Source organism: Eumetopias jubatus, unplaced genomic scaffold (genome assembly GCF_037043125.1).
Source record: "Eumetopias jubatus isolate StellerSeaLion01/CBP00866 unplaced genomic scaffold, mEumJub1_p1.0 scaffold_10, whole genome shotgun sequence".
NCBI lineage: Eukaryota > Metazoa > Chordata > Mammalia > Carnivora > Otariidae > Eumetopias > Eumetopias jubatus.
This window is the reverse complement of record NW_028274816.1, coordinates 62,134,207-62,199,318: the sequence shown is the minus strand read 5'-3', so window position 1 is coordinate 62,199,318 and position 65,112 is coordinate 62,134,207. Positions and strand designations below refer to the sequence as shown.

Sequence of the window (65,112 nt, the reverse complement as noted above, 5' to 3'; positions counted from 1 at the left end):
CCCCTGGTCCTTGTCTCCGAGCCTCTGAGCTTGTTTCTTTAGAACTTCTTTTGTCTGTAGACCCCATTGTTTTATGACTTCGTCTTTTTCTCACTCTGGATGTCTGTGCTCCAGTCTCTGTGTCTGTGTGTTGGTGTCATCTTGTCACTTTTTTGTGATTCCCCAGTCCTGCCTGTCAGTATGGGAGTGTGGGTACCCCATCCCTTCCTGCTCTCCTTGCAATGGAAGGAACTTGAATGCCCCCCCCCGCTTCATGGGGAAGACCCAGGATGCTGAGCAATGCCCTGACTTCTTGCCGTCACCCACCCCATCTCCCTCAGCCTCCTGCAGCCAGGAAAGATGGAATTAGGGGAAGGATGATCCCGCAGCCTCAGGGAGCAGGCCAAGGCAAGGTGGTGGGGGGGACTGGCACAAGCCAGGTACACTGACCCAGCCCCAGACTCCTGACTTTTCCCATAGAGCATTCTCCAAACAGCAGAATGGCAACACCTTTCTCTCCACCTGGGAACCAGGGTTTAGGGCCTGGACACCTGCCCTCTGGGTCTGAGGGAAGAGGGGGCTGGGAGTCCCGGATGCTGGGTTGAAGAAGAGGGTCTGGGGTGGTATCCCTGGTTCCCAGGAGGTGGAAGGGGCTGCCATTGCGAGATCCCTATTGTTGCTCTCAGTCTGGCCCCGGGCCCAGTACCCATCTCCCCGGGCCAGTCCATCCCCCAGGCTGGTGGCCTGAGTCACCTTGGCTGGCCCTGCCGGTCTGGGGGGGGGGCTACGTCAGTTCTCCCCTCACTGACGCAGCCTTGGGCCCCCCACGCTGACTCAGCCGGAAACAGGCCCCCTGAGGGGCGGAGACCCAGTGGTCAGAGGCCTGGGTCCCTGCGGGAGCGGGGGCTGGGGAGGGCCCCTGGGGGGCCCTGGAAGGGGTGGCCATGACAGAACAAGAGAGAGAACTCTTACCTGAGGCAATGAGGTCATGTCCCACCATGGGGGGGCTGTGACCTCACCTCCCCGGGGACTTGAGCAGTCGTCCCCCACCCCCAGGGGTGGGGGATGGGAGGGGGAGGGCTCTAGCCACCATTCAACCCCAGAGCCCCGTGCCAGCTCAGCACAGTTTTGAGGGCCAGAAGGGGACCTGCAGGGGGGACTTTAGAAGTCCTTGTCACTTTGTCTCCTCCCTCCCATCCTGTCTTTGGTCCTTCGCTGGGAGGGGGATGCTCCCGGGGATGGGGCTCTGGACTTGCTCCCTCACTGGCTCTGCCTCTGGCCCTGGCGCCCATCAGGGTGCCTGTGTCCCCCTGGCTGTCCCGTCCTCCCCGCATCTCCTGCTCCAGTCCCTCTGTGCATTGCCATCTCTGCCCGGTCCCCATGCCCACTCCCTGGCTGAGCCACTCTCTCCACGTGTCTGTCACCCTCACTGTCTTGCCCGCTCGCTCGCCATCTCCAACCCTCCCAGAGGCCGCATCTTTCTCTGCGTCCCCCTGTATGTGTTAATAAAAATCAAGGAAGAGAATTGCAATGGTTCACATTTAGTGACGGCTGACTGTGTGCCCTACACAAGTGAACTCATCCTTACCCAGGCATTGGGGGGGGGGCGGCGGGGGGATGGGTGCTCGGTTAACCCCATTTCACAGATAAGGAAACTGAGGCACAGAGGGGGTGCAGCACCTGCGCAAGATCCCACCTCGTCTCATGCCCTCTCTCGGTCTCCTGTCTCTGCTTCTCTCCCCACCTTCACATTGCCCCTGCCTGTCTCCCGGAGACTCTGCTCCTCTCTGCCCCCCTCGCTCAGCGCCTCCATCTCTGAGTGTCTCTGGCTCCCTGCCTCTGTCTCTTGGGGCCTCTGCCGCTTTGTCACCGGTGTGTTTCTTCTGCCACCTGCCTCCCCTTTCTCTAAGCCTACAACTCTCGGTCCCTTTTCCTCCTGGAGTCTCTGTGGGTCTCTCTGCTCCTGCAGTGTATCTGCTCAGTGTCCCCATCTCTCCGTGTGTCACTGTCTCTCTGTCTCTGCATTTCGGACTCTCCGTCTCTGCCTCAATGTCCCCATTCCTCCAAGCATCTCTGTGTCCTTGCTTGGGTCTCACGCTCTCCATCCCTCTCGCTTTCTCTGTCCCTTGGAGTGGCTCTGCCTTGCCCGTCCATCTCCCCAGGCCTGCGTCTTGTGGCTCTGTCTCCAGCTCTCCCCACCTCTGTCCCCAGCTCTCCCCACCTCTCCGCCCGCCATCCTGGTCCAGCCGACCCTCGCCTGCAGCCTGCAGCCGGGCCCCAGCTCTTGAGCCGCGTGTGTCTGCCCCTGTGGCGGCCCGGGCCGAGGAGGTGGAGGGAGGGGACGCCAATGACCTCACCAGCCCCTCTCCGACCACCCCCCCCCTTTCTCTTTTCAACTTTTCCAACTTTTCCTTCCGTGCCCTCCTCTGAGCGAGGCAGCGTGAGCCCTGCGAGGCAGCCGGCTCCGTCTGAATGGAAAAGGCAGGCAGGGAGGGTGAGTCAGGATGTGTCAGGCTGCCCTCCCCTGCCGCCTGCCCCCCGCCCGCCCGCCCTGGCCCCCTATATAACCCCCCAGGCGTACACACTCCCTCACTGCCACGGCCCTCGCTGCTCACACGCACATGCCTCCCCTCCCCAGGCCGAGGCCCAGCTGACCCCCAGGGCTCCCCCCCCCTCGGCAGCGGACAGGGAAGGGTTAAAGGCCCCCAGCTCCCTGCCCCCTTGCCCTGGGGAACCCCTGCCCTGTGGGGACATGAACAGTAAGTTGGTTCAAGTTCATGGGGTGGGGGGGACAGGAAGGGAGGAGGGAGGGCCCGTGGCGAGGAGGGTGGGGAGCAGACAGGCGCAGCGGAATGGGACAGAAAGAGACAGAGGAGAGTGAGGGAGCCATGGGGAGGCAGAGACGGAGAGGAAAGGAGATTCCGAGAAAGCAGGAGGCCCGGAGAAGAGACGGGCAGAGAGACGGGAGGACGAAGCTGAGACGCGGAGAGACGCCCAGGGCAGCGCGAGAGAGATGGAGATCCCCAGACAGACGGAGAGAGAGACAGATGCCGGGAGGTGACCCCCAACCGCCGGGGACCCCCAGGGAGTCAGCGGGGACCGAGGGACGCAGACGCCCAGGCATCCCGACAGAGAGGTTCCGGGAGGGAAACTGAGGCAGAGAACCCCCCCCCCCCAGGAGGTGAGCGCAAGTCCAGAACACCGACCCCAGCCAGGGGGAAGAGAGAAAGAGAGACAGTGGTGCAGACAGGAACGGGAGAACCAGACAGATGCGGACCGACGGACAGACAGCGGCCGGGGAGGGCCGGGGGGCGGGCTGGGGGTGTGATGCGGGAGCGGGGCGGCCCGGGGGGCGCTGATTGGCTGGCGGGAGCGGGGGTGGGCGGGGCAGCTGGGGGATGGGCTGCCGGGGAGCCAGCGGGCCGGAGCCCCCGAGCCGTGCGCCGCCGCCGGGTCTCCCTCCGCCTCCCGCGGCCCCCGCTGCGCCCGCGCCTCTGCCTCTCTCCGCCCAGGTGTGCTCCGGGAGCCATCCCCGGCACCACGGCCCGGCCTTCCGCGGTCCCCTAGGGGGTGGGGATGTCCCCCTGGGGAGGGGTCTGGGCCTCCGGGTTTCTGTCCTGGTCCCCTTCCTCTGCTCTCAGTCCGGCCCGGGCTCCCGAGGCCCGGGGAGGGGGCAGGTTCTGGCCTGTGCCTCCCCCCTCATGCCCCGCCCCGGGGCCCAGATTCCGGCGTCCGGGGGCGGACGGGAGACGCCCGGCCCGTCTACCCGCCCCGGGCCGCGTCTGCTCCGACGGGCGGGGCAGCCAGAGCCGGAGAGGGAGAGAGAAGCCCGCCCCGGCCCTGCGACCTGCCCTGGGCGCTCCACCCTGGGACTCAAGACCCCCCAGTCCGGTCTGAGCTCTCTGCTTCCTCCCGCCCCCAGGTGTTTGCTGCCTGGTCCTGGTCGCCCTGAGCCTGTGGCCAGATAGAGCTGCTGCCCCGGGGCCACCTCCTGGCCCCCCGCGGGCCTCCCCAGACCCTCGGGCTGAGCTGGACAGCGCCGTCCTCCTGAGCCGCTCCCTCCTGGCGGACACTCGGCAGCTGGCGGCACAGCTGGTAGGAGAGCCTGGAGGGGACGGGCTGGGCCCGGGACCAGGAGTGGGGAGGGCTCCTGGGTTACCACGGTGGCAGAAACGGGGGGCAGGGAGGAGTTTGGGGCCTGTCTGGAGGATGGAGGGACCCTTGGAGCTGGGCAGGGTCCCCCTCAAGGCCTCTTTGCCCCCACAGAGAGACAAATTTCCAGCCGACGGCGACCACAGCCTGGACTCTCTTCCCACCTTGGCCATGAGTGCAGGGGCGCTGGGAGCCCTACAAGTAAGGGAAGGGGAAGGGGACTGGGGCAAAGGTGAGGTCTGGGCATGGAGGGGGTGCGAGGGATTGGGGGCCAGAGCAGGCAGGTGGCAGGTGTTCCCTGACGCCCCGCATGCCCTGTGTCCTAGCTCCCAGGTGTGCTGACACGGCTGCGAGCCGACCTGTTCTCCTACCTGCGCCATGTGCAGTGGCTGCGCCGAGCCGGGGGCCCTTCCCTGCGGACCCTGGAGCCGGAGCTGGGTGCCCTGCAGGCCCGGCTGGACCGCCTGCTTCGCCGGCTGCAGCTCCTGGTAGGACACTCCAGCCCCCAGACCTGACACCTAGACTTGAAACCCGAGACCCCAGGACCCTCTGAGACCCTCCTCTGTGTCCCAAACCCTGTGGCCCCGAGACCCCCCCAGACCCTGCCATCTCCAGACCTCAGAAACCTAGACCCTGAGGTCTCAGACCTTGAGCTCTGAGTCCCTAAGACCTCAGATGCTGGTCTTGAGCCCTTACGACCCCCAAACCCTGACTGCTAAAATCCTAGACCCAGCACCCTGAGATCAGAAAACTTCAGATACCACTTCCTGGGCCTGACCACAAACACCCTGGACCTCAAATTCCAGCTCCCCATTCTGAGAGCCCAGCCCTCATCCATGAGTCCCTGAGCTTGGATCAGAGAGACCCCACATCTAAGACCCCAGCCCCGAGATCTTAGACCCGACCCCAGACTTGAGCCCACAGCCCCCAGCCCTCACCTAGCACCAGGATCCCAGTCCTGATTCTATAGACCTCGCCCCCAAGCCCCTGGACTGGGCCCTGGAATTCCAGCTCTGACACCCCCACCTTTTGGTCCCAGTCTTTATTTTCTGAACCCAACATGCTGAGAACCGCCCACCCAGAAACCCTACCCCACAGGCCAGAGACACTCCGGAAGCATGCAGCCTGGACTCCCCAACCTCCCAATCAGACCCCTTCCTGGGACCCCCACTGACCCCCTGACCTATTGCTAACCCTCTGTCCTCTCCCAACAGATGTCCCGCCTGGCCTTACCCCAAGCACCCCCAGACCCACCAGCTCCCCCGCTGGCCCCCCCGGCCTCTGCCTGGGGAGGCATCAGGGCAGCCCACGCCATTCTTGGGGGGCTGCACCTGACCCTTGACTGGGCCGTGCGGGGCTTGCTACTGCTGAAGACTCGGCTGTGACCCGCCACCCGGAACCACCAACGTCCTTCAATGCCACATCTTATTTATTTATTTATTTTGGGACTGGGGGCATGGCAGCAGGAAAACACCCCCTCCTTCTCTCCCCCTAATTCGAGATGGTCCCTCCAGGAGACCTGGGCAGAGTCGGGGGGGGGGGGTATCTGTGCCTTATTTATACTTATTTATTTAAGGGGGTGGGTGGGAGGCAGGTGGACTTGGGGACCAAAGGGGCAGGGAACTGGAGTCCTAGATTCTTGAATCTCTTAAAGAAGTCTGGCTGCAGGCTTTCCCTGTCCCCTAGCCCTCTGGGCCTGGGCAGGAGCATATATTATTTATTAAACAATTACTTTTTGGGGTGGGGTGGGGAGGGAAAGGGAAAAGAGGCCTGGGTTTTTGTACAAAAATGTGAGAAACCTTTGTAAGATGGAGAAAGGGGAATTAAATTTGTCATACACATCCACTTAGAGGCGATTTCTCTGAGCACTGAGGGTTGGGGGCTGGTCGTCAGGGTCCCTGGAGCAGAGAGAGGTAGGGACCCTTAGTGGGCAGGACAGCAGAGAGGAGATTGTTGGTCCCCCAGGGACCCTGAGTGCTGAGGGGCAGGGTCTGAGCCTGCACTTTGTAGGCACTCAGTAAATTGATAGAAGCTTCCAGAAGGCCATCCTATGCACTACAATACTTGCATGTGACAAAGGTACAAGTTTGACGTTCGTTATGGTGATGTTCACAACAGCAAATCAGAAACCACCTAGATGTCCAACAATGAGGGATGGTTTAATAAATTATACCCATCCATGTGATGGAATACCATCAGCCATGCCGAGGGGATGAGATGGAGGCTGCTTTAAGACAGAGAAAGCAGGCTACTGACCACTGCATGATTCCCATTTTGTGTCTCTCTGGATGGATGGATGGATGGATGGATGGATGGATGGATGGATGGATAGATGTTTTTAAAAGTCCTAGAACATGGGGCACCTGGCTGGCTCAGTCAGTAAAGCATGTGACTCTTGATCTCGGGGTCGTGACTTCCAGCCACACATTGGGCATAGAGCTTACTTTAAAAATAATAATAATAGGGATGCCTGGGTGGCTCAGCCTTCGGCTCAGGTCACAATCCCGAAGTCCCAGGATCGAGCCCCGCATCGGGCTCCCAGCTCAGCAGGGAGTCTGCTGCTCCCTCTGCTCTTCACCCTGTTCTCATGCTCTCTCTCGAATAAATAAAATCTTTAATAATAATAATAAGTCCTAGAAGAAAATGCACCAAAATGTTGACAATGGTCCCCTCAGGGTGGAAGATGGGGTAGAGTTATGAGTGACTTTTTAAAAAATCTGTGCTTATCTGTATTATCCAGAATTTCTACAATGACCATGTATTTTGCATGACACATTTAAAAAAATAATAAACACTTTTTAGAATGGAAGAATACCAGTCAACACCTTCTCCCCAAATAAACCCTCAGAAGGAGTCAAGAATCATGGCTCACTGAGTGCCTGCTCTGGACCGTGCCTTAAGTGTGGGGTTTTAATTACACGATCCCTTGAATGTGCCATTATGCCCCACTTCACAGGTGAGGGGAGGTGAGGTGGGGGTGGTGGTTGTTCAGGGTCACATGGCTAGGGAGAGACAACTGTGATTCTGCCGGAGGTCTGGCTCATTCCAAAGCACACGTCCCTTTCTTTAGAATCCATGTTGAGCAGTTGTTGCCACAGACACAAATAGGTTACATATGAGGAAACTGAGGTCCAGTGGGGGGTATGAGTCTTACTCAAGGTCCAGAGGAAGGACAGGTCAGTGGTGAGTTGGGGCTGTACTCAGGCCTCCCTTCTTAAGAGTCAGAAACTCTTGGTTAATTATTTGTTTACAATATCCAAGACAGCACCCCCCCCTGCCACCTGCCCCCACCAAGGGTCCAGTGTTTTCACTAGTTTGGGTCTGGATTGGGGGCTTCTGATTCACAGACTTCAACCCTGAAGACCCTAGGCCACATCTTGGGGAAGGGAGCCTATCCGTGCCCCCCAGAGAGTTCCCAGAAAGAGTCCTACATGTGTCTGATGAGGTCACAAAGCCCTTCCACAGGAAGGCTCCTCCCCCAGGCTAGGGCTGACCACCCCCCCTTCAGGGCCATGGCCAAGCCCTGGGGAAGCTCCACTCTCTGGAACCGCTGAGCTCCCACACCTGTGAAGCCCAAAGGGCCAGTACGGGTGGGCTGGGGGACACTGGGCAGACCATGTGCCCAGATGCCCGGCTCCCTGACTGTGTGTCCGTGGTGACTCATCTTTTCTCCAGCCGCCATGAACCGGTTTCAGAACATCAGGCGCATGGAGTCACTCCAGGGACCTTCAAAATGGGTCCCCACTCTGGGCGAGCTGCAGAAGACCCTCCAGAAGGGCGAGTACCTGCCCCTCCGCCCGCTGCCCATGTTCGAGAGTAACTTTGTCCAGGTCCCCAGCTTCCTGTACCCTGGGGGCGGAGAGAGGCAGGAGGGGATTGGAACTCCCTGGGCTGGGGGACTTGAACCCAGGCAGGCATGAGGCAGTGGGGGGACGGCAGCTCCGGTGGCAGGGGGCTTGGGCTGGGGGTGCCAGAGGAGCACTGGAGGAGTGGTTCCAGCCCCTCTCCCTGGCCCCCCAGGTGACCAATCAAGGGGCCCCCGTGTACGTGCACCACAGAACCAACCGTCTGACCATGGGCGTGGCTGCCTCCTTGCCAGGCCTGGCGCTGCCAGACATCCTGCTGATCGCTCAGCCTGGAGAGGGCAAGGAGTGCTCCCACCTCATCCTCACCAGGTGCCTCCATCCGCCCCATCTGCCCCAGGGAGCACCCAACCTCATCCTCACCAGGTGCCTCCATCCGCCCCATCTGCCCCCGCCCGGTCCCACCTCCTGCTCTACCATCTCCATCTCCTTCCTGCCCCCACCCCCCAGGATGCTCCCGCTGGACCTGGCCCACCTCTACGTGCATGATCTGTCTGCCTGGCGCCTTAAGCTGCGACTGATCACAGGCCGCTACTACTACCTGGAGCTGGACGCCCCTGATAAAGAGGCTGGCTTCCTGTTTGACCGCTGGATCCGTCTCATCAACCTGCTCCATGAGCCTGCCACAACCTGGGCCCCCAGGACTCTGAATACACCCACCATGGACCTGGCCCATGTGGTACCTCCGGCCTCTACCTGGCGCCTCCAGGTGGGCACTGCCCCCACAGCCCCCTGGGGCAACTATGGTTTTAGATTTCAGAGCCAAGACAAACAACCTGAAATCCAGAATCCCAAGAAATGAGGCTGGGGGCCTGGATGACAGAGGAGGGGCTGGGGGCTAGACTCCCGGGTCTGAGGGAGAAGGGGCTGGGGGCCTGGACTCCCGGGTCTGAGGGAGGAGGGGCTGGGGGCCTAGATTCCAGGGTTTGCAGGGGCAGAGGACAGGTCTTGGCAAGGGGAAGGGTTGGGGTCCTGGGGTCCTGGGCTGGTTAGGTAACGGAGATGTGGAAACCAGGAGGCGGCCACCCCTCCTGACTGGCCTCCTCGTCCACAGGCCCAGCCCCAGTGCAGACGTTCAGGTGAGCAGGCTCAGTGTCCATCAGGCTCTTCCCCGCTTCTCAGCATCTGCTGCAGTAGGAGTGGTCAGACCTTCCCCTTCTCCGCTGGCCAAGCCCCCTGCCCGTCTCCCTGTGTCCTCCCTGTCAGAGACACTGACTCAAAACCTCCCCTCCTCTGCAGTCATGATTGTTAAGCCCAACTTTCCTTACAAATTAATGGCATCTCAGAGACAGAAGAAGACCAAGGTGAGCAGGCCGGGCAGGACTGGCTGCGGATGGGTGGGGGCTGGGGGTGCTGTGCCTCCTCTCTGCCCTCCGTCCCTCCTCCCACTGTCAGACCCTCAAGCGCAGATTCAAGTCTCAGGCCGTGGGCGACTCTGTGCCTCTCATCTGGTCGCGTCTGGAGCATGCTGAAGCTAAAAAGAAATCTGCAGAAAAGTAGGCTTAGGGTCTTGCTCCTGGTGGGAGGGAGGGGAAGGCTGAGGACCCTGGTACAGATGCCATCATAGTCACACCACTTTGCCTCCACAGGTCCCAACCAAAACTCTACGCTGACACATCTCGGACAAAAATCCAGGTTTCTGGTGAGCACACCTCCCCCTCTATTATGGATCCGCAAAGTTCTCGCCCTTCCCCTGAAAGCTCAGACTACTTTCTTCCCACCCAGAGAAGCCCAGCATCACCATCCGTACCATCTTCAGCATCATTTCCAACACCATCAACAACACACAGTCCTCTTCCAAGGCAGCTATTTACTGGGGGCCCAACTCTTGGTCTGAGGGAGGAGGGGCTGGGGGGTCTGGACTCCTGGGTCTGAGGGAGGAGGAGCTGGGGGCCTAGATTCCTAGGTCTGAGGGAGGAGGGGCCTGGGGGTCTGGACTCCTGGGTCTGAGGGAGGAGGGGCCGGGGGTCTGGACTCCTGGGTCTGAGGGAGGAGGGGCTGGGGGCATGGACTCCTGGGTCTGAGGGAGGAGGGGCCGGGGGCCTGGACTCCTGGGTCTGAGGGAGGAGGGGCCGGGGGCCTGGACTCCTGGGTCTGAGGGAGGAGGGGCCGGGGGCCTGGACTCCTGGGTCTGAGGGAGGAGGGGCTGGGGGCATGGACTCCTGGGTCCTGGGTCTGGGAGCCTCCCCTGGTCCTGATCATCCTTCCCCTTCCTTCGGCCCATGTGCAGGGTTGCTCCTCTGACTCTGAGGTGGGCACGGTCCTGGGAGGTTTAGTGGAGACCCCGGTCCGCTGTATCTCGGAGGGCAGCCGTGAGCCTTCCTTGCTGGGCTCGTATGGTCACTTGGACACATACCTGTGGCGGCAGGCCATTGAAGAGCTGATGGACCCGGATTCCAGCACCTTGTCCTCTTCCGTCTTCTGCCCAGCCCCCGGCCCTCCGGCCTTCCCCCTCCCTGCCACTCTCTCTTTCCATAAGCACAAAGGAGAGGCTGGGCACAGGCAGCGGCCGCCACTCTCCCAGAAGACGCTGTCTACCCGTGCTGCCCCTTCGAAAGTTCCATTCATCCTCGACCAGTCCAAGAAGGTCTCAGCAGCACGTGCTCCATCCCAGAAGACCTCGACCGCCCCTGGCCCATCCCGGAGGGCCCCAGCTGCACCTGTGGCTCCTCAGAAGGCCCCAGTAGCACGTGGCCCGTCCCGGAAGGCCGCACCTGCGTCGGCTACTTCCCCGAAGGCCCCAGCGGTACATGGCACATCCCAGAAGGCCCCACCTGCTTCGGCTAGTCCTCAGAAGCCTCCAGCCGTACCTTTCCCATCTCCAAAGTCCCCACCTATACAGGCTCTTCCCCCAAAGGCTGTGTCCCCGACTCTCCAAAGGAGGAAATCTTTCTTCATCCCTACCCCGTCCCAGAAGGCTGTGACCTCACCTCGTCAGTACAAGATGACGCTGGATGGGGCCGATTTTGGCATGGTGCCTGAATTAAGTCCTAAAAGGGATGGGCTTGCGAGAAGGAAGCATGAAGGGACTCCACAGCCCATGTTGTACTTGGGCACCCAGGAGATGGACGTGCTAGAGACGAGGACCCAGAGAACATTCATGGCGCTGCCTTTCACCACCACGAAGAAGCAGTCAGAGGAAGTCGTGATCAGCAAAGCCCGGGAGATCACCGTGGATGGCCTGAAGGGCAGGGGCACGTTGGAGGACAGGGTCCACAAAAAGAAGGAGAAGATATCCCTGGACATGCCTGGCTTCAAATCCAAGGAGAGAGGAGAGCAGCAGAGGTGGCTCAAGACGCAGGAGCTGGCCATTGAGGGAGGCCCAGAGGAACAGAGCAGGCCCTTCTCGGTGGAGGGGCTCACCCTTGCCAAGATGATGATCATGGCCAACTGCAAGGAGCCACCCCAGAGGCCAGCTGCAGTCGGTCTGCCCTCCTGGCTCTCAGCTCCCCAGGCGTCTGCTATGTCAACAGAGGGCACAGTGCCCTTCAGCCCCCGTCACGTGTCCTCCCCGGAGGGGAAACCGGGGGCGGTTAGGGAGCAGTCCCCAGTGGGCATCTGGGTGCCCTCGCTGGAGGGGATACCAGTGGGGGTTAGGGAGCAGTCCCCGGTGGGCACCTGGGTGAAGGGGAAAATGCATCAGTGGGCAGAGAGGAGCAAGCAGCACTGGGTGAAGGAGCTTTCTCAGGACACAACAGGGCCTTCCGAAGTGCCCTGCGTCACAGAGCTGGAGATGGACAGTGCCTCCCAGTCTCCCATCCCTCTGCCCGCATCGGAGTGGGAGGGTGCACCCCGGTCGCCCATCTCTCTGACCCCCATCTCCAAGATGGAGGCTGGGGTGTCCCCACAGCTCACCAGTGTATCTCAAGAGCCTCAAGAGCCCAAGAAGATGTCAGATCTGAGCCCTCTGACCACGACCGGGTTGTCCTCAGAGGCTCTCTCACCCTCACCCTTGGAAGTGGAGTGTGTCAGTGCTTCAGCCAGGTACTTGGGGTGACAGCTAACATGTTCTGTCAACTCCATTCTCTGCAAGGTAGAGAGGATCATTCCCTCTTTTTTCACTTTTATTCATGGACTCGATATATAGTGGGTTTAAGTTCTAAGTACTGGGGACACAACACCGAGCAATTTGGGGAGTATATATGCTCCTGCCACCTGCTACGTAGAGCCCAGAGATGCTGTTTAACATCCTACAATGCACAGGATGGTCCCCCACCCCCACCCCCAACTACGAGCGATCCACACAAACTGTCCGTAGTGCTGAAGTTAGGAATCCTGACAGTAAAAAGTGAATCAATTATAGTGTATGATATAATGTGAGAGCTCCATGGGAAGACAGCAGGGGCGGGGGGGGGCTAGGCGTGAAGGTAGGCAGCCTCCAGGATGGGACTGGTTGGTCCAGGAGGGCCTCAGTGAGCTGATGTCACTCGTGTAAAAGACCTGGAGGGGGGGGGACTCCATGCACACATCTGGGGAAGATAGGTGTGTGCAATATTATGTTGGACCAAGAGTGAGTTCCAGGGGGCCCCAGAGTACAGAATGACGTTGGAAGAGTCAGGGAAGTGGTGGCGACCATGGGGGACCTTGCCGGCTTTGCTGCTGCTGAGTGAGCTGGGGTGGGGGGTGTTGGTGAACAGAATGGCTGGAAGTGATGTATGTTAGAAAGGGGCTCTCTCTGGCCCAAGCATCGGGAAGGTAAGGGGGCAAGGATGGAAGCCGGAAGAGTAGGCAGGAGGCAGGAACCATGATCCAGGCACGAGATGATGTTGGTTTGGACAACAGGGGAGGTGTTGGAAGTGTTGAGAAGAGGCAGGACTCTAGAGATGCTCCGATGGCTGGGCCAATGGATTGGCTCATGGGCTGGGCCTGTCCATGAGGCATCAAGGGCAACTGTAGGGTTTGGGATCTGGGACACTGGAGAGATGTTGTTCGTGGCCCTCAGCAGCATTGGGAGAAGCTGTAAATGCAGTAGGTGGCAGGTAGAGCATCAGGAATTCCGTTTTGGACATCTGAATTCCAAGATGTCTGGCGAAGATGTGCAGTAGGTAGCCGGATATGTGAGTCAGGAGTGACTTGGGAAATCATCGGCACATGGAGAGTTTCTGGAAGCTATGGGGACTGGAGGAGGTCTCCAGCCAGCGAGTGTAGACAACGAGGGTGTTTGGAAAAGGGGAGACCATAGTCGTGGTGGGCAGAATGGTGAGAGACGGGCATCCTGACCGCCACGGGAAGGGAGCAGCTGTGTCTAAGGCCACAGCGAGGTGCAGGACGATGGGACTGAGACAGGGCCTCTGGATTCATCAGCAAGGATTTGATTATTTGTTACACAGGGGTAACAAAGACCTGAATGCGGCAGGCCTAAGGAAGCACAGGAAGCAGGGAGTCACCTGCTGTGATGCTTGAAAACATGATGCTGGGGGAAAGGAGCCAGATGCAAAAGGCCTCCTTGTGGATGATGCCCTTTGTATGAAGCTTGCCGGGCAGGCAAATCCAAGCAGAATGGTGGTCGCCAGGAGCCGGGAATGATGGGAGGAATGGGGAGGCATCGCATACTGGGAACAGGGTCTCTTTGTGGGGTGATGAAACGTTCTGGAACTAGGTGGTTGTGGTCCCACAATGTTGTGAATGTAATTAATGGCACGGAACGACAGTTTAAAATGGTTGCGATGGTAAATTTTATGTGATGTGTATTTTCCCACTATATACCTACTTACCTACCTCCGTACTTTCGCAAAGAGGGGCTTCGGAGAGGAGGAGCAGACCAGCTTTTTGCAAGTAGCTTGCTGGAAGGGGAAGAGGGACCTGGAGAGGTAGCTGGTGTAGGAAGTGGTGGGCACAGAGAGATTGGGAGGAGAGGGATGTTAGTGCACTTGGGTGTGGTGTGAAGGATGCACAGCTAGGCTGGAGAGCAACTAGGCAGGAAGGAGAGGAACTGGGAGGTACACCGGGGGACAGGAAGACGCGGGGGGCGGGGGGAACCCTGTTCCAGCTCACGCTTCATTTAGCACGGGTTTACTGAGCACTCAGGGTGCTCTCCCTGTGGCCCCCAAAGCCCCCTTTGGCTTTTTCTCTCTCTCCAGCATGCTCAGTTCCGAGAGCCCTCAATAGCGGGATTCGGGGGACTCAATCTCAGTTGCCAAAGTGTCCAAAGGAGCCCAGCCTGGCCAGGTAGCCGGAGACCCCACAGACCCGCCTCAGTCCTGGCACCGGAGTCCAGGAGCTCAGACCCCACCCTGGCTCTTTCCTCTTCCCCACAGGCCCCCAGGGTGCTGTGCACCTCTACCGTAAGAAGCAGGGTGCTGAAAAGACCGGGCGGGGGGATGCTCCCTCTCCAGTAGAGACCAGAGCTATCTCTACGTTTATATATTGGGGGGCGGGGAGCGGGACAGGGGAGAGCCCGCGGGGAGCCCAGCTTCGCAGAGATTAAAAGCCTGAGTCTGAGACTCGGCAAAAGTGCCTGGGTGCCTGTGTGTGCGTGGGGGACCCGCAAGAGCTTCGTGGGGCTGGGGGCAGGAGGCGGCGGGTGTGGGGGTCCACGCAGACCCCGCCCCGCGTCTTGGAACATCCCCTGCAGCGCCGCGGCTCCCATTGGCTGGGGTCCAGGGGTCCCAGCCAATCCTGCCAGGGGTCGTGTTTCTCCTGGGCTGGACCCCCGAGACTCAGAAGCGAGGGGCACCCCTGGACGGAGCCACAAGCACAGCTGACCTAGTGACACGTTGACATCACTCTGGTGAGGGCAGGGCGGGTGGGATCAGGGGCTGGGCTTCGGGGTGGGGGCCAGCAGCTGGGTGCGGGTCGCAACGAGGGGCGCCCCCAAGCCCCACGGAGCCCCCCTTCCCCCGCAGGAGCTGCCGCCTCCGTGGATGTTGGATGTTGGTTCCCAGAAGCCGCCCAAGGGGAAATGGTCAACACCGCCCTTCGACCCGCGCTTCCCCAACCAGAACCAGACCCAAAACTGCTACCAGAACTTCCTGGGTGAGACCTTGCGGGCCAGGTTAGGGGCAGGGGGTGAGACAGGGGAGGCAGGAAGGGGAGCACCCCACCTGAAAATGGTAAGAAGGTCTGGGACCCGCCTTGGCGGCGGAGACCGTTGGGGTGGAAGGGGGAGGGGGAAAACCACGGTCCGCAGGGGCGGGGCCTGGTGTGGAGGGGGCGGGACCGAGTCCTGGAGGGAGAGGCGGGGCCTGGCCGGGAGTGGGCGGGGCCTGGCCTGGAGGGCCTTGACCAAGTCCTGGAGGGGCGGGGCCTGGTCTGGAGGGGGTGAGCCGACAATGGTGGGGTGGGGCCTGCCGGGAGTGGGCGGGGCCTGGCCCAGGGGGCCGGGACCTAGTCCTGGAGGGGCGGGGCGAGGGAGGGAGAGGCAGGGCCTGGCCGGGAGTGGGCGGGGCTTGGTCTGGAGCGGGTGAGCCGACCATGGTAGGCCGGGGTCTGGCCGTGGAGGGGCGGGGCCTGGAGGGGAGGGGCGGGATTGAGTCGTGGAGGGCGAGCGGACAGAGGGGGTGGGACCATCATTGGGGGAGGGAGCAAGGGGCGGTGCTAGGCCGGGAGGGGCGGGGCGGGGCGGGGCCGCAGGGCCACCCCTCCGGCCCGGCCCGCCCACCCTGCAGACTACCACCGCTGCGTCAAGAGAATGAATCGCCGCGGGAAGAGCACGCAGCCCTGCGAGTATTACTTCCGCGTGTTCCACTCGCTGTGCCCCATGAGCTGGGTGAGCAGGCCGAGGGGGCGCCGGCGGCCGGCCGGCCGGGGCTAGGGTCAAGGGTCCCGTGTAGCTGAGCCGGCGCCCTCTGCCTCCCCTCCCGCCACTCCCCCCCCCCCCCCGCCAGGTGCAGCGCTGGACCCAACAGATCCAGGACGGGACCTTCGCGGGCAACATCTGACGGCCTGAGTGCCGCCCCTCCGAAGGATCAGCGCACTGACCCCACATCCTGCCGTCTCGCGGAGACCCGGCCCCCGCTATCCACTCCCCAGTCTGTAAACCACCAATAAAGCTCCGTTGCTGCTGATATTTCTGCCTCATATCTGGCGTGGGGGCTGGAGAAGTCCTTCCTGTGTCAGTGCCCTGCAGCTAACACTACTGGTTCTGATGGGGAGGGGGCAGGGTTGGAGGGAGGATCGTCAGGTCTCTAGGGCAGGATCGAGCCCAGCCCCTCCCGCCCCCGCTCCAGTGCCTCCAGCGGGCAGCAGCCGCCCGCCCAGGCTCCGTGGAGGACAACACTTGCCCACGAGGGTGCTCCTGACTGTGCATCCCCACACCTGGTCCGCCCTTCATCTCCTCCCTCAGGATCTTCGCCTCTTACCTCCGCAGACTCCTTTGGGACTTGCATTCCCAAGTTCTAGGGGGTTGTTTGGTTGTGTACCCCCCAGCGCTGACCCCAACCCTCCCTCCCCAGCTCCGGACCCGTCCCCGGCTCTTCACCACTCTCCGTCACCCCCCTGCCCCTGTCTGACTCCATTTCCTTCCAAGTACACCCCGGCCTCATCCTGCGCGCCCCTCCCAACAGTCTTCTGCACGCCTGGCCCCGGCCTCCCAGCACCGTCCCCAGCCAGAGCAGTCTCCTCCTTCGGTCTCCACAGATACTTGTCACATCAGTTTCTCCAGGATGCTCCCCCAGGACGCTCTGAGCTCCTGTCTGGATGATTCTTTGCTCCTGCCCCATCCAGGCGCTGGGCCTGCCTTCAGCCAGCCTCAGAGGTGGCAACGCTGAGATTCATTCTGATTCCAAATGCCCCTTGAAACGTCACCTGTCTAACCCTCCCACCTGCACCCTGGCCAAGTTTGAGGAGTGACACCTAACGAGCACGGAGCCCTGGGATTCTAGCCTGGCCTAAGTCCTGAGCAGGGGGAGGACTGGATCCCACTGTTTCTCCCTGAAGCTGATGCTTCCTGGGGCAGGCTGGACCCACGCTCTGCCTGAAGTAGTCTCAAGAGGCCTGTTCAATCCCGGGGTTCAAAGGTGGCTATTACTAATCATAACAACTGAACAAGCCTCTTGAGCTGTGTGCACCTCAGTTTCCCCAGTTTTTAACCCAGATGGGGCAGAGTCCCGTTGCCAGGAGAGGTGGGATGATGGGAAGGGCTGAGCGGACTCAGGGGAGGACTGGCCCTACCCTGCTCCTCGCTCCTCCCGCCCTCCTTGATGACCATCCCCTCGCATACCCTTCACCCTGCCCTCATCACCCCACCCAGGGCACACCCCAGACGTCCCATCTGCTGGGATGGCTGCACCCACATACCTTGCCCCAGGACTCCCTCTCTCCAACCACAGCCTGAGAGGCAGGAGGGCAAGTGAGGGTGCAGGGTGCTGAGAGCTGCAGGAAGGGCTGTCCTGCTCTGGTGCGGCTGGATCAAGGAAGGGACACGGGCAAGGCAGCTCTGAGTCACCGAATGGGGCTGACGGGTGTCTGACACTCAGGTCACCCAGGTAGCCTCTGACCACAGGGTCTGACACCTGTGCAGCCCTGGCCAGCCTCTTGACCTCACCCAGGGTACCAGTGCCTGGAGTGCACTTTACCCCGTTGCCCAGAAGCCACTCCCAGCCTTCCTCCTTCTCTCCGTCTTTGGCCCAGGATCCTCCCCACCATCATCCCTCTACCACATCTGGAAAAAAAAAATTTTGTTTTAAGATTTTATTTTGGAGAGAGAGAGTGTGTGCTTGTTGTGCAAGCTGCGGGGAGGGACAGAGGGAGAGGGAGCAGACTCCCTGCTGAGCACGGAGCCCCGCACGGGGCTCGATCTTACCACCCTGAGATCATGACCTGAGCGGAAATCAAGAGTCAGACGCTTAACTGACTGAGCCACTCAGGCGCCCCATTCTGGAACATTCTTTACACTCTGCCACACTGTCCTACGGATGCCTGAGCCGGAGGCGGGGTCTGCGCCAGCATCACTGCAAACTCCCAGGCCCTGAACTCTGAACACCGGTTCCACTGCTCCCCCACCAGCTCCTTGGAAGCAGCCTCCCAGGCCGCGCACCCGGTTCCCCGCCCCTCCCCCCAGCCTGCACCCCTGCTAGCCTCACCACCCCCTTCCCCACCTCCCCCTCTTCCTCCAGGGCCATCCCCTCGACCTCAGGCCATCTCTCCTCCTCCTCCTGTCTCCGTAGACCCTCAGCCAGCTCCTTCCTCCCTCTCTGCAGAGAGGCTCAGTCAGGTGCTTCCCTCTCAGAATCACCAAACTGCTCAGCTGCCCTTCGAGGCACCTCCTCTCCCTCTCCTCCCCGCGCCCCGTGGAAGCCCTGCGACCCAGCTCCAGCCTCCTCTCTCTGGTGTCTGCCTCTTTGTCAGAGCCTGAGGAACTCTGAGAAATGGTTCAAGTCCCAGCTGCACAGCGTACCGGCCCTGTGGCCCCAGACAAATTCCCTAAGCCCCCTGCCCCATGGTCTTTTCATCCCAAATGCGGTGGTGACAACACGTGGACTTCGTAGGGCTGTTGGGGAGGATGATGCTGTTTCAGGTTACAGTCGTCTAGCCTGGTGTTCTCAGGGCGTGGCGGGGGGCGGGGCTCTGTCTGTGTCCGCAATCTGAGGGACCCAGAATCAGCGTGGCGGTTCGATGCTGGCGCCCCATGCCACACTGGACGGTGGGAGTGACGGATGGATAGCCAGCTGCCCTCCTCCATCAGCAGCTCCAGGATGGCCAGCCTGTCAACAGGGGCCTGGAGCTGCCGGAGACATCTGGTCAACGCCACGTGCATGCAAAAGGGTCAGAGAGCAGCGCCCCCAAGGAGACACATGGGCCCAGGATTGGGGTGCCCGGCCTGGATGGCCCTCTTGGCTCTGCTGCAGTCCCAGCCACCAGAGGCAAGGAGAGAGCTGGGGAGGGGGGAGCAGAGCGCAGACCTCGCCCCGTGAGCTGCAAGTGTTCCGTTTCCTGCAGCTCCTTCTTTCCTTCACCGCCCAGGTCTTCCCTGTGCCCTCGCTCAGGCTGCCGTGGGTCTGACGGGGCTCCAGGCCCTGCCCTGACCCTCACGCTCCCCTCCCCCTGGGCCTGAGCCACCAGGGGGCGCTCCTGACGCCAAGCCCGGCTCCCGCCCCCGCCCCCAGCTCCGGACACTTCACCGGCCACAACTTGAGCTCCTTGCACTTCCCTGTCGTGGTGGGGGCCATTTTCTCGGGGGTCAGGGCGAAAACTGGCAGCAAGGTGGGTGCCCGCAGGCCATTTGTAAAGGGGGGAACCCTGGGAGCGCTGTCGTGAAGGCTAGGCAGCATCAGGGCCGCCGTTCCTTCCCTGGAGGTCTTCCCTCCCCATCCCCTCCTCGTCCAGCCCAGTGACTCTCAGCAGAGGTGGCTTTGGCCCCAGGGGAACATTGGGCAGTGTGTGGAAACACCTTTGTCACAACTGGTGCTCCTCATCCTACAACACAGAATTAGCTGGCTCCAGGTGGCAGCCGTGCCAAGGGTGAGACCCTGACCATCGGTTTCTGATCTTTGTTTCTGGGGTTTGAGACACTCTTGAGAATCCGATGATGGCTTCAAACCCTCTCCCCTGAGAAGAACACGCTGGAGCACATTTAAAATAGAATTTTCGGAGGTTCTTGTAACCCTCAGTGGCCGTCTGGGAGGAGAATCCTGTCTAGAAGCCAGGTCCTGCCTAGAAGCCACGGTGAAGGCGCCTGCAAGGCAGTCCATGTAGAGGCCCAGTTCTTTACGGACGACGCCATCCCTCTGCATGCTCTTCTCCCCCATCTTTAACAGGAGGGAGAAACCTAGCAGGGGCAGTAGGAGTTGCAGGGGAGAGAGACACACTCTCACTCCCGCTGAAAGGAAGTGGGCTCTCTGTAAATGAAAGGAATTTCAAGTAAAAAGATTACAGCTCTGCAGGGTCGCCCCCTCCCTGCCCCACCCGGTCCTCAGCCCCCCAGCCCAACCTGACCCTCAGGCATGGGTGAGGCCTCAGGGCCAAGGAGGAAAACAGCGCCCGCGGGGCCGCTCACTGGTCTTGTTAGCTGTCTGCATTTCTTGCGTTTCTTGTGTTTCTTCTGCACCACCAGGGTGGAGGTGACAATGAAGAGGGATGGCAGGGTCCCCACTGACCTGGATCCTGAGCAGCTTGAGAAGGTTCATTGCCTTGGTCCCACAGAGCCAGGCCGACCAACAGGACACGGATGAGGGAGCGGGGCAGCTGACTTCAGAGGGGCAGCCGGCCCCGTGTGACCGTGGGTGAGCCCCTCTGCTTGCTGGACCTGTTACCTCGTCTGAACGATGGGGCGCGTCCCCTCCTGCGTGCGAACGGCTCCGGAAGCACTCTTCAGAAGTCTGGTTCGGGCGGGGGTGTGATTCTCACCTGTATCTTCCGCCATCCTCAGGGGCATCCTGTGGACCCTTCACCCTTCCAAAGCTTGTAGGCCCCCAAAGCCTGGGCCGCCTCCCCCGGCCCGGTCTCCCCAGCAGGGCTGAGGGTCTCACCCCGCTGACAAACATCCCCTCAAAACATCAATCAAAATGAAAAGCTACAAAGGGCACTGCTTATAACAAGGTTTTAATAAAATAAAAAGTTCAAGTGCTTCCAATCCCCCAACATACCCCATTCTGGTGTGGGGGAGGGGAGGGACCCCCACACCCCAGTAGCACCAGGGATAGCACCATGAGAAAGATGAGGTCGCATCCGGCCTCCCTGAGACCCACGGGCTGGTGAGGACGTGTCCCAGACACCTCCCCAGCCTGCCCCCCACCTCGGACAGTCGCAGAGCTGGGAGCAAGCCCACTCCCCTCCGTAGCGCAGTCTCTAGGCAGTGCCACCCCCAAGTCAGTTCGGCCTCCTCCTGAGGCCTGGGCTTCTGGGGAGATGCCATGGGGTGGCCCCCACCCCTTATGGCTTTGCTCCCTGGGCAGGAGGTGGGTAGGGAAGGGAATGGCTCCCACAGTCCTGAGGCTGGAGTTGGGGTGGGAGGGCAGCAGTGGCCAGGGCACCCTGCTGGGGTGGGGGTGGCTCAGGGGTCAGCAGTCACAAAGGGTCAGGGGTCAGATCCCTGGGTGTCTCCAAACCAACCCAGTCCCGGGCAGAACTGTGCTGGGGCCAAGGGCCAGCTCCCTCCCAGAGGTCCAGCGGCTCCTTCTAGAGGTCAGTGAGTCCCCGAGAACTTGGGGCTCGGGGGGAAGGGGGACGAGGAGGGACTCCTTCCTCTCCTGGCCTGGGGCCTCCCTGTCTAGCCCATCACGGCCCGTCACCGTTGACATCCAGGTCAATGGAGCCGTGGCTGACCACCAGCCTCAGGCGCTTGGGTGGGGAGAAGGGGGCGAAGGCAAGGGCCTGCTTGGGGATGGGGGCAGGGCCTGGGGTCCCGGCAGGCGCGGGGGCAGCGGGTGGGGCCGGCGCCACGCGGCTCAGGTCCACACGCACCACGTAAGGCAGCCCGTAGCGCCGGGCCCAGTGCCAGTCCTGCTGAGGAGCCCAGTGGGCGCGGGGGGCCGGGCCCAGGGCCACCAGGGCCTCTGCACGCAGGCAGCAGTGGGGACCACAGCCTCCCCACTGGTGCAAGGAGACGCGGGCGGTGCGGAGAATGGGGGGCGCTGGGGCCCGCCGGGGCTGGGGGCGCCGGCGCCTGCGGGGGCGCACCCGGAGCTGGGGCTGAGGCAGCCACTGGAGCCAGAGGGGCGAGGCGTCAAGGCGGGCACTGCAGGGCACGGGGCGCCTGGGCTGGCAGGCGGCTGCAGAGGCCGGGGGGAGCAGGGAGAAAGGAGTGTGAGCAGGGCCTCTGGCGGGGACCCAAGGGTGGGAGGTGGCGGGAACAGACAAGGGGTTGGGCCTGGGGGGCTCACCACAGAACAGGTCCCGGCGCAGCGGGGAGAGGTGGGCACAGGCCGTTGGGCCCACTGGACCCTGCCGGCCACTGCCATCCAGGCCCTGCTGCAGCCTCCGCTTCGTCTCCCGGAGCTCATACTTGTCCAGGGGCCGAGGGGGCAGGGGCGCCCGGGGCTGCAGGCGGAAGGCTCCTTCGCCTTTCCTGGGGTGGGGGGGGGAGGGAGAGAGAAGGGAGCGGGCCCTGAGGAAGCACTTCCGGGTTCATCACAGCGGCCCCCTTGCCGCTGCCCCCCTCCCCAGGACCGCTCCTGGGTGCCTCACCTCTCACACGTGTAGCATTCACAGTGCTCATTCTTCTCACCAAAGAAGCCCTCCCCGTAGAAGCAGGTCACCTCGTCCCCTGGCTCAATGTCCCGGAGCACCTTCACGCAGGCCGCGTTCCCATCTGCGGGCACAAACTGGGGGCCCGGCTGCTCAGCGGCCTGTCCTGGGGGCCGCCGGGCTCCACCCCGCCTGGCCAAGCGCACTCCCAGGGACTCGGACCAGGAGAGGGATGGGTAGGGGCTGGGAGCCCCCGGGAGGCCACCTCTCTGCACACACTCCCTGACCTCCCGCCCAGTTGCTGGCCTCCACCCTCCCTGCAGGACGATGATCTAACTGGCCCCTGGCAGTGTTAGCAGCCCGCACTGCCTGCCCCCTCCTACACTCTTCCTCCGCCCCTCTGACCCGCCACAGCCCATCCCCTCTCCCCACCAGCCTGCACCCTGGCGGCCAGGTCCCAGCTCTGGCCGGCTCCCTGCCCGTGCCCGTGCCCGTGCCCTCTGCAGCTCCAGTCTGGGCCGGCTCCCCCAGCCAGCCACTCCTGCCCCTGCCTCTGCCCCGCCCCTGGGAGGAGTGGGACTCCCAGGGGCCCCTGCACTCTAGCCTGACACACGCGCGGGTAGGGGTGGCTCTCACCACTGCCTGCCCGACCCCAGGCCGGCAGGCTGGAGCTTCTGTGCGCCGCGTCTTGCGTCCTTGCCCTCTCTACTGCCCCGGACTCTCACCCAGTTACGCAGCAGGTCACACATCAGGTCACACGCCAGCCTCTGGCCCCTCTCCTTCCTGCCAAGCCTCTAGCTCCTCAGCTGCCAGGCCATCTCAAAACCCAGCCCCATTCTTCACCCAGGAGGAGCGTCCATGGCAGACTGGAGCTCCTCTGTGGCACACGAGGCCAGAGTCACCGTGCCGGGCCCGCCTCCAGGAGGCCCTCCACTGAGACGTATCCGTCTGGGATGCCCTGACACGCCTCAGTTTTCCTTCAACACCTAGGAAAATCCTAGTCCTCCTTCAGGGCCTGGCTCTGGCGGGACTTCTGGGCAGCCTCCCTGCTCCACATGGTGCCCGGCTCCTGGGCCCTCAGGTGGCTGCCACCCGCCTCACGAAAGCGCCTTGTTTTCTGTCCTACCCTGCACGTTTCCCACCCCCAAAGCCACGTCACGGGCCTGCAATCACAGAGCACAGGAACCATGGGTGTGTGCTTCACCTCCGTAGCAGGAGGCCAGTGGAGAGGAGTGAACGTGGCTGGGGGCCGCTGGGGGCCGCTGGGGGCTGCTGGAGCCAAGACTCGAACCCAGTTCTAACCCCGGAGCCCCAGCGCCAAACCCCTGCCACACCTCGGGGCTCCACACTTGGCAGGATGTGCACCCGAGGCCTTCCCGAGACAGCTTTCTCACACTCCACACAAAACACAAAGTGGTCCCCCCAAAACACTGCTTACCCAGCTCACTCCCTCGGCCTGGAAGCCCAGCCTCCCAGAGCCTTGTGCTCTGGGGCTCACCCCGGCCCCACCCGGGTGGCACGGATTGGCAGGGTCCTGCCACCTGGCCCCCCTGCCTCCTGCTGTGGCCAGGGGGCATCTCCATGTCAGGCCTGGGGCTCCAGGTGCAGGGGCACTTTCTGTCTCCCCATCACCACACTCCCTCCTCCAAGTGGCACATGACCCTGGCTGAGGCCCCCTTCCCCAAATTCTGATAGACTCTGATAGCTGCAGGCACAAACTGGGTTGTGGCCGGGGTGGGGGACTCTGGGCACTTTCTGGCTAGTCACTGACCCAAATGCCCCTCCCCGGGGCCCCTTTGTTTCCCCCATGCCCACTCCTGCGGGGGGCGGCCCAAGTCTCACCTTGCAGTTGGGTTTGCAGTCTGGAGCATCAAGGAGAGGGCGGGGGAGAGAAGAGACTCAGGTGAGTGGAGGGCTGGGCAGAGGAGAGTGGGGGGCCACCCCTCCATGCCCCCCCCCGCCCTGCCCCCGCCCCCACCATGGTTTATGAAGGCTGCGGGGCCCAGCCACAGCTGCGCGCTGCGTTTTCGGGTGGAGTACATGATGCTGAAGTCGTTCTCCCCGGCCCTCAGCAGCCCCTCGTCGGCCTCCCGCAGCTCTGCGATGCAGCCCACCAGCAGTTCCAGCTTCTCGTTCTTCTTCCTGCCAGGAGGCCAGGCCGTGGGTCTGTGAGCAGGGCCTCCAACCAGCGTCTCGGCTGACAGGGGTCTCTGGGGGCCAGGGGCACCAGGCCTCCTGCAGGCCGCTGCTGGCCACTGTGGTCCTCCTCCCAGATTTCTCAGATCCACCCACCTTCCTGGGGCACGCCCTGGATCCAGCATCCTCCGGGACAGGATGGCGCCCAGACAGGACACCACGTGGACCCAGGCACCCCTCCTGCTGTCCTCTCGCCCTGGGCTCCTCCTGCAGTCCCAACTGCCCTGGGGCCTCACACAAGTGCTCCTTCACCTGGACTCCCCATGAGCCCCAGTAACTCCTCGCAAGCTGCTACCCAGCCCCCCCACCCCCCGCCACGCTTCAGCAGACCCTCTGGTGGGCCTCTGCTTAGGCCTGGTTCCCAAGAACACTCAAAATTCCCTTGTGGCTGATGAAGCACCAAGCAACTGAGGTCAGTACCTGTGTGTGTCCTCGGCTACCACCTGCCTTCTGTCTACACTGTGAGCGGCCGGCAGGGTCCATCCTGCTCATTGTCCTGTGTTTTACGCAGCAGTGCGTGCTAGGCCCCACTGGCACCAAGGGATGGCTGCCCCACTGGCCACTCCTGCCCCTGCCTCCCGAGCACAAACAGTACTTCCCTAGCAGGACCTGGAACCCTGGGTCCCATGGGGTTCTCATCCCCCATCGGGGCTGCTGTAGGCGAAGAGGGTCTGTGAGCTCCGCCCTCTTACCAAGCTCTGGTAGACACAATCTTGGCTCCATTTGTCTCCATGGAGTAGCGTGTACAGGGTAGGATGGTAAAGCCGCTTTCAGGCAGGAAGGCTCGGAGGTAGCGATAGATCTGGGGGAGGGGGGGGCGGGTGAGGAGCCGGGGCAGGGTCGTCCTCGGCCCTCTCTCTCCTAGTCCTGCTCTGCCACTGACGTGCTGTGTGGTCTTGGGGGGACTCACTGCCCCTCTTGGGGGCTCAGTTTCTTCATCTGTCAAATGAAGAGGTTGTACTCCATCTCAGAGGACCCCCAACTCTCCTCTCCTTGGATCCTCGGAGCCTCGTCTCAGATGGTCCCAATGGTTGGGAAGTTAGGGAGTCTGGGGTGGGGAACTTCGCCGAGGGGTCTGGAGCCTGGGGCTCCAGAAGTTCTGCCTGGCAGGGTGGAGGACCCAGGACACGCCGAGGTGACAGGGAGGACACATGGGCTGAGGGTGGGGGAAGGGAAGGGCGCCCTCACGTGGGTCTTGAGGGCAGCCTCCTGCCGCGGGCCCCGGCTCTGGAAGTAGTGGGCCATCCAGCCTCCCAGCGTCAGGGCCCGGTACGCAGCCTCCAGGTCCCGCTGCCTCAGGAAGGCCTCCAGCGCTGAGCGCAGGTGGTGCTGTCGCCGCAGGGGGGGCACGGGGCTGGGGGAGAGGGCACGCCTGGGTCCCAGGGCCTTGGCCTATTCCCTCCGGGCCTTCCCGGGCCCCGCCCCCACCCCCACTTGGGGCTGCAGGGGCCGTGGAGTAAGGGAAGGGGTCCCCGCCGAGCCCTCGGTCCACCCTGTCCCGGGCCGCCTCACCTGACGTTCATCTTATGGGTGCGGAAGCCGAGGTAGGGGTCCAGGACAAGGCTGGTGGCAAGGTCGTCATTCTCACACAGCTCTCTGGCTGTCACTCTGTCAGGTCCCATGGTGCCCCACGGACCATGCTGCCTCTGGCCCAGAGTGGAAGGCGCAATGGAGGGGCAGGGGCAGCGCCCCGGGACTCCCACGTCTGAGCTGCCCAGGATTTGGCAAGCCTTTCAGTCTCCAGTCTCATCTACAAACCAGGGAGTAAAGGCAGACTGACTTCACAGGGCTCTCAGTGAGGACGGATGCAACAAGTACTTCCGACAGTGGGGAAGCCCCCCAAAGAAACGTCAGTCATCGTCATGAAGATCTTCGTGCTCTGGAGCACAGATACCAATCCCCCAAGCACACACGACCACCTGCTGTGCACACCCACACACTCACAAGCAGGTTCCCTCATGTCCCCACGAGGGCGCGCGCGCGCACACACACACACACACACACACACACACACACACACACGGGCGCGTGCACGCACAGTCCCTACTGGCCCAGGCAAGGCTGATTAATTGGCAGTCAGGGATAACCCTAAAGGCTTAGCCCTGCAGGAGGTGGGAGTCGGGGGAATCCATCTCCACCTCCAGCCCTCACCAAGGAAAAATCCAAGGCTTCCCACCCGCTAGGACGGACTGTTCCTCCACCCACCCCCATGCTTGCTGGCCTCAGCCTCCACCTCCCCCCTGTCCCTCCCATCCTCCCTACCCCACCAAGCAGCCCTTGGGAATCATCAGGAGGCTCTGGGTGAAGCCCCAGGCAGCCTGGAAGGGGGTGAGGGGAGGGAGAGCGGAGGACGGATCCCAGCACCTGCTCCCTCTCCAAGGATTCTGGGGGAGGGGGGGCTCAGAGGACAAAGCGGGGAAGGGGGCAGAGAAAAGAAACGATATGGAGAGGCAGAACAGGTCTATAAAAAGGGGAGAAAAAAGGGAATTAGCAAAAGGAAACAAACAAGACCCCTAACCCTGACTACGGAGGGCCTGCTGGGCATCCAGACCCTGGTGCTTCAGGGAGAGTCCATGGGGGACGGCAGGGAAGGGGGAGCAGAAGACGGATCAGCAGCTAGAGCTGGGGGGGAAAGGGGTTCTAGAAAAGACAGGAAGGCTGGAGATAAAGAGGGGGAGCTGCGAGAGGGCGCCGGGACAGAGCGGAAGCTGCAGAGAGGCATGTGGGGAAAGACAAAATACACAGACTGCACCGAGGGGAGCTGGGGCAGGGAGAAGAAGGGCCGGGGGTGCCTGCTGGACACAGAGCGCGGCGGAAGGCTTGGGGGTCAGGGATGACCCCACCGAAGCCAGAGTGGAGACCTAGGGTCGACGGTAGGTCCTGAGGAGGTGGAGGGGGGCCTAGGGGTCCATGGCCGGGCTTGGAGAGGCAGAGAAGGGGCAAGTCCTGCGCGTGCAGGGAGGAGCGAGCCTGGGGTCCAGGTAGGGACCTGGGCAGGCACTGAGGGTCCAGGAGCGGGGGCTGAGGTCCGCGGGGCGACACTGGGGAAGCAGACAGGGGCCTGGCAGCCAGCGAGAGTGCAGGGGAAGGGCCTGAGGTCCAGGGAGGGGAGTAGAGAGTCAGAGGGCGACCCGAGGGGTCTGCTCAGGCCCGGGAGTGCGGCGAGGGGCCTGGGTGAGGAAGCACAGGGAAGGGGCTGGGCGCCCGGGGCAGCCTGAGGCCCGCCGAAGGGCCAGGAGACGTGGGCGCCTGGACACGAGGAGGGGCCGGGCGGGGCGGGGGACGGTCGGGGCTGGGGGCGACCGGGAGCCAAGGCGGCGCGGGCTGGGGGCCGAGAGGGGGCTCAGAGGTCGGGCCCCGCGCCGCCCCTCACCCGCTTCTCCTCCTCCTCCTCCTCCTCCTCAGGCACCCGCGCCGCCGCCGCCACCACCTCCCACTGCCTGCTCCAGCTCTCGTCAGACACGGTCGCCGCGCCTCCCGTCTGCGCCGTCGGGCCCGCCCCGCCGCGGCCAGCGGGAGCTCTCATTGGCCGAAGCCGCCGCCACTCCTCAGTGGCTGCGGCGCCCAACGCCGCTCCCATTGGCCGAGTCCCACTCGGCCCCTCCCCGCCCGCCCTCCCGTCCGTGCCCCTACGAAACCCCGCTCCGCCCGCGCCGCTGCCAAGCGCCGCCGACTGCGGCTAATGGCTCCCGTCCCTGTCCTTCCACCGCTGCCATGGAGACTTGCCCCGCCCACTGCTCGGAGTCGACGCCCTCATTGGCCGAGAGCGTCGTGGCTCCAGGCTAAACTCGGGTTTGGGTCAGGTTATTCGGGTCCAAGTGGAAAGGGGGCGGGCTCTGCCGGCTCCACAGCGCGCGCGTGATTGACTGGCCCTGGAACGCCTCGTCCTTCCATAGGCTAAGGGCTCCGCCCGTCACCGTAGAGTCGCGACTGGCCCATTCTCTTTCTCCGGTGAAACCTTCGCGAACCGCGGGGAGGAAGCTGGGGCGGGAGCGAGGGGTGGGTGCGCGGGCGCCTCCGTCGACCCCGCCCGGCCTGCCGTTGCCAAGGCGACAAAAGTTTATTGACAGCCCTGCCCCGGCTACAAAGGGCGCCTCGCTCTCCCTCTCTGCTCGACCACCTTCTCCGCCCCACGTACCCCGGTTAATTTCGGGAGCACCCACGGGAGCTCTGCGGGTGAACGGGTCGCAGAGGAGGAGCCCGAGAAGTGGGGCCTTTGGAGAAGGCTCCCACCGGGCAACCCCCTCCCCCCAACCTGCTCCAATCCTGGAGGCATCCATAATTAGCAATTCGTCATAATTACGCCCAGAGTAATAAGCTCCGCGCTTGGAGCAGGCGGTCTTTGTTTTGCTCAGTGCTGTGTATCATGGTGCGCTTCGAACAATGCCTGGCACGGAGTAGGTGCTTCCTTAATGTGTACTGAATGAATGAATGAATGAATGACCAGCCAGTGAGGATGAAGCGGACGGTTTCTGCGTCGCTCTGTGACGGTGGGAAGTGGCTTGCCCTCTCTGGCCCTCAGGTTCGCGTTTGGAGAACAAGGACCACACTGGTCCCTCTCTGAGGGTTTCTCCTTAACACCCTCCTAGGTGTCTTCAATAGCGCTTCCAGCCTCCCCACCCCCATCTCTGTTTATGCTGTTCCTTCCCCAGCTGGGACTACCCCCAACTCTGAGACTGCTCTTCCCAACCGAGGTACCCCCTACAGCCCCCCAGTAAGGATGGCCACAGCTCCAGAGGAGAGCAGCGGCCAGCAAGCAGAGAGGACTCCAAAAACTGAGCTCTCTGGCAAAGTCCAAAGTCCTATCAGTATGTCTGAATCTTGGAAGTGCATTCCTTATGTACACCCTCAAGAAACACTCGCAAATGTGAGCAGAAAGATAAGCTCCCAACAGTGTTTGCAGTGATGAAAAAAAAAAACCAAAAAACTGGAAACGGCTTAAATGTCCATCACATGAAGAATGGATAAATGGATCGTGACATATTCATACAGGGGAACACCATACAGCAGTGAAAGGGAATGGACCAGCACTCCGGATATCAACCTAGACGACGGCAAAGCATGTTGCTGGCTGTGGAAATCTGCATAGTTGAGTGCGGGAAGTTTTAAAGCACAGAACACAAGGGTTGTGGGTGGATGCGTGTCTTAAATGTGTATAAACATGCATTGGCGTGACAAAAGGAGGGGCAAGGCCCTACTGGTGACCCCTGCAGGTGGGACGGAAGGAATGCAATCAGGAAGCCACACAGGACATTGATATTTGCCCTTTTTTTTTTTTTTTGTAAGCCCAGAGGTGGAAATCATGAGTTCGCTATATTCACTATCTGTTGTTTTTCTATGCGTCAAAAGATTTCTTAATATGAATAAAAATTTGACCTGCCGGGTGCCTGGGTGGCTCAGGTTATGACCCCAGAGTCCCACCTCAGGCTCCCTACTCAGCAGGGAGTCTGCTTCTCTGCCCCTCCCCGGGCTCGAGCACTCTCTCTCATGCTCTCAAATAAATAAATAAAATCTTGGGGGAAAAAAATTGACCCGCCAATTCCACTGCCAGGGTTTTTTTCGAAGGAAATAACTGACAAGTGTTAAGGTATTTATATATAAAGATGTCCGTTTCAGTGTTGTTTAAAACAGAAAAATAGAAAGAGCCTTAATGTCCAACAATAGAAGATTGGTTGGATCACTTACAGCAAATCCACCAGATGGAATAATGACAATGCCTAATAGTTACTGAGCTCTTAGCACAGGCCAGTGATTTTGCAAATAGCCCTGTGGGGAATGGGCTGTTGTGACCCCCATTGTACAGATGAGCAAAGTGAGGCTTACAGAGGGAATTGAACAGGCCATCAGACACCAGAGGTTTATTCTCAAACTCTGGGCTGTGGCGCCCAGATAGCATCCAGCGCGTTCTCAATCTCAGATGGCATAGCAAAAGGCACCCCAGAGAAGGCATGAAACTTGGACACATGCTATAACATAGATGGACCTTGAAAACATGCCAGGTAAAAGGAGTCAGACACAAAAATTCACCTATGGAATGATTCAATTTCTTTTTTTTTTTTTTAAGATTTATTTATTTTAGAGAAAGTGCATTCAGGGAGGAGGGGCGGGACAGAGGGAGAGAATCTCAAGCCCACTCCCCACTGAGTGTGGAGCCCCATTTGTGGCTCAATCTCACGACCCTGAGATCATGACCTGAGCGGAAATCAAGAGTCACACGCTTAACCGACTGAGTCCACCCTCCCCCCCGCCCCGCCCAGCCACCGGGGAATGATTCCATTTCCAAGGAATTTCCAGAATAGGTGAATCCATAAACACAGAAAGCGGATTCATGATTGCCAGGGGCTGGGGACGGGGAGGTGGGGAGGGACTAATAAGAGGTATGGGGTTTCCTTTTTGGATGAAGAGGTTCTGGAACTAGAGAATGGTGATGTTGCAGAACATCGTGAATGTACACAAAGCCATTGAATTGTATACTTCAAAATGGTTAAAAGGGTAAATTTGATGTTAAGTGTATTTCACTACTGAGAGGGAGAGAGAAATAATCACCTGGGAATATAATGAAAATAGAGATTCTAAGTCTCAGCCTCCAGAAAGCCCGGTTGAGTATTTAATAATTAATCATTTTATTTTATTTTTTAGATTATTATTTTTTAAGGTATTTAGTTATTTATTTGACAGAGAGAGACACAGCGAGAGAGGGAACACAAGCAGAGGGAGTGGGAGAGGGAGAAGCAGGCTTCCCGCGGAGCAGGGAGCGCGAAGCGGGGCTCGATCCCAGGACCCTGGGACCATGACCTGAGCCGAAGGCAGACGCTTAACGACCGAGCCACCCAGGCGCCCCTAATAATTAATCATTTTAGGACAGTGCTGCCCAAGTGTAGCCTGTGTCCCCGCAGCTTCAAGCAGGATCACATGGGTGCTTGGTGGGAATGAAGAATTTTGGGCCACATCCGAGAATTCCTAAATCAGAATCACCCAGACTAGTGGCTGGAATGCTCTGGAATGCTTGAGAAGCAGGCCATAGAGAACACCTTTGCAGGTGGCTTCTTCAGACCACACATTCGCAGGCTGGAGGGATGTTGTGGGCTTAGTAACTCCCAAAACTTGTTATAAGACCATAAATTCAGGATGACCATATTTTGAGGGGAAAGGGATATGTATATATAAATTACATGATTGGGGACCAGGATATGGAGAAAAGGGGACCCTTGTGTCTGCTGATGGGAATGTAAGTTGGTGTAGCCACTATGGAAAATGGTATGGTGGCTCCTTAAGAAATTAGAAATAGAAATGCCATATCATCCAGCAATCCTATTTCTGGATATATATCGAAAGAAAATGATCACTATTACAAAGAGATATCTGCACACTCTCGTGTTTATTGCAGCATTATTCACAATGGCCAAGATGTGGAAACCACCTGAATGTCTGTCCATGGATCGATGACAAAATAAAATATTGGCTATGTATGCATGATAGAGTATTATTCGGCTGTGAGGAAGAAGGAAATCCTGCCGTTTGCAACTATATGGGAGAAACTGGAGGGCATGCTGCTGAATGAGATAAAATAGAGAAAAACAAATACTGCACAATCTCACATGTATGTGGAACCTAAAAAAAGTTGAACTCATGGAAGCAGAGAGTGGGAAGGTGGTTACTAGGGGTTGGGGAGGGAAGGGGAGATGTTGGACAAAGGGTACACACTTATAGTTATGAGATGAATGAATGGCCAGAGTTAACAATACTGTGTTGTACACTTGAAGTTTGCTAAGAGAGTAGATCATAACACACACACACACAAAGGGTAACTGTGAGGTGAGGGATGTGTTAATTAGCTTCATTGTGGTGATCATTCACAGTGTGTATGTATACGGAGCCATTATACTGTATACTTTATTTTTTTAAAAGATTTATTTATTTGTCAGACAGAGAACACAAGCAGGGGGAGTGGCAGGCAGAGGGAGAAGCAGGCTCCCCACTGAGCAGGGAGCCTGATGCGGGGCTAATCCTAGGACCCCAGGATCATGACCTGAGCTGAAGGCAGACACTTAACTGGCTAAGCCACCCAGGCGTCCCTACTGTATACTTCAAATATTTAAATTTTGTTTGTAAATTGTACCCCAATAAAGCCAGGAAAAAATAAATGGTTGTGGGGGAAACTGTCTCTCTGTTTTCATGTATGCCTTGTGTAATGACCAAATGTATATAATAAAAGAATAAAATACAAGTATTACATACTGTATGTTAGTTTATAAACACCTATATCCACATGTATATATCTATGTATATGCATGCACGTAACTCTATATCATCATCATCATCATGCTCAAAGTTCAGCAATGAATTCACACCTTGGTGGTCGGCCTCCAGGATGACCCCCAGTGACCATCACCCCTACGAGACTTCACAACCTTGTGCACGTCCTTCCACTCTGAATAGGGCTGAACTGGTGCCATGCGAAGGATAGTGCAACCATAATGGCATGCCCAAGGCCAGCTCACCAAGGACATGATGGCTTCCATCCTTGCTATCTCTGGGATCACTCCTCTGGGGGAACTCAGCAACATTCTGAGAGGTCATCAAGGCCACCTTATGGAGAAGGCCACCTTATGGAGAAGGCCATGTGGCAAGGAACCAAAGCTTTGTGCCAACAGCCGGAGAGGAACTGAGGATTCCTGCCAAGAGTTTTGAGTGTCGTGTGAGTGAGCCACCCTGGAAACGATCCTTCTATCTCCAGACTGTGCCCCAAATGACATCTTGATTATAACCCGAAGAGCAACCCCAAGCCAGAGCCAGCCAGCTCAGCTGCTCCTGAATTCTGGACCCACAGAAATGGTGTGAGGTGACAAATTCTTATTGTTTTATGCCACTATAGTTAATTGATAGGCATCTGGATTAAAATCCAACATCCTGGGCACCTGGGTGGCTCAGTCAGTTAAGTGTCTGCTTTGGGCTCAGGTCATGATCCCAGGATCCTGGGGCTGAGCCCCACATCAGGCTCCCTGCTCAGCGGGGAGTCTGCTCCTCTCTCTCCCTCTGCCCCTCCCCCTGCTCCTGCTCTCTCTCTCTCAAATGCATAAATAAAATCTTTATTAAAAAAAATCCAACATCCTTACAGTGGCCCCTCCACCATTATTCCTCTGATCTTAATTATTAACTACTCTGAATTGTTCACTCCATTACAATCCCATTGGCCTCTTTGCTGGAAGCAAGGCCCTTCTTACTGTCCTCTCTGCTAGGAAATCTGCCTCCAACTATCCACAGAGCTCCCTCTCTCACCTGCTTTAGGTGTTTGCTCAAATGTCACTTCCTCAAGGTGACCTTCCCTAAGGGCCCTGGCTGGAGAAGCCCAACTACCCCAGTCATCCCCTTACTCTGCTCTGTTGCCTCACAGTCCCAGGATCAGGTACTTAATAATTTGTGGGTCCCAGAGCAAAATGAAAATGCAAAGCCCTTGTTCAAAAATGGCCAAGAATTTCAAGATGGTAACAGCAGAGCATTAAACCAATGTAAAGCCCTGAGCCTACACAGCTCCCACACCTACAAAACTGGCATTGCAAAGCACCGACCCTGGCCTGACATCATACGTCTCTTTGTTTATTGGCCTCCCCAGCTAGAACAGAAGCTCTAGGAGGGCAGGGACCCTTGTTTTGTTCACGGCTGAGTTTCCAACATCAAGGGCAGTGCCTGGTGCATCGCTGACATTTGCCAAAGATTTAATGAATGATTAAACAAGTAACAATGAAAGCAGCCTGACCCTGAAGGACAGAGAAGGCCCTCAGAAAAGGACTGTTACCCAGTCCTTTTCAAAAAAAAAAAGAACATTTTTGCCAATCATCTATCTGATAAAAGATTTGTAATCTAGAATATAAATCGGGGCGTCTGGTTGTCCCAGTGGGTGGAGCGTGCAACTCTTAATCTCAGGGTTGTGATCCCGGGGTTGGCTGTAGAAATTACTTAAAAGTGAAATCTTAAAAAAAAGGGGGGGGGGTGACTGGGTGGTTCAGTGGGTTAAGCATCTGATCTTGATTTTGGCTCAGGTCACGATCTCAGCGTCGTGACATTGAGCCCCACGTCAGGCTCTGCACTGGGCATGGAGCTTGCTTGGGATTCGTGCTCTGTCTCTTTTTCTATTAAAAAAAGAAAGAAAGGGCGTGGCTCGGTTGGTTAAGGGTCTGACTTCAGCTCAGGTCATAATCTTGGGGTCCTGGGGTCGAGCCCCACGTCAGGCTTCTTGCTCAGGGAGGAGCCTGCTTCTCCTCCTCCCTCTGCTCCTCCCTACACTCGTGCTCTGTCTCTCAAATAAATAAATAAAATCTGAAAGAAAGAAGAAAGAAAGAAAGAAAGAAAGAAAGAAAGAAAGAAAGAAAGAAAGAAAGAAAGAAAGAAAGAAAAAGAAAGAAAGGAAGGAAGGAAGAAAGAAAGAAAGAAAAACTTGTACGTGAATGTTTATCACAGCATTATTCATAATAGCCAAAAGGTGGCACTAACCCAAACATCTACAAATAAGTGAGTAAACAAAACGTGTAAAGGAAATTGTGACACAGGCTACAACATAGATGAAACTTGAAAACATTTTTTTTAATTTTTTTTTTAAGATTTTACTTATTTATTTGACAGAGAAAGACACAGTGAGAGAGGGAACACAGGCAGGGAGAGTGGGAGAGGGAGAAGCAGGCTTCCCGCGGAGCAGAGAGCCCGATACAGGGCTCGATCCCAGCCTGGGATCATGACCTGAGCCGAAGGCAGACGCTTAACGACTGAGCCACCCAGGCGCCCTGAAACTTGAAAACATTTTGAAAGTGAAATAAGCCAGACACACACACACACACACATGAAAATATTGTATGATTCCACTAACATGAGGTACCTGGAAGAGTCAAATTTATAGAGACAGAAAGTGGGGTAGTGGCTGCCAGGGGCTGAGGGAGGGGAAATGGGGAGTTATTAGTTAATGGGTAAAAAGTTTCTGTTTGAGATGATGAGAAAGATCTGGAGAGGCACAATGGTGATGGTCGCACAACAGTATGAATGTACTTAATGCCGCTGAATTGTACACTTAAAATTGGTTAAAAGGACAACATTTATGTTATGTACATTTTACCACAATAAAAAAAATATAGAGAAAATTCATGTTAATGTTGAAACACTGAAAGCTTTTTATTTGAAATCAGGAACAAGACAGGGATGTCCCCTCACCACTGCATTCAACGCTGTTCTGAGGACATAGCCATTGTAGTGAGGCAAGAAAAAGAAAAAAAAAGGTGTAAAAATTGAAAAGAAAGAAACAAAACTGCCATTAATCACAGATATGATTATGTACCTAGAAGATCCAAAAGAAGCTCCTGATAAAATATCAGAATTAAGGATGGAATTTAGCAAGGCTCTGGACACAAAATCAATATACAAACATCAATTGTATATCTTTATACCTGTGTGTTGGGGGTCCCCGAAGCCCCCCAAATGTTTGGAAATTCACTAGGACTTATAGAGCTCAGCACAGAGTTGTATTCGTGGCTAAGCTTTATTACAGCAAATGGAGGGGGGAAAAGTCACAGGCCAAGACTGGAGGATTCACAGGCAGGTTTCCTCATGCTCTCTCCCTTCAGGAGGATCACACAGAGCTCACTCTTTCCCTAACAAAAATGCAACAAAACGTGGGGCGCCTGGATGGCTCAGTTGGTTGAGCGTCCAACTCTTGGTTTCGGCTCATGATCTCAGTGTCGTGACATGGAGCCCTGAGTTGGGCTCTGCGGTGGGCATGGAATCTGCTTGAGATTCTCTTCCGTTCCCTCTGCCCCTCCCCCTGCTCACATGCTCTTGCTTTCTCTCTCTCTAAAATAAAAAAATAAATCTTAAAAAAAATGCAACAAAGGGACGCCTGGGTGGCTCAGTTGGTTGGGCGTGTGCCTTCAGCTCAGGTCATGATCCCAGGGTCCTGGGATCAAGTCCTGCATCGAACTCCTTGCTCAGCGGGGAGCCTGCTTCTCCTTCTGCCTCTGCCTGCAGCTCCCCATTTGTACTGTCTCTCTCTCTCTGTCAAATAAATAAATAAAATCTTTAAAAAAAAATGCAGCAAAATGTGTGTGATGTTTTTGCCCAAGGGAGCCCATTAGAAACTCAGCACCCAAGGTTTTTATTGATGACTGATCATATAGATACTGTCGGCCCAGCATGCACCAAAATTCCAGATTCCCAGAAGGAAAACAGGCATTCAGCATTAACCACAGGGTTTGCACAAACAATCCAGGCACAGTGAGCCACTCAGAATAGTTCAAGAGCCAAGTCCGCAGACACAAGACAAACACAAACCTTGCAAGCACGATAGCTGATTCAGATCTGCTATGTGAACCATTTTCTGTACAACTAACAAAGTTCTAAAATAAAAATTAAATAAATATGGCTTACAACAGTATTTCTAAATATCCAGCAAGGGGGAATAAATCTAACGAAAGATATACAAAACTTCTTCAAGAAAAATCTGTAAAACCTTATTGCGAGACCTTAAAGAAGATCTAAAACAGGGAGATATATACCATGTTCATGGACTGGGAATGAGAAGGGAGATAGGGGGATGGGAGATTTATGGAGAATGAAAATATAGGAAAGAACCAAATTTTAGAATCAGACAGACCTGTGCTCTGGTCCCAGCTCGTCCGCTCAGGAGCTGAGTGATATTGGGCAGGCATGGTAGCCAAGGTGGATCTCCCTTGAAGAAAGAACTTAATCAGCTGTGAAGAATGCCTTTGGAGGACAGCGGTACTGGGAACTCCTATTGGGTCAAGGTCATGTTCTTTTCTGGCAGCCCCCAATCATGACTAAGCATCATGGGTGGGGGTGGGGCAGGGGGAGGGGAGTACTAAGGAGTACTGGCCAGTCCCACCTAATGTGACTCCTCCAATGGCAATCTTTATCTGTTCTTTTTTTTTAAGATTTTATTTATTTATTTGAGAGAGAGAGAGAGAGAGAGTGTGTGCGCGCGCACACAAGCAGAAGGAGGGGCAGAGGGAGAAGCAGGCCCCCCCCCCCCGCCTGCCAGCAGGGAGCTACACATGAGGCTCCATCTCAGGACTCCAGGATCATGACCCAAGCTGAAGGCTTAACTGACTGAGCCACCAAGGCGTCTCCCCCCACCTTTTTTTTTTTTAAAGATTTTATTCATTTTTTTAGAGAGAGAGAGGGAGCGAGAGCACGCCTGAGTGCACATGCAAGCAGTGGGGGGAGGGGCAGAGGGAGAGGAAGAGGGAGAGACGCTGAGCCCCTGCTGAGCTCGGAGCCTGAGGCGGGGCTTGATCTTATGATCCTGAGATCATGGACAGAGCTGAAATCAAGAGTCAGAGCCTTAACCCACCGAGCCACCCAGGTGCCCCTCTGTTCCTTTTCTAATTGAGGTAAAATTCACACACCACAAAATGCAGCACTTTAACCATTTTAAGCAGTATAATCCAGAGGCATTTAACAGTCACACTGTTGTGCAACTGCCCATCCTCTATCTGCTTCCAAGACGTTTTCACCACCCCCAAAGAAGTGATTAAGCAATCAGTCCCCATCTACCCCTCCCTCCAGCCCCTGCTAACCACCAACCTACTTTCTGTTTCTATGGATCTGTGACAAGAAATCCTTGCAATTCACCTCCCCTGTTGGCCGGCTGTGATTTCTCAGAGCTGTACCCTCTGAGGCTCTTCTTACCCACACTTCCCTTCCCCCTCTTCTTCCACAGGTGGCCCACCCACTTCCTGGCCCAGTCCTGCTCCCTCTCCCCTCTGTCTCTCACTGGCATCGCCCCCCAGTAAGTCCCTTGTATTGCTAACACCCTTGCAACATTTGCTTCCCAGAAGACCAGATAACACAGTAAGACGCTCTGAGCTCCAAGTATCTACGAAGCAGTGCAACTTCTCAGAAATACCGTGACTCGGACGACCCGACGAAGTTCATACTCCCATGGACTCCCTCCTGCACCCTCACAAGCGTGTGGCAGGGGCACCATTATGATCCTTGCTTTGGTAGGTGAGAAAATGGAGATCCAGTGCATGGGCAGCTTCCCGTCTCTGGGAAAAACGGTCCTCACCACGAACCAGAAGCAGTTTCCTACACACGGAAGTGAAGTGTCATCTCACCCAGAGGAAGGCCACGTGTAGCCTCCTACCCTTGGCTGAGCCTGTCTAGTAAGCATATTAGCTTGTCATCCCCCCCGACCCCGACCCCTCCTTCTAAGTATGGCTTGTGAGACCTTCCTGGCCTTCCCTCGCAACCAGAATCCACTGGACACCATGGCTAGTTAGCCACCTCCTCTTCTGAGGGCCACCATGCCCTGTGCCACCTTCAATATAATACCTGCATTCTAATTTTCGGGTCCAAGGGCGGCTGCCTTCCAGCCTGGGAAGCCACTGTAGGCAGGGGTGGGATCAGGGCCTCCGCTGATTGCTGGCTCTGGCCTCAAGGAATGTCCCATGTCTGTCTGTCAGCACCTTCACTTTCTCATCTGTACCCTCGAGGAAGCTGACAGCCTGAAGTCCTAGTTGCTGGGGCTGTGGAAATGCAAGAGCACAAGGAAGAAAATGTGGGTTTCAGACTCCTAAGTCCCCAGGGACATAGGGTCAACGGAATTCTATTGGGCCACGGAAAGGGATGAAGTGCTGATATGTGTGCTAAAACATGGATGAAACTCAACCACATATGAAATGTCCAGAATTAAATCCATAGACAGAAAGCAGTCTGGTTGTGGCCAGGGCTTAGGGGCAGTTAGGAAATGTGGAGTGCCTACACTTAGTGGGTACAGGGTTTCTTCCGGGGTGATGAGAAAGTTCTGGAACTAGATAAACGTGGTAGTTCCACAACACCAGGAAGGTACAAAATGCCATTGAATTGTTCACTTTAAAATAGTTAATTTTATGTTTTGTGAATTTTACCACAAATTGAAAAAAAAGAGGTGGAGTGCTGAGGGAGAAGGTACTGGAACTTCCAGGTGTGAGGGAGGAGGGGCCGGGGGCCTGGACCCCTGGGTCTGAGGGAGGAGGGGCTGGGGGCCTGGACTCCTGGGTCTGAAAGAGGAGGGGGCTGGGGGCCTAGAGCCCTGGGCCTGAGGGAGGAGGGGCTGGGGGCATGGACTCCTGGGTCTGAGGGAGGAGGGGCTGGGGGCCTGGACTCCTGGGCCTGAGGGAGGAGGGCCTGGGGCCTGGACTCCTGGGTCTGAGGGAGGAGGGGCTGGGGTTCTGGGCTCCTGGGCCTGAGGGAGGAGGGCCTGGGGCCTGGACTCCTGGGTCTGAGGGAGGAGGGGCTGGGGTTCTGGACTCCTGGGTCTGAGGGAGGAGGGGCTGGGGGCGTGGACTCCTGGGTCTGAGGGAGGAGGGGCTGGGGGCGTGGACTCCTGGGTCTGAGGGAGGAGGGGCTGGGGGCCTGGACTCCTGGGTCTGAGGGAGGAGGGGCTGGGGGTTCTGACTCCTGGGTCTGAGGGAGGAGGGGCTGGGGGCCTGGACTCCTGGGTCTGAGGGAGGAGGGCCTGGGGCCTGGACTCCTGGGTCTGAGGGAGGAGGGGCTGGGGTTCTGGGCTCCTGGGTCTGAGGGAGGAGGGTCTGGGGGCCTGGACTCCTGGGTCTGAGGGAGGAGGGGCTGGGGGCCTGGACTCCTGGGTCTGAGGGAGGAGGGGCTGGGGTTCTGGGCTCCTGGGTCTGAGGGAGGAGGGCCTGGGGTTCTGGGCTCCTGAGTCCAGGGGAAGCAGGAAGCGTAGGCGCCCAAATGTCTGATTAGCAAGAGGGAAGGAAACCCAAAAGTTGAGGGTTGTTATGTGGAACAGAGAAAGGATCAGAGTAGAGGAAGCAATTGCTTTCAGGGGGGAGGTTCATCGGTTGGAGATTTTGACACCAAGGTCTCCCTTCCCACCCTGTGCCAGCTCACTGGGGAATTCCAGCAGCTGGCCTGGAGGAAGGGAGAGGGGAGGGCAAGTGACAGGAGGAGGCAGGTCACCACAGCCCCATCCCCAGCAGCTTAAGGACAGAAACTGCACCCAGAAAGGAGTCTGACCTGTGGGCCTGGCTTCTGGGGCCTCAGAGGAGATAAGAGCTAGGAGGCTGGACCCCAGGGGCTAGAAACCAATGCAGGAATTCTAGAAGCGACTGGGCCTGCTGGGTCCCCAAGGGAAGAAGGGTAGAGAGAGCTAGAGGCTCAGCATCTGGGTCCTGGTAAGGACAAGGGCTGGGGTCTCGGACTTTGAACTTATAAAGCCGAAGGAAGGAAGTTGGGGGCCCCTTGAAGCTAACTAAGGTGCTGCCTGCTAGGTTCTGAGCGGGGAAGTGGCGGTTTGGGGGTGAGGTCCCGAAGAAAGTGGCGGGTCAGAGGGTCAGACGGCCCGACTGCTCTGCAGCTTGGACTTTGGCTCTGCCACGACACCGCCCAAGCCCTACCCCACGTCCCCCCTCCTTTTCCAACCTCTCCCACAGCCCCAGGCCCAGGACTGGGAGAGCGGGAGGGAGAAAGTTCGGACAGGTGAGCACTCCGGGGAAGCCCAGAGGCTGGCAGTGGAGGGCTGGCCGGGAGAGGCTCAGAAGCTGGGTTGAGGGAGGCCAGCTTGGAAAAACTGGGAGGTCGGGATGGAAAGGCAGCTGTTACAAGAGGGAAAGTGCCCCAGGCTGAGAGCTGGCCTCATCACACCAGACCCTCACCCATTGTTTCTGCCCTGGGAGCCAATGTGGGTGTGGGCCTCAGAGCCTGGAGGCCACCTTCTGATGCAGCTGGACCCTTAGGGCGGGTTCCTCACCTGAGAGAGAGAGAGAGAGAGAGAGAGAGAGAGAGAGAGAGAGAGAGAGAGAGAAAGGTTCCTGGTCCCTCTTCTTCCCCTGCAGAGCCCGGCATGTGGGGTTACCTGTCCCTGCTGCCTGCCTTCCTGGCCCTTTGGGCTACTGCTGGAGTCTGGACCGTGTGAGTGTTAGAGGCAGGAGACCCCTGGGAGGGGCTGGGGGTCTGGACTCCTGGGTCTGAGGGCGGAGGGGCTGGGGGTCTGGACTCCCGGGTCTGAGGGAGGGGGGGCTGAGGCCTGGACTCCCGGGTCTGAGGGAGGAGGGGGCTGGGGGTCTGGACTCCTGGGTCTGAGGGCGGAGGGGCTGGGGGTCTGGACTCCCGGGTCTGAGGGAGGGGGGGCTGAGGCCTGGACTCCTGGGTCTGAGGGAGGAGGGGGCTGGGAGCCTGAACCCCTGTGTCTAAGGGAGGAGGGGGCTGGGGGCCTGGACTCCTGGGTCTGAGGGAGGAGGGGCCTGGGGGCCTGGACTCCTGGGTCTGAGGGAGGAGGGGCTGGGGGCCTGGACTCCTGGGTGTGAGGGAGCAGGGGGCTGGGGGCCGGGGCTCCAGGGTCTGAAGGGGAGGGAGTTAGAAGTCCTTATTTCTGTGGGTAACAGAAGGAAAAGGTGTCGTTAAAAACCACTTTGATGTCTCTCTATACTTCAGTTTTGCCCTTGCCGTGACCAACAGGTCTGTGAACCTCACCGAGGGTTTCCCCTATATCAGGTAGTTATGGCGCTGGCGGGGCGGTGGGGTTCCGAGGGAGAGGAGGAGGGGGCCTGGCTCTGAGGAGCCGCAGGATGATCCTTCATCTTCCCCAGCCTCTGTGGATCTTACCCCCCTCAGAGCTGCATCTTCAGCCAGCTGCTGAACATGGGAGCTGCTATGGGTAAATATTCTCAGCCCTTTCTGCTCAGGGCGAGACCCCCCCCGACCCCGACTCCAGCCAAGGGGGCCCAGCCCGGCCCCGGCCCCGGCCCCCGCCCCAGGAGTCCAAGCCCCCACCCCTCCCCTAGATGTGGGGGTTAGGCCCCCACCCCTAGACGCCCAGTCTCTCCGCACCCCCTCCCCAGGAATCCGGGCCCGGCTTGCCCGCCCACTTCCCTCTCCTCCCAGCCGCCTGGATCTGCATTATCCGTTACCACCAGCTCCGGGACTGGGGAGTCGGAAAATGGTTTAACCAGCTGATCCTGTGGACGGGGCTCCTGTGTGCCTTGGGCACCTCGGTGGTGGGCAATTTCCAGGTGAGACGGTATCCGCTCGTGGAGCCCAGCCAGGCTGGCCGACCAGCCCGAGTCCAGGACTACAGCTCCCAGCATCCCCTGGGGCCGCTGGCTTCTCGTTGTGGGGGCTCTTCCGCGCACGGCCTTCTGGGACTTGTATTTCTCTTAGGGTCCTCGGACAGGGAAGGGAGGTGAGCTCCTCCGCTGTTTGAATGGAGTCCCGCGAGGGAGGCTCTTGGTATAATTATTTCACCGAACCCTAGAAGATTGGGGGTAATTTACTGCCGTCCTTTGCCCCTTTCCTCTTTTGATAATGAAATTACTCAGAGCCACTCATTCTTGCCGCTTAGATGGAGCGTTCACTCTGTGCGGGGCGCTAGGCTTTACACTGTGTAGGTTTTCTTTCTTTTTTTTTTTTAGACTGTGTAGGTTTTCATCCATCTCCACAAGAGCTCTAGCTCAACTCTTTTTGGTCAAATCCGACAGAGGGTTTTGTTTTTGTTTTTGTTTTGTTTTAATCAGCTGGTTCGTGGCGGTCAGAAATGAACCCAGATTCATAGACTCTAGAACTCACATTCTTCGCCTTGAGGTTCAGTAGATATTTGTAGAACAAAAGGACATTCGGTTGGAGAAAGCCTATTGATTATTTTATATTGTTATTTTTAATTTTACTGTGATGTCTCTGAGTCCAAACCTCTCCCGTGAAAGTACTATAGGGTAAGAGGCTGCCTCCCACGTGGTAAGAAAAATTCCCCATTACTTATTCGTTTCGTTTATTCCTGTGCTCCTCAACTTTAACTTCTTTAAAAAAAAAGTTTTTAAAAGATTTTTATTTATGTATTTGAGAGAGAGAGAGAGAGCGCGCGCATGAGAGAGAGAGATTATGAGGAGGGGGCAGGGGTAGAAGGAGAAGCGGACTCCCTGCTGAGCAGGGAGCCCAATGCAGGGCTTGATCCCGGGACCCTGAGATCAAGAGCTGAGCCAAAGGCAGACGCTTAAGCGACGGAGCCACCCAGGCACCCCACTTCTTAAAATTATTATATTGCTCCCCTAAGGAGCCTTTTAAAGTCATTTCTGGTCATCGCTTCCCCTCATTAAACTTTTAATATTTAAAAAATATTAAATAACATATATTATGTATCTGCAAACCACAAACCATTGTAATCTTTAAGAACTTTTCACTCTTGAGGTGTCTGGGTGGCTCAGTTGGTTAAGCGTCTGTTTTTGGCTCCGGTCATGATCCCGGGATCCTGGAATCGAGTCCCTCATCGGGCTCCCTGCTTCTCCCTCTCCCTCTTCCTGCCACTCCCCCTACTTGTGCTCTCTCACTCTCTCTCTGTCAAATATATAAAGAGAATCCTAAAAAAAAATAAATAAATGAGAACTTTTCGCCATCCAAAAACCAATTTTTGCCCCCTGGGTGGCAATATCAGCCCTCCCCCTCCCCGGTTGAGAATGAAAGATTTATTGCACTAATATTTCCCGAACATCTACGATGTGCCAGGCCCTGTATTAGGGAGTGAGGCCGCAGCAGTGAGCACAGTCTCTTGGGTGGGTCAAAGACCCCTCCCCCCATCACAGCCCTTGCGTCTCGCACCACCCCCCCACCACCGTGTATCTATCTTCCTCTCAACTCTTTTCCCTTTTCCTCCCAGCAAAAGAACCAGCTGCCCACGCACCTGATAGGGGCCTTCTTCGCCTTATTCGTGGGCAACCTCTACTTCTGGCTGCAGCTTTTTCTCTTCTGGCGGATGAGGAGCCTGCCCCAGCCTGGGGCCCCCTGGATCAGACTGCTCCGCCTGGGCCTCTGCAGCCTCTGCACCATCCTCATGGTGGCCAATATCCTTCCTGGGGTTGGTGGCAGGCGTTGGGGGTTCTTCACTGGGGTGGGTCGGCTCCATGCAATGTGCAGTGCCCTGTCCTTTCTTGGCCTCCGTCTCCTCAGGATTAGAGCGTCATAGAAAGTGTCAACCCAGGGGTCAGGCAGCCTGGGTCGGATTCCACTTCCCCCACGTCCTAGCTGTGGGGAGAAACTCCACTGGCTGAACTTCTCAGTGTCTCAGCTCCTTCAGCTATCAGATGTGGATAATAACAGGGCTGCCCCCGGAGTTGTAAGGAATGATGGGAGTAATGCATGTGAGGTGCTTAGATTGGTGCCCAGCACAGTGAGCCACCAGCAGATACTGGGAGGATGACTAGTCAGCGAGAGCAGCCTGTTTGGGGTACCTGCCCTGTGCCGGGCATCACGTTGGCGAAGACTGGAAACTGAGGCTCAGAGAGGGGGAGTCTCTTGGCCAAGGCCCGTCATGAAGCCCGACGGCGGAGCTCGTGGTGGAGGCAGGTGGCTTGTACAGACTCTCGAAGGCAGTGCCTATCTCTTCCCAGCTCCATGTTTGGTGCTGTCGTATTATCCCGCGGGCCTCGGTGGGAGTGTTCGCAACACAGAAATTGGCCAATGTTGCAAATCAGAGCTGGTTGTTAACCATTTACCAGCATGCCTACCACCGGCTGAAGACTCTACCCAGCCCAGTTCTGAGTCACCCGAGCCCAGATGCTTTCCGCCAGCCCGGCACTCCTCCAGGTGACTCAGATCACTGTGCTTCAGTTTCCATATCTGTAAAATGGAGTTGTTTTGATCATAGTAATGGTCATTACTGATAAAGTGCCCTGAGAGAAAAGAGGCTGCAAACTCAGCCTTAGGGACCGATTTCCTCCTTGGGGAGAATGCAGGGGAGGCCAGAAGGCCGCTGGTGTTCAGAAGAGCTTACCAGGAAACCAGCTGAGGTCCTGTGCTGGCTGCATGAGGGACATCTGCTTATTTGGGATTATCCCAGCAAATGGAACGGGCAGTCCTATATCCCAGCGCAGCAAACTGAATCCCATTGAAGAGGTGGGAAGGGCGGCCCCTCAGCTAAGCCTTTAGCTACTCCAGCTGGACAAGCAACATCTCCCCTCTGCAGAGGCTCTGTTGGTGATAAGATCCAGCTGGCCCCTTGTGTTTTGTTATTACTTTTTTAATTTTTTGAACATTTTATTTATTTATTTGAGAGAGAGCAGGAGGAAGAGCAGAGGGAGAGGGACAAGCAGACTGTGCTAGTGTGGAGCTTGATGTGGGGCTCCATCCCAGGACCCTGAAATCATGACCCGAGCCGAAACCAAGAGTCGGTTGCTTAACTGACAGCCACCCAGGCGCCCCGTGCTGGGCCCTTTTAAAATCCCAACTGGGCCGATCATCAGTTTGGCTGCAAGGTCCTTATTCTGTGGCGCTCAAATATCCCTAGGCCCTGGGGCCAGGAAATGGACCATAAAGATGGCCAGCAGAGTGTGATTGATAGGGGCTGGGTTCTGCAAGGATGGGTCTGAGAACTGGCAGATTCTGAGCTGGTCTTGCAGAACTAGCTGCTTTTCACCTGCTTTGGGAGGTTGGGGACACACCACAGGTGCATGCTGAGGGCGGAAAAACCAGCTTGGAGATAAGGCCACTGGCAGGGCCTGAGATGTGGATTTCCAGTGCTAAGGTGAGGCTTTAAAGGCTCGAGTGTCTTCCTGGGGGCAATAGGGAGCCATGGGAAGCTTACGAGCAGGGGAAGAACAAGACCAGTTCTGGCGGTAACCACCTTGTGTGTGGGTGCTCTCACCTCTCCTTTGCTCTAGGATTCACGGGATCTGGGGTGATGTCGGCCTTATCCGCGATCTAAAAATCCTTCAATGAATGAAATAATGTCTAAACTGATCTAGGAGTGAGTGGGGGCTAGCTTGGCTGAGAAGCAGGAAGGTTGTTGCAGTGATCTTGGGGCTGTGAGTTCAAACCCCACATTGGGTGAGGAAGGAAGGAAGGAGGGAAGGAAGGAAGGAAGCAAGCAAGCAAGCAAGCAAGCAAGGAAGAAAAGAAGACAGGGCAGACCAGGAGAGAGACGCAAGACAGAAAGAGATGGGCAAGGCCAGGAGGATGAGCCTTAGGGTGACCAGCTGGCCGTGAGGATGAGGAGAGGGAGGGGGTGAGGGCGAGTCCCCAGGGTCCGCTAGGCACATGAGTGGGTGGCAGAGTTCTCACCAGGTGAGGACACCAGGAGGAGGAAGACATTTTAGGGGCTGAGCGGGAGGGGCCTGTGGGCCACGGGTGGGGGATGAAAGTTGCCAACGTAGCCTGAGGCTGGCGCCCGGCTTGGGGGTGTCTTTAGGAAGCCCTGCATATTTTGAAGGAAGAAGCAGTTGGCGGGCAAGTGGAAGATGGTGATGGTGGGGCCTTGACGGGGTCAGGGAAGGCCGAGGGTAAGATGAGAACCTTGTTCTGGGATGTTGGAAATGCACAGTGAGCAGGAGAACCTGCAAGGGGAACATTTGGGAAACAGCCTTAGATGGGGAGGAGGGCATCCCCGTGACAGTGTCTGGGAGCCGCGGAGGCCTTTCCGGCCTGGGCGGGGCGAGTGCGTCGCGAGAGGCCACCCGGCCCCGGTGACCCAGCTGGGTTCCCGGATCCTTCCTGTTGGTGTGGCCCTTGACCCCAGGGTGCAGTGGTCATCCTCCATTCCTGGCCGCTGCGCTCGGCCTCCGCTGCGTGCGAGTGGGCCGTCGCCACCCTGCTGTTCGCGCTCTTCGGCCTGTTTGCTGTGGATTTTTCCTGCCTGGACGGCTGCACCCTGTGTCTCCAGCCGGGCCCCAGCCTCAGCCCCCCGCCGGCCTCCCCCATCTCCCTGCAGATCCCCCTGTGAACGGCAGTCCGGGCGGTGTGGTCTGGTCCCGGTGCTGCTGCTAGGGCCACCCAGGAAGTGAGAGGCCAAGGCCAGCCAGCCATCCCTGCTCAAGGCTATTTATTATTATTATTATTAATTTTTTTTTTTTTTTTTTTTTTTTGCCGCCGGCGGAATCAGAGACACGGACGCAGGCAGGGTCACGCGAAACCAGAATTCCTTCCGGAGAGCAAATCCGTACAGAAGGTTGTGAGAGGAAGGGGGAGAGCCGGGGAAGGGGGGCCCGGGAAGGAGGAGTTGGGGACACAGGGACAGATGGCCCTCTCCGTCCGGATCTGCTAAGCCACCCCGACCAGCCCCCGTCCCTCCCCCACCCCACCCCGCAGAGAGATTGATCAATAAATAAAATAATAAATTAATCAATAAATAAAATAGAAACAGCTCCCCCGCCCTCGGCCCCCCCAGAACCACCCCCCATTGGGCACGGCCCCCTGAGCCCCATCCCTGCAGGGCAAGGCCGGGTTGGTTGTACCTCTCCCCTCCCTACATACTCCTTGGGCCCTATTTACAGATTCACAGTTGGGGGGCAGGGAAGGGGGGTGGAGGGGGCTCCCCTCCTTCCCCGGCCCCCTGGGGTCAGGGCAGAGGGGTCCCGTTGGTGGCCAGGAGCTTCTTGTCCTTAGCGGGGCCTCGGCGGGGAGAGCTGGTCAGCTCTGGGTCTGGGCGGCCGGGTGGGGGCTGCAGGCTTCTGGGTGGGGTGCCAGCAGGCCGGGTCTGGGCCCCGTTCTTCTCATCTGCGGAGAAGGAAGCAGTGTGGCCTCAGGAACCTCAAGGCTGCCGAACCCCAAGGAACACGTTCCAGCAACATCATGGTGAGGCCAAGGGCCCCCACTGCGGGGCCGGAAGCCTGGGGCGGGGGGGATGGCTGCCAGGAGGACACCCATCTGCAACCAGACCTGGCAAGGTCATGGACAGCAAGCAGGTCATGCATCCTGGGCCCCTCTGGCCCCCGTGGCTTGGGAAACTGGGCCAACTTAGTCCCCATGAGACCCAGAGGCCCCACTCCAGGGGGCATTCTCACGGACTCTGGCTATGACGCTATCCACTAAGGGACGGCTTATCACAGCAGCAGGTCCCACTCGAGTCCCCAGATCACAGCCAGAGGTCCCCTTGCCTTCTGCTCTCCTGGTTGTTAGGGCAAACGCTCATCAGCAACAGGGGAGCCTACAGGGGGTTGTTTGGGGGATCTGAACAAACCTGGATGGTCGATTGCCCCTCTCCAGAACACCGTTCCAGAACTTTTGTTAGCAGCAAGTTCCATGACCCCAACACAGAGACTAGTCAACCTCTGAGGGATCCCTGGAGGTGCCCTCCCTAGCCAGGAGGCCTTCTCAGGTTGGGATGGCCCTGTTCCCTGGATGGAGCTTAGACCCCAGCCTCTCTGAGAACCTGTGATCCTCACCCACAAACCAAAGCCCTGGGGCACTTGCTCAGCAGGCGGTCTCCCCTCCAGCCCACAGGATAAAAGAGGGACACATGGCCTTAGGCCCCTGCCTCCCACCTGCCAGGGCCTGCACGGAGGGCTGGTCGTGAGTGCTCAGCAGTTGTGCCTGGATGGTCTCCACAACTCGCTTGAACCGACGGCTGGGACCTGGAGGGGATACGGAGATGGACTGACTTAGGGACAGGGACAGGGACAGGGAAGGCCCTCCCACCCTGTGCAACCCCGCAAAGGACTCTCCTCCTCTTGGTCTCAATTTGCTGCCCTGTGTTGGGGCCAGGAATAAACCCACCATTTGCAAATGGGGCTAAGAAAGATTGGAGTTAAAATAATGATGGGTGTGGCTTTCTATTTAAATAGGTTGTATTACTTGTTAGTTTCTAGCTGAGGCCATGAAGAGCCAGAAATATAAGAAAAATAAGCGGGAAGTGAAAAAAAAACCTTAAAATCAAGGAAGTCCTGCATATTAATCTTTAAGGGAAGGGAAAAAAATGCACCATAATTCATTTTAGTGATGTAACACTGGCAGGAAACTCTGGGAGCAAGCTCATCTCCCAACTGTGACATAGTAAGACTGCTAACAAGGGTAGCACACAGAAGCATCTCTTGTTATTCAGACTGTTCTCATCAGGGCTCGGAAAGCAAGCCGAATCGGAAGCAAGACATTTCTGTGGTTTTCATCTCTGGTGCCAACTCTTGGTTGGTCATGGCGGCCTGCAGTTTCTGAGGCTGCAGCTGAGCTCCGCAGGAAGAAGTGCTGTGATGGACTGGTGATGTCTGCTCTGGGTGCAGGCATGACACTGGACTGCTGCGAGCCACGTCTTTGCCCTTCAGTGTCAGCAGGGCTGGGTTGAGCCTGGCTCTGTCGCGGTTTGCGGTGTGACTCTGTCAAGTCAATTTACCTCAACAGGACTCTGTTTTCTCCTCTGTCAAGTGGGTGAGCACTAATACCTCAAAAGCTGCTGGGAAGCTTCAATGTAATAGTGCATGTAAAGCACTTGGAACATCATAAATGTCCATGAAGGGGCGCCTGGGTGGCTTAGTCCGTTAAGCGTCTGCCTTCAGCTCAGGTCATGATCTCGGTTCTGGGATCGAGCCCCACATGAGGCTCCCTGCTCAGCAGGGAGTCTGCTTCTCCCTCTGCCCCTCCCCCTGACTTGTGCCCTGTCTCTCTCTCAAATAAATAAAATCTTAAAAAAAAAAAAATGTCCATGACATGTCCCTGAGAAAGGGGGGAAGGACAGAATGTGAGGGTCTGAATGAGGGGGCCACCATCCCAGCTCAGCTGTCTTGTGCATCCCACATGCCAGGGTGGAGGCAGTCTCTAGCCAAGGGATGCTTACCGGAGATGAGCGTAAAGGTGACGGAGTAGACGCCACCACCGCCACTGCTGTCCCGTCGTGGGGAAGGCTCTGGACCCTCTGAGGAGCTGATGTCCACCTGGAATCGGACGGGCTTCTGGAAGACGGAGGGGCCGCCACTGGCCTTGTACTCGGCCCTGAAGCTGGTCTGTGACAGCACACTGTGACTCAGGCTGGGGATCTGAGACAGGCAGGGGACGAAAGGAGGGGGTGATTCCAGGGAATGGAGAGCCACGACTACACGTTCCATCAGCCACCAGAGGGGAAAGAAGAACAGAAAAGCCGGGGGGAGCCCGCACTGCCTGCTGGGGCTTGTAGTTTTCTTGTCCAACTCTAAACAGGGTATCAGAGTGGCTGATAACAGGGACTTTCACATCTAGGTGTCAGCCCCAGGCTCCAGAATCACATGATACAAACTTCTCTGCCTCCACAGGCATTACCATTTGTGTCTCAAAACCTGCAAGTCCCACTAGCTCCTAGAGCAAGAACCAGAGGGCCCAGTGGAAAAAGTGGTTCCGTCTGCTGATCTCAGACCTGGTGATGGGGGAATGGCAGCTCACCAATACTCTGGGGAGTTGTTCTTTGCACCGCCTCCAAGCCCCAGGGTACAGTAAACCTCTGCACCTCCCGCCCCTACAGTGACCCAACCCAACTCTGAACGGAAAACTACAGAACCCATGAGCCTCAGGAGGCAGTCAGGACAGCGCGAAGGCAGCGGACCCCAGGGGCTGCTGGGACTTGTAGTCCGGTGCTGGCCAGGACACAGTAAGACCCGGGCCCCTCACCGACAGGAAGGCGTGGACTATGTCCGCTTTGATGCTGCTGAGAGGTTTGTCCTTTAGCACAAGGAATATTTGTTCTTCTTTGTCCAAGGAGATGAAGTTCCCAAACCAGGAGCGTTTTGCCAACCTGAGTGAAAGGGAATGGTTGGAAGGTGGGTCAGGACGCCGATCAGGGAATAAACCCTCCCCCATCCTCTCACTTCCCTTCCCTGTCAGACTCACTCTGGAGAGGACTCTGGCGTCAAACTGGACATCTCCTCGGCAGTGGGGACTGGCGGGCGGGGAGCGAGGGGAGAGTATGGTCAACACTTGCCCATCATCCTGGGGTCCAGCACGTGGGCCAGGAGTCCCCTCCAACCACAGGTTCCAGATCCTGGTGCCCATTCACCTCCCGGTAACTAAACCCCAAATGGCACGCTGCTCGGTGGTCCTTCTGGGGATGTTCGCCAACCCGTTAGGCCACGCCCTCTGAGGGTGGGACTTGCTAGCCATGAGCCAATGGGAAAGTGAGCCAGGGCACTGGAGGGAGGTGTCCTTGACAGAGGCTCCCCCTCCAGAGCTGGAAGCCACACCCCCTCTCCCCAACGCCTGAATTTCTACTCCCAGCCCCATCTTCTCTCAGGAGGTGGGAAGCCGGGCCCCCAGCCCCTGCCCCCTCAGGGACCCTGTACCCTGCATCTTGCGCCGGTGAAAGCGAGGGGAGCCCAGGAAGCTGTTGCGGATGGAGTTGAGACGACTCCTCCAGGCGGCTCCCCCGACGCCACCGCCGGGGCTTGGGGGTGGCGTCGTTCCCGGCGTCCCAGTGGGGCTGGCCCGGGGCGTGTGCAGGGGCGAATGCAAGGGGGTACCCCCAGAGGAGCGCGGGGAGCCTGGGGGACCAGGCAGGGGCGTGGAGCGGGCACTGGGGGGCGGGGGCTGCTCCCCGGCGCCCCCACCCCTGGGGCCTCGAGAAGGCAGCGTCTGCGTTTTGGAAGTCGGGGAGCCCCCGCCCCGAGCCTCATCTCCGGCCCCGGGCTCAGGTGAGAAGGAAAAGACAGGACTCTGTGGAAGAGTGGAGAAGGGTGAGATGGCGGACTACAACTCCCAGGAGCCTCTAGGAACCCCGTTCGCACATACTCACGGAGGTGGGTCCCGATGCATGCTGGAACTTGTAGTCCAGTGATTTCCCCCTCCCAACCCACATTGTTAGGGGGACAGAGACTTTTTCTATCATGTTCACTGCTGTAGCACAGTGACTGGTACACAGTAGGCGCTCAATTAGCTTTTGTTCCGCGCGTAAACGAACCCTTGACACACACTAAAACCCCAATCCTATCGGAGGTGGAAGTGCCCAATGCACTAAAATACTTATGCGGCCTTAGGGTTGGGGGCCCTTTAGGGACAGAGAGGCTATGCCTCAAGACTTCATGGGAGTTGTAGTTCCTGCTGTTCGATCTCGGCTCCAGCGTCTTCACCCCCTTACCCCTTCCTAATGACTAGGGGCTTACCCTTGGGCTGCTGAGAGGGCTGGAGGACAGACCGGTGGAGGCTCCACTGACACTGCGGGATCTGTTTCCAGGAGAGACGATGATGATGATGATGATGATGATGATGATGATTTTTAATCAGGTGTGTGGGTTTCGCAAGGCGCAGATGTCCTCTCCCTTCCACACGCCTTTGCGATGCGGACTTGAGGCCCGGAGAGGGGCCACTGCGGCGGAGCTGGGGCTAGAACCCCGAACCCCCTCCCCACCCACACTGTGGGTCCGCGGGAGGGGCGGCAGCTCCCACCTCTGACTGTGCTGGGCCATCTCCAGGGCGCGTCGGGTGGGCACTGGGGAGCCGCCGCCCCCAGCATCCGTGATGCTCAGAACTTCCATGGACTTCCGCTCTGGCCGCCGCTTGCCGTGACGGCTCAGCATGGGGGAATCCACACGTTTCCGAGGGGGGTCTGAGGGCGGAGAGTTTCAGCCCGATCAGAAAAGCTGGCTTCGCGCAGCCGTGCGTGGCACTGGTACCCGTGGGGGAACAGAGGCCCGGAGTGCAGACTTTTGACAAGGCCACGGAGCAAGTCGGGGGGGTGGGGTCTAAACGCAGAAGCTACGGGCTTGCAGCCCCTTCCTCCCTCCGGAGTCCGGAGTCCGGACCCCCAGCCCTGCCTTCTCACCGACATCATTCCGGGGAGGCAGGTCCTGGTCCTCACAGCTGGGATACCGCTCCTTCCGATCCAAAAGCAGATAGTAGATCATCTTTTCTTGGTTCTCCCTGATGGGGAAGGGAAGTGAGGGGGTAGGAGGGGATTGGGGTCAGGGGTCGGGCTCCAGAGGTCTTACCCCCTCCCTGCAGCTGTGGCTCTCGGGGGCTTAGTACACCCAGTACCTCTGTCCATGGGTCCATCTTCCTAGGCATCAACATGGTCAGCTTTTTTGTGTCGGCGTACATCGGACCCTTACTTAGCCGTAATAACACCTAATAACTGAGCACTTACTACTTGTAAGCCCTCCGTGGGGCACTAAGTCTGTCTCAGCGCCTGGCGATACTTTGCAGCATCTAGTCTTTTTTCCGCCGGTCCTACCGCCCCCTCGTGGTCCCTCCGGGAACAGCTCCACGTGGGAACTTTAAGCCACGCCCCATCCAGCGACCGGGGCGCCACGCCCCAGGGAGTCTGCGCGTGCGCGGGGCCTGGGCGCGCCCTCTGCTGGCTGGCTGGGGCCCTGCGGCGGCTCGCGGGACGTGGACCGCTGGTGCGCGTTGGGGCAGGGGGGGCCTTACTCCTCGCTGCGCAGCTCGCGGTGCAGCCGCTCGCGGTCCCTGAAGCAGCCCAGCGAGGCCATGCTCTCCAGGACGTCGGGGTCCAGCTCTCCGTTCGATGGCAGGCTCCGCATGGCCACCCGGCGGCCTGGGGCTGGCTCCAGGCAAGGGTCCGGCTCGTGTTTCCCGCCCCTGGGGAGGGGGAGAAACGTTACCGGGGACCGGGCCGGGCGTCCGGGATTCGAGCCCTCTCCACCTGAGACGCAGGTGTCCTGGGCCCCAACCTGCTCCTCTCTTAGGAACCCAGAAGTCCCGGCTCCCAGTCCCTGCTCCACCTGTGTCCCTTCCCCTAGGACCCAGAAACCTGAGTCCCTAGCCCCTCCTCATTGAGGAACCATGGTATCCCACCCTCTAGCTGGTTCTCCTGCTGGGGACCCTTGATGTTTGGGCCCCCTGCCTCTCTCCCCCAGGGACCCAGGTGCTTAGTTGTCCCATACTCACAGGTACCAGGGATGTTTCTGAATTTGCTCCAGCTGAGGGAGGGAGAGAAGCAGAAATAGGTCGTATGAACACAGCAGCCCGCAAGGAAAGTAGATGAGGTGGCCTTGGGGGTCCCTAACAGTGTCCCCTCCTCTCCGCCAGGGGCAGGATGACAGCTTAGGTCTTCCCCTAGTGGCAAGTGAGCGCCTCGACCCGCGGCTACCGGGGACGGGCCCGGGACACGGCCCTCACGCACAGTGGCAGCCCTCCCGCGGTGGGGGTCCTCCCCAGTGTGGAGCTCATTGAGCGAGCCCGGGCACCGACAGGCAGGTCCTGGAAGTCCAGCCTCATGCGCCCCCTCTAGGGGTTCTATCCTCACGAACCACCGCCCGCCCCCCCAACTCACACTGAGCCTTTTCTCGGGCTCCACTTCGATCATCCCTCTCAGGAGGCTCTGGCAGTCTGGAGGGATGAAGTGGGGCATATGGAAGACGCCCCGTTTCACCTTCTCCAGCAGCTGACGGAGATTGTCATCATCAAAGGGCAGAGCCCCCTGAGTGAGAAATAACAGGACCCCTCACATAGAGCTCGGGATGTTCCAGGCGAGACCCCAGGTGCTTGACAAATCGGCACATTTAGTCCTTGCCACAAGCACTGGGAGGCAGGGGACCATTATTATTATTATTATTCATTTATTTATTTTGAGAGAGAGAGAGAGAGAGAATGAGAGAGAGCACATGGGGGGGGGTCAGAGGGAGAAGCAGACTCCCCGCGGAGCAGGGAGCCCCATGCGGGACCCGATCCCGGGACTCCAGGATCGTGACCTGAGCCGAAGGCAGACGCTTAACGACTGAGCCACCCAGGCGCCCAGCAGGGGACTATTATGATCCCACTTTACATGGGGGAAACTGAGGCATGGAGCTGTCCAGCAATTTGCCCAAGGCCTCTGAGCTGGTAGGTGGCAGAGCAAGGATTTGGCAACAGACAAGTCAGGCTCCAGGGCTTAAGAGGCTGGGGTTGCAGCTTGGAGGCTGCATCTTAAAAAGAGGTTTCTCCCCAGACCAGTTGCAGGAGGGGTAATCCTCACACGTTTGCTCAACAAAAGGTGAGCATCCATTTTGGGTCAGGTCTCTCGTAACAGACAAAACAAGTCCTCGCCCTCCTACAGCTCACACCCTAGATTGCGATACCCCAGTGAGTGAATGAACTTTAGCAGCTCTGTCATCATGCGGGCACCCCTGCTATCTCCCAGGTTCTGATCTGACCGCGAGGGATGGAGCAGGGGACACCAGGTCCCTGGCCCCATGGAGCTTTGTCTAGAACAGTGCCTGGCACACACGGATTCATAAGCAGTGGCTGTTGGATGAGTAGTGGGAGGGCCAGCAAACAACAAAGGGACACATGGAACGAGACAGGTGGGAGTCTGGGCGATGAGGAAACACGAGCAGAGCGAGCAGGTAGCGAGAGAGGGGAGCCGGGTCTAGCAAGGGAGTCGGGGAAGGGGTCTCGGAGGAGATGATGGTGGACAAACACTTGCAGGGGTGACAGCATGAGTCTCAGGGCTTTTCCAGGCATTGCCCCTAGTGTCAGAGGCCTCTGGACAGAGGATGCAAGGTGTAGGGGAGAGGAGGAGAGGGGCACCCCGCAATGCTGGTCTAGGGCCGGGAAGCCTGGATGTGACTTCCGCTTGTCTCTCTCATTCAACGTGGCTGAGTGTTTGTTGTCGGCCTGGCGCCTGGATTCTACACTTCCCAGCCTCCAGAACAGTGAGCAGTGAGTGTGGTTCATGCCGCCCCGTCTACCTTTGTTATAGGAGACCAGACTAAGACAATTTGTTGACATTGAACATGTGGCCAGCAGCATTCGAACTCACACTGGAAAGAAGCTTATCTAGCACAGGTATTTTCTCTGTGACGGACAAAACAACCTTCCCGTCCTTAGGAACGCATAACGACACTCTGCGGTGGGACGATTTAAAATCACCAACAGGGGCGCCTGGGTGGCTCGGTTGGTTAAGCGAATGCCTTCGGCTCAGGTCATGGTTCTAGGGTCCTGGGGTCGAGCCCCGCATCGGGCTCCCTGCTCGGCGGGAAGCCTGCTTCTCCCTCGTCCACTCCCCCTGCTTGTGTTCCCTCTCTCGCTGTGTCTCTCTCTGTCAGTCTTCCCTGGGGGAGCCGCGAGCCCCAGGCACACCCGTTCAGCCCCGGTCCCCTCGGTGTCACATAGGCTCGTGGTGACGAGACCAAACACTGATCCCAGCCCTGCCGCTGTCCAGAAGTGTGCCCGTGGGCCAGTCACTTCTCGTCTCTAGGGTTTTTGAGAGAAGTGCACAAGGTAATGTGCTTGGAACGGTGCCTGGCACAGAGTACACCACCAATTTATTCACGCCACAGCTGCTAAGGAGGACTGGCCACATGCGGACTCGGGTCACGATAGTGATCCAACAGAATAAAACAACAAAGATAAAAGCCCTGACTTCTGGGAGCTGATGATTTAGAAGGGAAGGAGAAACCGCACAACTCGACGCACAATAGCGACTCTGATAGTCACCAGGAAGCAGAGAGCCTCCCCCCAGAAGGTCTGACCTCGTGAGGGGTGGGGAGAGAAGTGGGAGCGGAGAGAAGTCTCCGTGTGAACTAGATGAGCAATGGGACGGGTAGGGGTGGAAGAGCAGGTTGAGCCTATGCTCTTCTAGGCAGAGAAGAGCAGGTGCAAAGGCCCTGGGGAAGAGCCGGGCTGACAGGCTTGGTCTGATTATACTAGTTATTACCATATTGCAACAAACACCCTAGAACAGCCGCTGCCCCAAGCTGCCCAAGGGCTCCTGGCTGCCCCGTCCCTCTCTGGGACACCCTGGACCAGTTCACAGTGCTGTGCCTCAAGAGTTAGCTCTGGGCACAGGGGTGGCAGCAGGGGGGAGGGTGCTCCAGGATCTTGGTCCACTGGTTCATACTTCCCACCTTCCTGATGCCAGTTAAGTATTTGGAAGACAAGCCCTGAGGGAAAGATGGAACGTAATGTTCTGTGCTCCCACCAGGCAGGACTGCTCTAGAAAACGGGGCAGGAGAGGGGAGGGTCCCCTTACCACAAGCAGGGCAAAGAGAATGACTCCACAGCTCCACATGTCTGCCCGGCGGCCGTCATACTTCTCCCCCTGGAAAGGAGAAGGCCCGGCCATGACAGGGTCTCTCCACCATGCTCCCCCCACTCCTCCGTCCTCTCCACGTGCTCACTCACCTTAATCACCTCCGGACACGCATAGTGGGGGGACCTGCAGCAGAGAGGCGGTGTGAGCCTCTGGTGGGCTTCTCGCCCCCTCCCCGGGACTACGGAGGCCAGGCCCCCACTCACCCACAGCTGGTCTCCAGGAGGCTGTCCCCCACCTGCAGGGACGCCATGCCAAAGTCTGCGATGCGGATGTTGTTTTTCTCATCCAAAAGCAGGTTCTCGGGCTTCAGGTCTCTGTGGCTGAGACAGGCAGGTGGGGCTCAGGCCTCCGCCCTCCTCCTGGGGGCTGAGGCCCCATTCGCTATCTCCCAGAGGCGGGCACTTCTGGAAGCTATTATGGGCAATTTCAAACATGCTCCCAAGTAGTGAGAAGAATATAAGGAAGCCCCAAGTACCCATCCCCCAGCCTCACCTGTATCAACTCAGGGCAAGTCTTCCTTCATCTCTACCCATACATACTCTTTCCTTCCTCTGCTGGATTATTTCGTAGGAGGCCCCAGACAGTGTATCATTTTATCCACAAATATTTGAATATGTGCCAAGGAGGTAAGAAGGCTAATGTTGAGCTACTGAAATATTGAAATACTTCCATACTGAGTAATAAGAAGACTATGGTCACCCCAAGCTAGTCACTGGTCCCTCCCTGGAGACACCAGCCCTCTCCCCTGGAGCAAAACTCTCTCAAATTTTAAGGGTTGATGTCTGGGGGGAGGTGGGGCCTGAGGATTCTACAGTTTCTGTGGGAAGTGGTCAGTAACTGGGTCATACTTATTGCTAAATATGTTGACTATTGCCCCCTAGAGGTCAGCGCTTGTAATGTCAGGGTTTTGACTGGGTCGTGTCAATAGGGAGGTGTTGACAATTTAAAGGGGTTGCCTTTCCATCACCAAGCTTTATCCCCACCTTGGAGCCCCTCCACCCTGACACCCACCCCAGTTCCAATCCCCATCCCAGAGAGGGAAGGGGCGCAAGCAAATGAGGCTGAAAGATGAGCTGAAGGCCATTCGGTGAGGAAAGGACAATCTTTTCATATGGACATTCACACGCCAAAAAAAAAAAAACAAAAAAAACAAACAAACAAAAAAAAAACGAACCTCAACCCTTGCCTTCCATCACAGACAAAAATTAATTTGAAATGTATCCCAGGCCAAAATGCAAGAGCTAAAACTATATAACTTCTGGAAGAAAATGTAGGAGGAAGCCTTAGGGACCTTGAGCTGGGCAAAGGTTTATAGATAGGGCAGAAAAGACATAAACTGTAAAAAAAAAAAAAAAGATACAAACTTGAATTTATCAAAATTTCAAACTGGCTTTTCACAAGACATTGCTATAAAAACATAAAAGCGGGGAGCCTGGCTAGTTCAGTCAGAAGAGCATGCAACTCTTTTTCTCCCCCCCTTTTAGAAATTTTATTTATTTCAGAGAGAGAGAGAGAGAGAGAGATAGCACGAGTGGGGGGAGGGGTACAGGGACAAGAAGACTCCCCGCTGGGCGCAGAGCCCCATGCGGGGCTCCATTCCAGCACCCCAAGATCATGACCTGAGCCAAAGTCAGACACTTAACCAACTGAGCCACCCAGGTACCCCGAGTCTGTGACTCTTGATCTCAGGGTCATAAGTTCGAGCCCCATGTTGGGTGTAGAGATTACTTAAACAAAAAACTTTAAAAAAATTAAAAAACAATGAAAACTCTAAAGTATGTCACAGACTGGGAGAAAATAGTTGAAAAATATACAGTTAGTAAAAGATTTGTTCTTAGAATAAAGAACTCTTAGGAGAGATGCTAGGAGAGATGCCTGGGAGGCTCAGTTGGTTAAGCATCTGCCTTCGGCTCAGGTCATGATCCCTGGGTCCTGGAATCAAGCCCCGCGTCGGGATCCTTGCTCAGCGGGGAGCCTGCTTCTCCCTCTTCCTGCCGCTGCCCCTGCTTGTGCTCTCTCTCTGACAAATAAATAAATAAAATCTTAAAAAAAAAAAAAGAACTCTTAGGGGTTATTCCTAGAGCTATCTCTTGTTCCTAGAATAAAGAACTCTTACAACTCAATAATAAAAAGACAACTGAATAAAAAATGGGCAAAGGATCTGAACAGACATTTTTCCAAGGAAGATAAACAAACGGCCACTAAGCACATGAAAAAATGTTCTATGTCATTAGTCATCAGGGAAATGCAAATCAAAACCACAATAATGAGACGCCACTTCATACCCACTAGGATGGGTAAAAAGTCAAATGATAACAAGCGTTGGCAAGGATGTACAGAGATTGGAACCCTTGTGGACTGCTGGTGGGGATGGTGAAGGGTACGGCTGCTTTGGAAAATGGTCTGGCACTTCCTCAAAAGGCTAAGCAGAGTTCCCACATGACCTGACAATTCCACTCCCAGGGATATACCCGAGAATCGAAAACACAGGTACACACCAAAACTTGTACTTGATTGTTCCCATGTCCATATTATTTACAAGAGCCAAAAAAGGAGATACAACTAAAGTGTCCATCAACTGGGGAATGGATAGACGAGATACGGCACAGCCACACAATGGAGTATTATTGAGCCACGAAAAGGAAGGAAATACCGACACATGCTACAACATGGATCAACCCTGAAAACGTTTTGCTGCGTGAAAGAAGCCAGACAGAGACGACCACATATAGTATGATTCCATTTATATGAAATGTCCAGAATAGGCAAATCCATGGAGATGGAAAGCAGATTGGTGGTCGTCAGAGTCTGGGGGCAGGGAGGCTGGAGGGGTGACTGCTTGCTTCATGGGTACGAGGTGATGATTTCGGGGGTGAGGAAAATGTTCTACAATTACACAGCAGCGATGCGCAACATTGGATGTACTAAACACTGCTGAATTGTGTACTTTAAAAGGGTGAATATTATGAGACGTGAGTTTTATCTCAATTTTTAAAAAGGAATAAAGATTTATTTTGGGGCTGCACCACACTGGCTTCCAGTGAGCCTTGTGGGCAGTGCTCATCCCGGCCTCCCCTCCAGCTGCCCCCTCACCAGATGGAGTAGCTATGGCAGAAGTCCAGCGCCGATACTATCTGGCGGAAGAACTTCCGGGCCTCCTTGGGCGTCAGTCTCCCCTTCTTTACTAGGTAGTCAAACAGCTCACCTCCAGAGACGTGCTCCAGAACCAGGTACCTGGGGGACGTGGAGGGGGCAGAGGGCTGGAAGGGGCATGTGGAGCACCAAAGAGCCTGGTCTCTCTCTTTCAAAATCCCCTGGACCCCCACACAAGACCTCAATCCCACTGGCCCCTGGAAGCAGAGAATCCCAATTCCTAGGAGCCCCTGGGAGGAGGAGACTCCCAATTCCCACGAGTCCCTGGGAGGAGGAGAAGACTCCAATTCCCATGAGTCCCTGGGAGGAGGAGACTCCAATTCCCATGAGTCCCTGAGCAAAAGAGACTCCAATTCCCATCAGCCTCTAGGAACCCAAAACTCAATTCCTCTCAGTTCTGGGCAGCAGAGACTCCCATGGCAACTTTAGGAGTATCAATACTTGGACTCTCAGTTATTTCAGGAGATAAGACAACTCTGTTAGCGCCTGGAGGACAGGAACACCTTGATTCTCACAGGACCCTGAGAGATAAAGACACCTCCCCCTCCCCCACTCCCATCAGCTTTTGGAAAGCCAAGCCTCTCATTCCTATAAGCCTCAGGGATGAAGAAACTCAAATTCTCATTAATTCCTGGCAATAACAATTGCAGTGTGCATCAATCTAAGGCAACAACCATGAGGTAAAAAACTACAAGTCCCATCAGCTCCTGAGAGATTTAAAGCTCCCAACTCCCATAAGCCTCTGGGACACAGACTCCTAATTCCCATCAGCCACCTGGATCCTTAAGACTCCAAATCCCATCAGGCCCCAGGAGGCCAAAACTCTGATTCCCATCAGCCCCTGGGAACAAAAGCGCAATTTCTATGAGCTCTTGGAAAGCTGATAGTCCTCTGTGAAGCCCAAACTCCCATGGGTCACCCCCTATGCCTACCTAGGTGGAGGAGTGGGAGTGATAGCTCCACCAGCTGGTGACAAAGCCCCTCCCTGCCGCCACACCTGGGGAAGCCTGAACTACAATTCCCATGAGCACCTGGGGCCGGGCCTCTTACTGCCTGGGGAAACCCTCCCCAGCATCTGATGGGTCCTGGAGTCAGTTCATCCGGGGGTGGGGGCAGGGGTCTGTCCCCTCACCCGCTGCCCAGCCCGGCTGTCCCTTGGGTCACCAGAGTCCAGACAAAGGCCTATTGTCTGTACCCTGGGCAGCTGGACTCTACTCCCATCTTCCTGAGGGGTAATCAACTTTGAGATACAGACTGGGAACTCCTATAGAAGGCCACTGTTGGGGTGTCCATCATAGCCCCCAGAGTTATGTGGGAGGAGGAGGGGGGCCTGCAATGCTCCAGGAGGTTGGGGGTAGGTTTAGGAATAAGCAGGATTCACTGAGCCTCAGGCTTTGCTAAGCCCCCATTGCCTCAGCAAAGAGGAACAGGGTGGGGAGCTGCCCTTAGCAAGCTGGGTCCGGTTGAGGACATCTGGATTATCTAGTAGAGAGTGTTCCCTGCAGTGCAGTAGGGCGTGGGCCTGGGGCTGGGGAAGAAGGGCCAGGATGGACCTCTGTCCCCCACCAGGATGGCTGACACTTGGCCGTGCTGTTGCTAGGGCACGTTTAGCTCTCAGTGTCAGGCCAGGTCAGGCCAGTCAACGTGGGAACGAGGAGGATTATGTGTGTGTGTCTGTGTGTGTGGGAGGGTGTTCTGTGCAGGAGCGAAGGGACTGACTGGCCCTTCGGTGGCTCCAGCCAGGAGAGCTTAAGTTTCTCCAGGCCCCTCCAGGCCTTGTTTCCAGAAAGGTCCCACCCTAGGAACTTGGGGTGGGGGTGCATGGGGGGCTGGGTGTCTATAAATACCTACAAATATTTCTTGTTCTCGTAGACATCGTGCAGCTTGAGGACATGTGGGTGTTCAATGAGCTTCAGGATGGCGATCTCCCGCTCCACCTGGGGGTCAGTGGGGACGCAGGAATGGAGGTCAGCATGGCCTCCCTCGCTCCCCCCACCCAGCCCCAAAGGGGCACCCTGCCCCAGTGCACACACACCTTCATCAGCACCGACTCAGACAGCTTCTCCCGGTTCACGATCTTGATGGCAACCTTCTGGCCAGTGATGCAGTGGACCCCGAGTTTAACCAGCCCTGCGGAAGCAGGACTGAAAATGTGGGGTGTGCTCCCAGAGCACTGTCCCGGCCTCTGGCTCCTGAGTCCTCCTTACTCCCCACTTTCCTCCTCCTTTCCCTGCTGGCCGTTTAACAGTGGCCTGAATCAGCCTGACCCGAGCGCTAAGGGCTCTGACAGCTACCATTCCCATGAAACACTCTCTTCTTCCTGTTGCCCGTAGACATGGACATTCTGTTCGGTCCCTTCTTTATTCCCCCGCCCCCCTTAGGTCATTTCTACACCCACGTGGGGCTCGAACTCACAACCACAAGACCAAGAGTCGTGTGCTCTACTGACTGAGCCAGGCAGACGCCCCTGCTCTGTCCCTTCTGAGTGTCCATTCCTCCGCCTGCTGTCACCCCCACAACCACCCCTGGTTCTCACCCGGATTCTCTGTCCTTCTGGTGTGACCCTTCAAGTCCGTCCCTCCACAGAATCTTTCCTCACCGTGTCTCCATAATGTTGTCTCCCCGACTGCCACCTTTGCCACCTTCAACCCCTCTCTCTTTCAACCCATCCCTTCCTTGAATTCTCTGCCCTTCAATCTTCTGGAGACTCCCTGTCTCCCAAGGAATATACTCTCACGTTTGCCCCCCTCCCGGACCATCCTCCGCCTCCTCCTAAACCCTGGCCTTTCAATTCCCTTCCTGATCTGCTTTTAATAGCACCTGTGGCTGGGAGCATGCAAACCCCAAGAGTATGCCCACTTCCCAAGGGTAAGCCCCAAAGCCACAGAGCCTGGAGTACGGCCCCCAGCCCCTCCCCCCTCAGACCCAGGCGTCCAGGCCCCATGGTCCCTTCCTCCCCCATAACTCAGGAATTCAGGTCAGTGACACCTTCACACTCCTACCGCTAGGATCTTGAGGTCTGAGCCTCTCCCCTTCCCTCATGCCCTCAGCTTCCACAAGAGATCCTGGGCCCACCCCTGGACCTCCTGCCTAGGACACGGGTGTGCAGATCCTGCTTCACACCCACCCACCCTCCACCTGGCAGGAAAGAGGCCATGGCTGGAGCCAGGGTTTAGCAACAGCAAAGGATGACTCCTGATTCCACAACCACTCCTGGGAGATTTGACTCTCAGATCCACCTTTCCACCTTCCGTTCCTGTTCCCCATACTGAGCCAGTACGCTGGAGAAGGGGGAGAATGCTGCAGACCCCATCACCCTAGCCTCACTGCTGGTCACCCGGACAGCCTGCCGGGAGAGCCTGAGGCCCTCCTCAGCCAGAGAGCAGTGCGGAGGAAAGTGGCTGCCCAGGGTGCACCCCCATCCCGCGGCATACTGCAGCAAGGACCTCGGCTCCCAGTGCCGGCCGATCCCCTGCTGCAGGCCGGCCTCCCTTCCCCACCGAGGCCCTGGAGCCCCTCCAACTTCTGCCCCCGGGAGGTGGGAGCCTTTGGGCCTCAGCACCTCCCCACAGGAATCCAAGCCCCCAGCCCCCTCCATCCTGGGGACCCAGCACACTGGACCCCAAGTCCCTTCTCTGTGAGGGACCCTGGGGTCTGGGCGATCAGCCCCTGCCCTTTGAATACCCATGAGTCCCGCCCTCTGCCCCCCAGCTCTCCTGCCCACACCCCAGGTGTCCCCTCCCCTGACTCACCTGTCTGTCCTTTGCCCAGCGTCTTCTCCAGCCGATAGGGGCCCACATATTGGGCGTGCTGGGGTGGGTGTGGGTGTGGGTGCGGGAGGTGGTAGGCGGGGGAGCCCCCGCCCCCCTCCTTGGCCCCGGACGACATGGTGCCCTTGGTGCAGGTCCGACTGGCCCCCCGGCCGCCCCCCCTGCGGCAGGTCGCCCCGTCCCTCCGGTGGGGGCCGGCGACAGCTCCGTCCCGGCCCCCCCGGCTGCCCCCCACCTCTCCGGGGGTCCCCAGGGGGCTGGGCTGGGCCCCCCCCAGTCGGCGGGCCGCGGAGCTGGGGGAGGGGGGGCTGGCCCGGGGGGGGGGTCAGGCCCCGGGAGTCAGCCTGGCCCGGGGGGGCTGCGCGGCCCCCCCTCCCCAGCCCGTCTCTGGCCGGCCCCCCCCTTCCTGCGCCTCCCCCCGCCGGGGGGGGTCTGAGGTGCGGGCCGGCGGATGCTGCAGGCCGAGGTCCCCCCCGCCCCCCCACGCGCCCTCTCTCCTCCGCCTCCTCCTCCTCTCCGCCTCCCCCCGCCACCTCGTCCTTTCTCTCCCGCACGCTGACATCACCATCCGGGGACTCCGGGCCCTTCCCCAAAGTTAACCCTTTCGGAGGGGGGAGGGGGAGCGGGGGCAGGGGGCGGGCCTGGGCGCCGGAGGGATGGAGAGGAGGTGGGAGGGTGCAGGGAGGGATGGAGGGATGCAGGGAGGAGAGAGGATGGAGGGAAGGCGAGGGAGAGAGATGCGGAGCAAAGAGACGGGGACCGAGATGGAGCTACACAAAGGGAGAGGAAGTCTGACATGGAGACGGGGACACGCGCCGCGGGCTAGAGAGATGGAGACAACCGGAGACCGCGCCGGCGGCGGGGAGTCGGGCCGCGGTGGGCAGAGCCAGGAGGGCAAAGCGGGATGAAGAGCGGGAGACATAGAGACGGGGAGATGGGACAGAGTCGGAGGAAGGGGCCCAGCTGGGGAGTGTCGGACACGGAGAGGCAGAGAGGAGGGGAAAAAAGAGGGAAGGAGGCAGCCAGAGAGATGGAGAGAGATGTACAGAAACGCAGATGTGAAGGGGAAGGGGAGAGAAGGCGAGAGGGAGAGACACAGGTGAGGGGAAGAGACAGGGAGGTGGGGGAGAGAAACGGGGAAGAACAGAGAGACAGGGACGGGGAGGGAACGATGTGGAGGTGAGTGAGGCACACGGGCAAGAAGGACAGACAGGAGGACGGAGGGTCAGAGAGAAAAGTGGGAGAGAGA

At 57.8% G+C, this 65,112-nt stretch overlaps 6 protein-coding genes across 11 annotated transcripts; 4 read left to right on the top strand and 2 right to left on the bottom strand.

Annotated features, from left to right (window-relative positions):
• The first annotated feature begins 2,451 nt into the window (after positions 1–2,451).
• Positions 2,452–5,516, top strand: IL11 (interleukin 11). 2 transcript variants are annotated; one of them, XM_088027223.1, is made up of 5 exons: positions 2,452–2,738; positions 3,902–4,074; positions 4,246–4,332; positions 4,458–4,619; positions 5,346–5,516. In XM_088027223.1, the coding sequence occupies exons 1-5, from the start codon at positions 2,732–2,734 to the stop codon at positions 5,514–5,516; spliced, it is 600 nt and encodes a 199-aa protein (XP_087883349.1). In that variant the 5' UTR covers positions 2,452–2,731. The 2 variants fall into 2 exon arrangements, with proteins under 2 accessions (XP_087883349.1, XP_087883348.1); XM_088027222.1 differs by lacking the exon at positions 2,452–2,738 and adding an exon at positions 3,027–3,491.
• Positions 5,517–7,571: 2,055 nt separating this feature from the next.
• GARIN5B (golgi associated RAB2 interactor family member 5B) lies at positions 7,572–11,991 on the top strand. The gene is made up of 9 exons (XM_028095102.2): positions 7,572–7,961; positions 8,152–8,306; positions 8,445–8,703; positions 9,049–9,073; positions 9,234–9,298; positions 9,390–9,490; positions 9,584–9,636; positions 9,720–9,796; positions 10,225–11,991. The coding sequence occupies exons 1-9, from the start codon at positions 7,812–7,814 to the stop codon at positions 11,989–11,991; spliced, it is 2,652 nt and encodes an 883-aa protein (XP_027950903.2). The 5' UTR covers positions 7,572–7,811.
• A 2,866-nt stretch (positions 11,992–14,857) lies between these two features.
• COX6B2 (cytochrome c oxidase subunit 6B2) lies at positions 14,858–15,983 on the top strand. The gene is made up of 3 exons (XM_028095010.2): positions 14,858–14,969; positions 15,602–15,702; positions 15,821–15,983. The coding sequence occupies exons 1-3, from the start codon at positions 14,858–14,860 to the stop codon at positions 15,872–15,874; spliced, it is 267 nt and encodes an 88-aa protein (XP_027950811.1). The 3' UTR covers positions 15,875–15,983.
• A 4,472-nt stretch (positions 15,984–20,455) lies between these two features.
• KMT5C (lysine methyltransferase 5C) lies at positions 20,456–42,327 on the bottom strand. 3 transcript variants are annotated; one of them, XM_028095090.2, is made up of 12 exons: positions 42,167–42,327; positions 38,589–38,782; positions 38,161–38,342; positions 36,889–36,963; positions 25,767–26,004; positions 25,443–25,608; positions 24,947–25,056; positions 24,037–24,200; positions 23,901–23,920; positions 22,059–22,195; positions 21,755–21,939; positions 20,456–21,643 (listed from the first exon to the last, which is right to left on the bottom strand). In XM_028095090.2, the coding sequence occupies exons 5-12, from the start codon at positions 25,874–25,876 to the stop codon at positions 21,150–21,152; spliced, it is 1,386 nt and encodes a 461-aa protein (XP_027950891.2). In that variant the 5' UTR covers positions 25,877–26,004; positions 36,889–36,963; positions 38,161–38,342; positions 38,589–38,782; positions 42,167–42,327; the 3' UTR covers positions 20,456–21,149. The 3 variants fall into 3 exon arrangements, with proteins under 3 accessions (XP_027950891.2, XP_087884033.1, XP_087884034.1); XM_088027907.1 differs by lacking the exons at positions 38,161–38,342; positions 38,589–38,782; positions 42,167–42,327 and having other exon boundaries at positions 21,755–21,978; positions 36,889–37,239; XM_088027908.1 differs by lacking the exons at positions 36,889–36,963; positions 38,161–38,342; positions 38,589–38,782; positions 42,167–42,327 and adding an exon at positions 27,628–27,716 and having other exon boundaries at positions 21,755–21,978.
• Positions 39,912–49,629, top strand: TMEM150B (transmembrane protein 150B). Of its 3 annotated transcripts, XM_088027911.1 has the most exons (8): positions 39,913–40,736; positions 41,093–41,168; positions 41,691–41,750; positions 41,846–41,913; positions 42,141–42,268; positions 43,903–44,079; positions 46,756–47,810; positions 48,452–49,629. In XM_088027911.1, exons 2-7 carry the CDS (start codon positions 41,101–41,103, stop codon positions 46,957–46,959), a joined length of 705 nt encoding a protein of 234 aa, XP_087884037.1. In that variant the 5' UTR covers positions 39,913–40,736; positions 41,093–41,100; the 3' UTR covers positions 46,960–47,810; positions 48,452–49,629. The 3 variants fall into 3 exon arrangements, with proteins under 3 accessions (XP_087884035.1, XP_087884036.1, XP_087884037.1); XM_088027909.1 differs by lacking the exon at positions 48,452–49,629 and having other exon boundaries at positions 39,912–40,432; positions 40,691–40,736; positions 43,903–46,833; XM_088027910.1 differs by lacking the exon at positions 48,452–49,629 and having other exon boundaries at positions 39,912–40,432; positions 43,903–46,833.
• BRSK1 (BR serine/threonine kinase 1) lies at positions 47,435–63,981 on the bottom strand. The gene is made up of 19 exons (XM_028095031.2): positions 63,846–63,981; positions 62,129–62,223; positions 61,945–62,030; positions 60,034–60,174; positions 57,144–57,260; positions 57,030–57,063; positions 56,878–56,946; positions 54,199–54,345; positions 53,814–53,845; positions 53,334–53,504; positions 52,729–52,826; positions 52,353–52,512; positions 52,070–52,130; positions 51,254–51,623; positions 50,805–50,853; positions 50,586–50,709; positions 49,783–49,981; positions 48,500–48,589; positions 47,435–47,732 (listed from the first exon to the last, which is right to left on the bottom strand). The coding sequence occupies exons 1-19, from the start codon at positions 63,979–63,981 to the stop codon at positions 47,575–47,577; spliced, it is 2,337 nt and encodes a 778-aa protein (XP_027950832.1). The 3' UTR covers positions 47,435–47,574.
• Positions 63,982–65,112: the final 1,131 nt, after the last annotated feature.

Bases quoted from the DNA above. Each gene is read 5' to 3' on its own strand.
- GARIN5B (XM_028095102.2), top strand. From the start codon at position 7,812: ATGAACCGGTTTCAGAACATCAGGCGCATGGAGTCACTCCAGGGACCT. The intron at 7,962-8,151 runs GTCCCCAGCTTC...CTGGCCCCCCAG, and splicing joins TCGAGAGTAACTTTGTCCAG to GTGACCAATCAAGGGGCCCC. The intron at 9,074-9,233 runs GTGAGCAGGCTC...CCTCCTCTGCAG, and splicing joins GCCCCAGTGCAGACGTTCAG to TCATGATTGTTAAGCCCAAC.
- IL11 (XM_088027223.1), top strand. The intron at 4,075-4,245 runs GTAGGAGAGCCT...TTGCCCCCACAG, and splicing joins GGCAGCTGGCGGCACAGCTG to AGAGACAAATTTCCAGCCGA. The intron at 4,333-4,457 runs GTAAGGGAAGGG...CCTGTGTCCTAG, and splicing joins GGGCGCTGGGAGCCCTACAA to CTCCCAGGTGTGCTGACACG.
- COX6B2 (XM_028095010.2), top strand. From the start codon at position 14,858: ATGTTGGATGTTGGTTCCCAGAAGCCGCCCAAGGGGAAATGGTCAACA. The intron at 14,970-15,601 runs GTGAGACCTTGC...CCCACCCTGCAG, and splicing joins CTGCTACCAGAACTTCCTGG to ACTACCACCGCTGCGTCAAG. The intron at 15,703-15,820 runs GTGAGCAGGCCG...CCCCCCCGCCAG, and splicing joins CGCTGTGCCCCATGAGCTGG to GTGCAGCGCTGGACCCAACA.
- BRSK1 (XM_028095031.2), bottom strand. From the start codon at position 63,981: ATGTCGTCCGGGGCCAAGGAGGGGGGCGGGGGCTCCCCCGCCTACCAC. The intron at 60,175-61,944 runs GTAGGTATTTAT...CACGTCCCCCAG, and splicing joins TACGAGAACAAGAAATATTT to GTACCTGGTTCTGGAGCACG. The intron at 57,064-57,143 runs GTGAGTGGGGGC...TCTCTGCTGCAG, and splicing joins CTCCTGGAGACCAGCTGTGG to GTCCCCCCACTATGCGTGTC.
- KMT5C (XM_088027907.1), bottom strand. From the start codon at position 25,876: ATGGGACCTGACAGAGTGACAGCCAGAGAGCTGTGTGAGAATGACGAC. The intron at 21,979-22,058 runs GTGAGGCACCCA...GTGCTTCCTCAG, and splicing joins GAATGCTACACGTGTGAGAG to GGCCCGCTCCCTTCTCTCTC. The intron at 21,644-21,754 runs GTGAGCCCCCCA...CGGCCTCTGCAG, and splicing joins GCGCCGGGACCTGTTCTGTG to CCGCCTGCCAGCCCAGGCGC.
- TMEM150B (XM_088027911.1), top strand. From the start codon at position 41,101: ATGTGGGGTTACCTGTCCCTGCTGCCTGCCTTCCTGGCCCTTTGGGCT. The intron at 41,169-41,690 runs GTGAGTGTTAGA...TCTATACTTCAG, and splicing joins ACTGCTGGAGTCTGGACCGT to TTTTGCCCTTGCCGTGACCA. The intron at 41,914-42,140 runs GTAAATATTCTC...CTCTCCTCCCAG, and splicing joins GAACATGGGAGCTGCTATGG to CCGCCTGGATCTGCATTATC.